General features: G+C 59.8%; 2 protein-coding genes, 1 long non-coding RNA gene and 1 pseudogene across 4 annotated transcripts; 1 reads left to right on the plus strand and 3 right to left on the minus strand.

Moving 5' to 3' along the window:
* Positions 1-14,492: 14,492 nt before the first annotated feature.
* On the minus strand, positions 14,493-20,175 carry LOC119518588 (nascent polypeptide-associated complex subunit alpha, muscle-specific form-like). Its single transcript, XM_037815797.1, has 10 exons — positions 20,105-20,175; positions 19,784-20,021; positions 19,336-19,472; positions 19,029-19,253; positions 18,752-18,976; positions 17,732-17,861; positions 17,479-17,628; positions 17,263-17,327; positions 15,724-16,111; positions 14,493-14,999 (listed from the first exon to the last, which is right to left on the minus strand). The coding sequence occupies exons 1-10, from the start codon at positions 20,173-20,175 to the stop codon at positions 14,493-14,495; spliced, it is 2,136 nt and encodes a 711-aa protein (XP_037671725.1).
* A 6,305-nt stretch (positions 20,176-26,480) lies between these two features.
* Positions 26,481-28,597, minus strand: LOC119518553. 2 transcript variants are annotated; one of them, XM_037815772.1, is made up of 3 exons: positions 27,932-28,597; positions 27,284-27,340; positions 26,481-27,054 (listed from the first exon to the last, which is right to left on the minus strand). In XM_037815772.1, exons 1-3 carry the CDS (start codon positions 28,166-28,168, stop codon positions 26,881-26,883), a joined length of 468 nt encoding a protein of 155 aa, XP_037671700.1. In that variant the 5' UTR covers positions 28,169-28,597; the 3' UTR covers positions 26,481-26,880. The 2 variants fall into 2 exon arrangements, with proteins under 2 accessions (XP_037671700.1, XP_037671699.1); XM_037815771.1 differs by lacking the exon at positions 27,284-27,340 and adding an exon at positions 27,341-27,471.
* A 4,657-nt stretch (positions 28,598-33,254) lies between these two features.
* LOC119518558 lies at positions 33,255-34,394 on the plus strand. Its single transcript, XR_005213803.1, has 3 exons — positions 33,255-33,386; positions 33,501-33,782; positions 34,086-34,394. It is a non-coding gene; the product is annotated as an uncharacterized LOC119518558 (long non-coding RNA).
* A 33,125-nt stretch (positions 34,395-67,519) lies between these two features.
* Positions 67,520-68,533, minus strand: part of LOC119518589 — a 1,669-nt pseudogene continuing 655 nt past the window's right edge.

Raw genomic sequence — 68,533 nt, forward strand, 5'->3', positions numbered from 1 at the left:
GGGAGACAAAAGGGACCAGAGCTTCAGAGGCAGGACGCTGATTTGCATCTCATTTGGCATAACTCTGCTCTGAAGCTCCAAGGTCCCTGCTCCCCAGGATAAAGATAAAGGAGTGTGCCCCAAATGCCCTCTCCCTCCTGGTCTGTCCCACCCAGTGTGTCCCCCCGGCCATGGCTGCTGGGGCTCAGGTCTCCCACCTGTGCTGCCAGGGGAAGCCACAGAAACACGGTGGGGGTCTCCCGTGGGCTCCTGCCCACCCTCCTGTGGCCACTGCCAGGAGCCCCTGAACCTCCTGGGCCCCAGCGGGTCGTGGTAAGATGAGACAGGTGCAGCCAGTGTTTTCCCAGGCGTCGGACCTGAAAGCTGCTCTGCCCGCAGCTGGCAGCGAGTGGGGCTTGGTTTTTGGACGGTGTTTGCCCTGGGCGCCCTTGGGGAGATCCCAGGGACTGGGATCATTTCACAGGAGGAACAGGACGGGGTGGGCACTTTGCTAACGACGCACTCCACCAGTGTTTACAGATACCTACTACTTCATGGATCTAAGCACCTTGGTTTTAAGATGTACCTTTTTTAAAAAATGTGTCACTAAGAAAGGAAAAACCACTGCCAATTATAATCCTAAAACGCCTCCAGAATTCAGAGATGCTAAAATGTGAAAAAAATAGGGTGATTCAGCAGTGAACAAACAGCAAGATGCCAGCTCAGGTCTGTGAGTTGGGCAGGGAGGCTTTAGACAACCTGAAACGACCACTCGGTTCACACAAAGGGTGGGGACAGTGGACGCTGTGCTGGGCCTGGGCTGGGCACCTCCACCGGGTATGGATGCGCACCCAGTCTTGGCTCCTGGAGCCTCAAGGCTTCTGGTACTAAATTACTCATAACAGAGCAGGGTGCTGGCAACCATCTGAGAAGCAATGGATCCCAAAATCTGAGAATAAAACTCCTAGTTAATCCTGAAGGGTCCTGAAAGACCAGCGGGGGGCAGGGGTTGCAGGGCTGCCTCGTGCACCGTCAGGGGGCCGAGCCCGCTGCCTGGTCCGGCCCCAGCCCTGCTCTGTTGGAGTCAGTGGGCTTGAGAGGGTTTGCTTCTGGCCAGGCCCTTAGCTGGGCCTGCTCCCGGCATCTCCCCATTTCCTCCTGGGCATCTGCCTGCAGGTGGTTGTGCAGCCCCCACTTACAGGTGGGAGACCGAGGCTGCATGGGCTGCCCAAGCCACGAGGCCTCAGTGCGGGAGGTGGGGGCTGAGGGTGCACACTGGATCTCGCCTGCTCAGCTGCCCTGTCACCTCCCTGCGGGCGTGTTTCAAAGGTTGTAGATGAACGAAACGGCCATTCTTGGGCACCAGGAGGTGACAGCAGGGAGAAGAACCCACCTCTGCCCACAAGGTGCCCAAAAGGAGACCAGACGCCGGGCAAGTCAGCACCAAGACAGGGGTCCAGCCTGGAGGGGAGGGGGCTGGGGGACAGGAGGTAGGGGATCCCACCAGTGTATCAGTGTCACAGAGGCAGGAATTCAAAGGAGCAACCCCCCCCCCCCCCAGCATGGAGCTGGGGCCTGGTCTCCACCAGCATCCATTCCCAACACCCGCAGAGGCCCCGAGAGGGAACGTGACTTGCCCGAGAGTGCACGGTGGCAAAGCCAGAACCCAGCACCCAGATTTTCTGACTTGCCATCCGGGGCTCTCTGCAGCTCTGCCCCCGCTGGCCTCTTCTCACCCACTCCTCGCCCACTGCAACCCCCCTCCGGGCTAAGAGTCCTCAAGGGTGGCCCCCACATCTGATAACTCTCTCAAACCTCCACAGCTCCCAGCTCAGCGTTTTGACAGAAATGCTACTTGGAGATGTCTGTCGCCAGCATCCCTGTACCCATCAGCCGGTGGCAGGAAAGCCGGTGCTCCCTCCCTCTTGTCCAGTCCCAGCTTTACCCGCCGGGCCTCGCGCAGCCCTTACCACGGCCCCGGGAAATGAGTTTTGCCACCAGCCCTCTTTGCTGGGAGGAAACCGAGACCCAGGGGGACAGGTGTTTGTGGGTCCCAGGCTTGTCCTCAGCAGACTGGGGTTCACAGGCCAGGCTGGCTCAAGGGTCTGGCCATCAGCTGCTCAGGACACTTTCAACAGAAGTCTAAATAGTTGCAAAGCTGACGTACTATAAATATATTAAAATATAAGGGTGACCAATGGACTCCAGATGTGATAGCCATCAGATGGCATTTAAACACACCAGAATCAGCTCTCCCCGAACGCTGCTCCCTTTTCATCTTGAATACCTATTTCCATTCCACCCAACAGAATTTTATCCTTTCAAGTTTGAAAGTCTTTTATTGATTACCCTAGCACACAAAACTATGTAAATGAATTGGAATGTCAAGATTTAAATATTTCCCTGTGTTAAAATCTGTTTCTCCCCACTGGATTATGATTATGATTATGAGTAGGATACAATTATACAATATGCATTTACTATAAATTGCGAGAATGATTAAATATAAAAAATAAATTGTTATTGGAAATACATCTAAAAACGGGTGGGGGCAATTTGGGGAGTTAGTCTGTGTATTTGGGGACGAATATTGCCTGCTGCCACCAAAAGGCGGGGTCAGCAGTGATGCCACTTGCTTTTTTAACCCTCAGTCACAGAGACCAATGGCTCATGGGGAGGGGGCTGTGCCTCGGTCACCTCTCTGGGTTCTCTGACCTTCTGAGAGCTCGATGCCCCAAACCACATGGTGGCATCATGAAATGGTTTCTAACGACTATCGACTGATATTTCAATGACACCCTCTTGTCGTTTGTTGCAAGCAAAGAGTGGAAACACCCTGCATTGCAAAAAGTTTTGTTTCCAGCAAACGAGGAGATGGAGGCAAGGGCACCTGGCTGAGCACCTGGAAAGGTGTGCAGGGCGCGGTGGACGCCCTGGCCTCAGCGGGGGCTGCTTTGGGCCCCGGAGCCCCTGGCTCTCCAGGGCGCTGGTCAGACATAAAAAGCAGAGGGAGGTGCCCTCGGCAGCCAGGAAGCTTCGGGGTCCCCAGGAGGGCCTCTCAGCTCCTCCTCCCACCCCTCGCGGGACTGAGACGGTCACCGGGTCCAGGAGCGGCCCTGCCGGCAGGTCCGGGGGCCCACGCAGAGCCCCGGGCCCGGGAGGATCCTGGACAGCCCCCTCTCCACGCGGCATCCGGGCTGCAAGGCTCGCCGGGAGCACGCCGCGGGCCCCAGCCTGAAACACCTTCTTGGGGTCTTCCCGGGTGAGCCCCACCTGCCCGAGCCTCGGCTCACCACCCCCAGCAGCCCCGCCTCCCGAGCAGGACCCCCAATTTGTTTAGGCCTCCAGCCCCACCACGTGCTGCAGAGAAGCCCAGGCCAGCAACCCCGGCTGGAGACCCCAGGCCCTGGCTCGGAAAGCCCGCGCCTTCTTTTGATGGTGATTGGCTCAGGCTTGGACATGTGATTGGACTCTGGCCAATGAGGTGCGAGGGGCGGGGCCGTGGGAATTTCTCGGCTCCCAAGGGGGCTGCCCCGCTCTGGGGCTCCGACCCTGAGGACACGCTGGCCGGGGCTGGGGCAGAGACAAGGACCGTCGGTCCCCGGCGGGGTGCTGGGGTGCTGGGGTGGTGGAGTCCCGGAGCCAGCCGGCCCTGAAACCCACCCTGCTTCCGGACCACCCTGTTTTGACGATAAATGTCTTGATCGTGTCAGCCAGTTTTAGCTGTGTGTGTTTCTTGCAGTGGAAAGTATCCCGACCCTACCTGCCATCTGGGGGCTGCTGCGGCGTTTAGTCATCAGGGGTCTCAACTTCAGTGTCCGTCAGCACTGCCCAGAACGGCGTTGAAATGAAGCCCCCTGGCGGGGGGCCAGTGCTCAGACACTTAGTTTAAGAGAGCGCTGAAAACCTCAGTACTCCAGATGAGTCACATTTTAAGCCAATATTTAAAATATTAGTGTTTCTGCCAAAATACCAAAATGTGAAATAAAGACAAGAATAGTCTTCCTGAATTCCCCTTTCCTGGGCTCCGCTTTGCTCAGCCTCCAGGTTCCACCCGCGTGGGAATCTGCACTTACAAATAACCAGGGCCCCACGCCCCCCGGGTGATTTGAGATGGTCTACGGCCACTGTTTGGAAACGCAGCTCCAAACTGTCTCACGAGCCGCCAGCCGCAGGCTCCCCCTTTGTGCGGAGGCCGCTGGCAGGTGGAGTGGGAGCTCAGGGGCTGCGGAGAAGCGGACGTGGGCCGCGAGGGCAGAAGGCCTTGCAGGGGCAGCGAGCAGGTCAGCGCACGTGCTGGCTGGGTGGCCCCCGAGGGTCTCGGGCAGCTGCTAGGCTGGAGGGGCCCAAGGAGGCCCCAGGAGGGGCGTGGAGAGTGAGACAGGGAAGGGGAGGCCCCAGTAAGGCCGCAACGTCGCCTGTGGGCCCTGGAAGCATCACTCCCTGGGAAACTCCGGGCGCAGCCTGGAAAACCCCTCAGGTGTCCTCTGGAGAGGCGAGGGGCCTGGGGCATTTGTTCCCCAGCTCTGGCAGGTGCCGGGTGACAGCCGCCCAGGTAGGCCCAGGAGAGGGGCAGGGGCCGGCAGTCGGCAGTCTTCACGGAACCCGGGGCTCCCGGAGGTACCGCACAGCCGTATGAGGCCTGGGCCATTTGTTTTTGTCTAGTTACAGACACCAAACAAAGAGTCAGGACGACAGTCACACAGAGGGAATCGTGACGTTGTGTTCTCGGAATGAGCTGATTAACTATCAAGTGCACAAAGCCAGGTGGCTGCAGACCTGAGTCCAGGCCAGGCCAGGCCTCTGCGGACGGCACTTCCGTGTGGCGAGCAGCCACCTGCCACCTCCCGCCAAGCCGGGGACCCCTCATGCCAACCCGGAAGATCCCCCCATTGCCAGTATGAGGAACTGAGGCCAGAGAGAGGGGGCGTCTGCGGGCGAGAGGCGGTGCCGGGAGGGGGAGCTGGCCCTGCCCACGCCGCCGAGGGTCTGGGTGTCCGCTAGGCTGCCACCCTCTCTGCTCACTCGTGTCCTGGCTCCTGGACCCACCATACCCGCCACCCGCTGAGCCACTCGTCCACCGGCCCGTCTACAGCATGGGCAACGGTCCAAGCAGGGTGTTGTGGACCGGCGGCTGGCTCCTTTCCGGATTGCAGGGGAGCAGGGGCTGCAGAGGGGCCTGGAAGCCGGCGTGGCCCCCGTGCAACGGGGCAACACCCTGCCCGGCTGCGGGAGGTGGCCACACAGGTTTGGGGCTGCACCTTCCATCCCAGCAGCTTGTCCCCCGGATCGGGGCACTCCTTGCCAGCTGCATCCTCATCCCCTGTTCTCCTGGGGGATTCCAGGTGATATCGGGGGGCAAGGTTTTCACAGATACCCCCTCACCCAGCAGGAAGCACCAGAGCCACGAGGTTCTGGGAGAACGTCCAACCTCACGGTTAACGAAAGGACCACGAGTTAAAAGTCAGACGCTAATTCTCAACAGTAAAACACCAGTGGCACGAGGGGTGGCGCTGCAGGGGCGGCGGCTCCGGTGCTGCTGGAGGGCACGGCGGTCGGCGAATCGTCTACGTGACCGTGCTGCTCCCAGCACGTCCTAACAGTGAGAAGTGGACGCGACACAGACGTCCACCCCGCAGTCATTATTCAATAAATCCTCCCGCCTTGCTACAGAATCTACAATCTAAGAAAGTAACGGTCCAGGAACGTGTTCACACTCGGTCATTACATGGAAAGTGAAGGACAGGCTGCAGATCAGCACGTGAGGACAGAAGGACCAGGAGAAGCTTAGGAAAAGATTTGAGGGAGACGTCCCGGCCCCAGGATCGCAGGAGGCCCCCGGCTGGGTGTGACTCTGTGGCCTTCCTCTCGCCCCCTCGTCTTCCGGGTGCTCCGTGAGGGAGCGTGCGTGTCTCTGCAGCAGGGGCTCTCCTGGTGGCCCCAGGGCCTCGTCCCTCCCCTTCCCGCCTGCACAGGGGCAGTCACTGACCTCACTGAGCCTGTTTTCTCCGTCACAGGAGGACAAGAGCCACCGGCTCACACATTTTTAGTGTGCTGCCTTGTTTTTGTTCCCTTTGGGACAAGAATCGGGCCGAATGGGCAGCGATGGCCCTGGGGAACCCGGCTGGGCCTTTTCAAGCAGGGGGATTTCGACCAGAGCACCAGACGCGGCCCGGACAGCCCGTCCCCCACTCTGGAAAAAAAAACTCGTGTATTTCTCACTTTGAAAAGATAAATGCCACTTGAGTTACAGATTAAAATGTGAAAAACAAAACAGCGAAAGCATTAGAAGGAAGTGCAGAGGGTCTGTGTAATACCAGCTGGGAATGAAGGAAACCCAGAAACCCTGAAAAAAAAAACAACACCAAAAGCAGATGCCTGGATCTGGCTACGTCGGCCTGAACAGCTTCCGGTCCCGAAGGAGATCAGCAAACCGCAAGGTGAGGGGTGGCTGGGAGAGGACGCTGGCGAATACACGGGCTCCTAGCCACAAGGGCAACAACTCCACAAATAAGAGAAAAACACAGCCCCGCAGCCAAAGCAACCCCCCGGGGGAAACGCCAGAGGGGCCGCGCCCCCTGCCCCCCAGGCCGGCCCGTCCCCTCTCCTTTCTCTCACGTGCGCCCCCTCCTCCCCCACCTGGCCGAGTCCTCAGACTTACCAAACCTTGTGAACTGGGAAACCAGAGGCTTGCTTTGTGCTCTCGCTTTTTAGGGGAAGCAAGAGACAAGAGAAGAGAGACAGGGACAAGCTGATCTCCCGGGGTGGGACGAGCGGATGCCTGGGGTCGGCTGCCCTGAGGGTGTCTTGCCCTTTGCCTGTCCAGCCCTCAGAACCGCGTCCCTGTCCCCGTGGTGACCCCGAGGCCTCAGCTCCTGCACCAGCCGCATTCCCCGCTGTCCCCTAAAGTCCCCCAAATGACCACCCCAGCCATACGGGCCTGGGGGCAGAGAAGGAGGGGTGAGCTGGGGGAGAAGCGTGCCCTCTTCCCCGGGGCCCCGGCCCAGCTCCCGTCCCTCCTGCGCCCTCAGGGTGCCCGGCAGGCACAGCCCGCCCAGGCCGCCCCCCGGCAGCAGCTCACAGGGTGGAAGGGGAGGCCAGAGGCCGCCTGCAGTGAGGTCTCCCAGGCCAACATGCCAATTCCACAAAGGGGAAACTGAGGCCGAGGGGCAGGGCCACATCCCACCACAGCACGAGGCAGCGTCCCTGCGGGGGCCACGGGGAGTGAGCCTGAGAGCAGCTGCAGGCCCCTGCGAGGACCCTGGGTCTGGGGACGGTGGGGCAGGCGAAGGCCACGGGCCCGACACGCAGGAGGACGTTCCTTGGAAAGAGGAGAACGCGGATGGATTTCTGCCACCGTGACGATGCTGCTGACCCTGCTTGTTACCCGGCCCCCCTTCTCCTTGCCGGGAGACCCCTGACTTCACTCGGGGCTCAGTGAGCCATCCTGAGTGGGCCCCCCTCATGTCCCCAGCCTGCCCGGCGGAGGGGACAGCCATAGGACTTGGCCGGGGTGGACGGAGGGAGAAGTGGCTGGGGCATTTCTGGGGGCTCCCTGGTTTTCTGGACAAGGAGGTGGACGTGGGTGGCCGGACGCCCCCTGCCTGGCACGGCGGCAGCCCTGGCACCCGAGAGCTGGCAGCAGGTGCCCGAGGACTTGGGGCAGAAGTGAGTGGCCTCGCCCTGCCTGTGGCATCGCTGACACCGCGCACCCCCGGGCCTGGGTCGCCCTCAGCACGTTCCCGCCTGGGAGTCGGCCTCCGTCACGCAGACCCTCATGGACGCGTCCTTGTCCTCGCGGCACCTCCGACGGTGCTGGGCTTGCAGCCAGCGTGCCACCAACAGGAAGCGAACAACAGGCCAGCGCAGGCCTGACCGAGGGCCCCGGCTGTGTCTCGGGGGAGGCAGAGCCCGCACGCATCCCCCCAGATTCCCTGCCCCGGGACGCTGCAGAAGAGGTGCTGTCACGCCATGAGCTGATGGGACACGGCGACAGAGGGTCTGCAGCTGTGGTTATGGTGACGACGAGATCGTCCGGGGTTCCAGGTGGCCTGGTGACGCCATGAGCCCTGTAAAGGCCGAGGCTTTCCGCAGCTGAGCGTCCTCACGGCGTGGCGGAGGGAGAGGGCTGGCCCTTCTACGTGGCGCTGTCTCCCTCCACACCGCGTCTGGCAGGCCGGGAGGAAGCTGCGGGTGCTGCACACGGGGCCCCCACCATGGCTCCGCAGCTGTGCAGGGCACGTCCCCCGTCCTGTGGCCAGAAGCTGCCGGCCCAGCCTGGAGGCAGACACCATCCAGACCGCCCTTCCCTGCAGTCAGGGCAGGGATGGGTGGGTGTGGGCGGCTGTGGGCTGGTGGCTGAGCCGCACAAAGGCTTGGCCCGCGACCCCTCATGGGACCCTCACAGAAGCCCCAGGAGATGGCTGCTCTCGTTGTCCCCACTTCACAGTTAGACCCTTAGGCCCAGAGAGGGCAGGGAACTGGCCCCACATCACACAGTGCCTGCTGCTCAGCTGGGATTCACCCTCGCTCCCCAGCTGAGCAAAGAGAAACTCAAAACACATCGGAATGTGACTCAGCCCCACAGAGGAACGATGAATGCACCTGAGTGTTCCTTTGCCAGCAGGTCCTAATACCCAGAGGCAACAGCCTCTTGAAGAACAACAATCGGACACAGCCTCTTCCCATAATGTTGACACCCCCTTGAACATGAGCCAGGTAGGGTGGTAGCTGCCTGGACACCCCTGAAGACGGAGAAAGTGATTAAATGAGGGGAAGGGGTAGCAGCGGACAAGATAGGAGTTGACAAAGGATTTCGAGTACTGAATCTTTCTATAAACATATATACGTATTTAGATGCTAGGGTATTAGAATAGCTAGAAGGAAAAACTGAAATGGTGGAGCTGTGACCCACAACATTCTTTGAAATTTGCTCTACTCGTTGAATTGTGCTTTGAAAGTCTCCACCTTTCTGGATACGTGTTATATTTCACAGTAAGGGAAGAGCTGAAACTGTGGAGCTGTAACCCATAATATTTTTTTAAATTACCTACGTGACTGCTTGTTGAGTTGTACATCAAAAGTTAACACCTTTCTGTATCTATGTTATATTTTACAATAATGGAAATAAATGAAATTGTGGAACTGTGATCCTAACATTCTTTGAAATTTGCTCTGTAACTACTGATTCAATCATACTTTGAAGGTTATCACTGTTATGTATATATGTTAAAGTTCATAATAAAAGATGCATTTAAAAAAGGGAACGAAGGCCCGCGGTGCCGGGAAGACCCTGAGCCCGTCCTGCTGGGAGGGAAGCAGGTGCTGAGGGCCGCACGCGCGAGTCCGCTTGTCTGAGGCGTCCGGAGGGCCCGATCCGCAGGCTCAGGGCCTGGGGGTCCCCGGGGCTGGGGGCAGGAATGGGGGGTGGCCGATGGGGGCCGGCTCCCGTCTTGGGGTGATGGGGTGTTTTGGAATTAGCTAGTGGCAATGGCTGCACAGCCCTGTGAACATACTAGAACCCCCTGAACGCACACTTCAAGTGGGTGGAGAGCTTGGTGTGTGAATTCCGTCTCAGCAAAGCCGCTGACTAAACACAGAGCAGACCCTGAGCCGAGCCCACTCGCTGCCAAGTCTCGCGGGGGCATGGGGTGCGGGCAGCAGGGTCCCCTCCGGGAAGGGACCCCGGGCAGCAGGAGCCCAGGACGCTGCAGGGAGGGCCCGTGGGTGGTGGGCTTACAGGCGGGGGGCCCTGAGGCCGGAGCCTCGAGCAGCCCCGGGTGGGAAGGCATCTTGAAGTGCCCGGCGTGGGGGAGAAGGGCCTAAAATAACTCCAAGAACCTGAAACCCCTGGGGGAAGTTGAGGGCGATGTGGCCGCCAGTGGGGAACTCGTGAAGGAAAGGAGAAGTTTGGTGTTTCGTGTTTTTTTTTGGGGGGGGGAGGAGGGGGTTAGGGTGAGGCTAAGGAGGTGGGAGAGATGGAGCCTTTGGTGGGAACATTCAAGTTTTTAAAGTCCTTGATTTCAGAAGAACTGAGAGGGTGGGGAGGTGTCCCCCCACCCTCAGATAAGAGCTCAGCAGCCACGGAGCCCCCGCACAGATGGAGAGGGGCGCAGCTGCCCCCGCACCTCGCCCGCCTTTGGAAGGGACCTGAGCACGCCCACGGGCCCGGCCGCGCCAGCCTTCCCCCAGCACCCCTGGGCCCACGGTCAGATCTCCCCTGCAGGTGGTGGAGGCGTCTCTGGGCGTCAGAAGGCAGCACACCAGAAGCACTGGGGTCTGCAGAGGATAACAGAGGGGAGGTGGGCAGGGGCTGGGCTCATGGGTCAGGGGGCGGAGCAGAGGGCAGAGGTGAGGGCTGAGAGACGACAGGGTGGAAAGGCGCAGGGGTTGGCGGGGGCTCGGACGGACTGGCCGGGACAGCAGCCCCAGGCCCAGGGACGGGGGACCCTGGAAAGAGGCCAGCCCTGAGGAGGGTGCGGGAGCCCCAAGGCTGGGATCTGGTGCTCACCTGCTGCCAGGCTTCTTTCTCATGTTAAGATCTTAAAAATTGTGGTAAAAGACATGCTGTCATTTTGAAGGCACGATTTGGTGCCATTTCGTATGATCACAGTGTTTCTGTGCACCCGCCACCTCTCTCTAGTTCCAGAACGTTTCCATCACATTTCCACTGTTGCCCCCGGCTCTCCTTCCGCAGCCCCGCAGCAGCCACCGGGCCACTTTCGGCCTCGGCAGCGTTCCCTGTTGCAGACGTTTTCCGACGGCGGGTCCCCGGCGCAAGGTTCTGGGCTTGCCCTCGACACGGCGCACAGTCAGCTGCCGGTAGAGGCAGGAGCTCCTGTCGGTGCCCTCCCCAGGCCCTCCCGCTGCCGATGCCTCCCGAGCGGCGGCTCTGTGCCCCGTGCCATCCTGGCACTGCAGGCAGTGGAGATCAGGCACCAAGGAGAGCAGCTCAGCGTGCGTCCCTGCCGGGTCCCCAAGCTCTGGGAGGCCCAGGGACGGCCACACGGCGGTCAGGAACCGGCAGAACTGCCCTTCTCGTTCCTCTGAGCCTCCTTCTCACCCTGGAGCGGGGAGCCCCGGCGGGTGGCAGCGTCCTCGGCAAGAAGACACTGCGGAGCTGGGTCCTCCCGAGAACGGAGAACTTTCCGGCCCCCTGAACTCTGCCTCCACGGGAGAGGCTGACTGAGGCCCTAGGTCCAAGACCCTCCAGGGCAGTGTGCAAGGCAGCTACGGAGCCCCAGTCAGGTCCCCAACTTCCAGAACATTCTGGCAAAAATTGAGCCTGCAGCCCTCAGGTTCTGCTCCACCACCTCCTCTTTGTGGCCTTCCTTCTCCCACTTTACCAGAGAAAGCCACCCTCACCCATCCCAACCCCTTCTCAGGGCTTTCACCCCGAAAGAGGAGATGCTGTCCACCCTGATGACAAACCCGTGGCAGACCCCACGCGTCCCCACCTTCCTCTCCCGGGTCTGTAAACAGGGAAAGGCGAGGGCCTCTCTCCTCACCAGCGGGGCCATCGTCGGGCGCATCTCCGTGGGCCACGACTTTGACTGTTCGCTACTGAAGACGTCCCAGCTCCTGTGAAGTTAGACTAACTCGTTAGAAATTGATCAATTGCAAATCATGCCTGTCTCGAAGAAAAGAGTCTGCCTGATGTTCTGTGGGGCCCTGGCCAGTCCTTTACCTCGTCTCGCGGCCCTGGTTTGGCGTTCTTTCTCTCACGGATCTACAGCTGCCCAAATCCTCCCTGACTCACCTTAGTCTCCCCGCCAGTTCCCGCATTAGTGAATAAAGTATGTCTTTGACATGTGCTTGCTCTATATTTGTATAAAAATTGTTTTTAACGTTTTGAAAATCACATATTGACCTTTTCTTCCTGCCTTCGTACCTTCCCATCCATCCATCCATCTATCCGTCTTTCCTTCCTTCCATCCATCCAATCATTTATATCAGAATTAGAATTCAGAAGTGAGAGGGCTGGCTCATTTAAGAACATGCTTATTTGAATTAAAAACTGACCAAAGTAAGTCTGATGATGTGGATTGGTTTGCAGCGAGGACCAGCTCTGCCTATTTGACTTTGTGGTGACATTTCCATAAATCGAGTGAACCAAATCTGCAAAGCCTCAAGGTTTTCCTGAAAATCGATTTCAAGCATCTGTTCAATAAAAAAATATACACAGTACACGGGAAAACACAACCTCTAACCGTCTAAACAGACACACGCGGGTGCTTTGACCTGGCCCTGGTGCCGCGGCCACCGTCCCCAGCTCCCCGTCCCAGGCCCGCGGCGCTGCGAGCTCCTGTCAGGTGGGCCTGGCACCTGCAGGGCAGACAGGTGTGTCCCCCGGGTGCCGCTTGCTAGTGAGTGTCTGTCGGACACGTGCCTGTCCGTGGGATGGACCTGCCCTCCTGGCGACCAGTGCCGGGCCAGGGTGGCCCACATTAGGTCATTTTGCAAGAAATATCAACTTTAGGGGAACCCAGCTTTTAAAAAAAAATGTAGAGGCACACAAGCAAAAACAAATCAAAACCCGCCCACCACCCCACTGGTTTCCAGACGTGGCCCGGGCGTCCGGCGTCTGAGTGCACGTCCAGGTCCCTCTGTCCGCTTTGGGTGCCGGGCAGAACGGACGCACCTCCCTCGTGCAAAACAAGACGACAGTCGGAAAGTGGCCCCGTGAGAGCGCAGTGATTAGGAAATTCCGCCGGAGCTGCCCCCACCATTGGCCGTTCGGGCACCACTGCCAGCTGGCTCCACGTGAGCTCCCACGGCCCACCCTGCTCCAGCCGCTGCCCTCGCAGCCACGCCCACCACCCGGAGGACACTTCAGCCCAGTGCCCGTGCCCTGTCCCACGTCCCCGGCGAGGACCCGGCGGCAGAGTGTGGGGTGGGGTGGGGTGGGGTGTGGTGCCTGCTCAGCCGCTCGGCCTCCTGAGGCCCCTGCTCTGTGCACCGGCCCACGTCGGGGCAGCATGGGGTCTGTCAGTTCCGGGCAGGGAGACCCTGAGGGACCAGGGGGAGGGCCGGTTGCCTCTTCCTTCCAGCAGGCGGTGGGGGCCGAGGGGTTCACACTGACCCCCGGGAAGCCCTGTTTCCTGCCTGCTGAGGACGGCAGTTTCCTGGCCGGCTCCGGGGCCTCGTGTGCCGAAGGTCATTTGGCCCCAGATGATCTCACCCACCAGCCTGCCCTGCGCCAGGCATCCCCCCGTCTGAGTCACGCCCTTGGCTCTTCCCGAGCAGGCCTTAGCCGAGGGGCGTCGCGGCCCAGGCACAAACCAGAGCGTGCAGGTCCCCGCCCGGCTTCCTGGCGGTAAACAGTCGGGGCTTTGGGGAGCTGGGAGGGTCCCCACGGCAGAGAAGCAGAGCAAAGGGGAGGTGGTCCGCGGGTCCGAGCAGCGCCTGACATCCTGCCCCTGAGCCCTCCCCGAGCCCTGCTGTCTCGCCTCCAGGGAAGGATCCAGCTGGAGTTGCCTGAGCCCCGGCCCCCACGCGTCAGGGCAGAACCCGCAAAGACCCGGGCCCCTCCCAGCCCTCCCCCCGGCCTCTCTCCCAGCCTGCCCGAGTTTCCGGGTACGGGGCACCCCCAGCCAGGAGCCCGGCACTGCCCACTGCAGCCGGATGCTGGAAGCCAGGCCTCCTACAGCTCACCGTCCGGCCCTGCCTGGCAGATCAAGTCCAGGGCTCCATCCCCACGGCAGCCCCCAGTGCCTCCCAGGGCTGGGAGAGCGGGGCCCACAGCGGCCAGCTGACCGGGGCCCACCGTGGAGGGTCCCTGCTGCAGCTCCTGTGCGACGGGGGGCCCGACACACCGAGCACCCCTCAGTGGGGAACAGAGAACGGATGCTGCCAGAAAGTTCCCCGGGGGAGAGCCGCCAGGGGCACTGACCGGATTGGCCTTGAAGAGACCGGGTGAGGGGTCAAGAGTGATGCAAAAAGATACATAGCGTGTGACACTTTTTACATCAAAATTTAAAACTCGCAGCAAGTGTGTTGTGACGGGCACGCGTGGGCTGAGCCAGTCCGGCTCTGGCTTCGGCCAACACAGGGTCTCCCCACTTCACAGACGGGGATGGAGGCTCAGGAGGGAGCGGGTGGTCCGAGCTGCTTCCCGCCCCACCCCCCGCCCGGCCCCCCACGGCGGGGAGCCCCAAGTCTCTGAGGATTCACGTTTACAAGGAAAAGTAGGGGCGAGCAGGCTCTGGGCAGAGGCGGCAGCTGCTGGCCCCTGTGCAGCATTCAGGACAGTCACTTATCTCACAACTGGAACAAAAGACATCGGTGAGACCCTGTGGGGCCGCCCCTGGCGCTCAGCCCCGGCCTGGCCTGTGACTGGCCAGCAGCGTCCCCAGCCCTGTCCCACTCCCGTCTCCAGGCCCCGTGGACTTGGGAACAGTCCCTGACCCTGGGGGGCGAAGTCCGGGGACGGTGACGGGAGCCGTGGCATGAAACGCGACCTATCCTGGACCAGGGGGCCCGGTGGAGCCGCAGTGACCGTGTCCCCTGGCGGTTTAGGACCACATCACGCTCTCTGGCCATGCCTGGGCGGGCCCTGGGCCCCGGGCGTGTCTCCCTTTCGGGCTCCCACGGGGCCAGCAGGGGCGACGCCCAGAGCCCAGGACGTGCGGCGCGTGGGGTCGGGGGTCTGAGCTCTGCGACACCTGCACCCCCAGCCCCGGGGCAGGGTCACGGCTGCCGTCCACAGGAGGGAAACTGAGTTGGGTCCCACTGGGAGTGTCACTGAGGGGTCTCTGGGCGGAGTGGGGGGCTGCAGGCTGCAGGGCCCCATCCCGGGCGGTGGCAGGGAAGCACCTGCCAGTTTCGGGTTTTGAGAGGAAACGGCGGCCACCCTGCACCTGCCCCGCACGGGGTGGGGACGTCCCACTCCGCATGGCTGGGAGCCCGGGCCGAGGGCCAGGCCGGGGGAATCGGGGTGTCCCCGGGTGCTCGGCGCCCCCGATGCTGGCAGGAGACAGTGGGGCTGACCCATGGCCCCGTGCCAACTGGTGTCCTCGGGCCTGGTGGGGACACAGAGGCGCTCTGTCTGCCACAGAGAGGGCTCAAAACTGGGAATTTCACCTAAAACTTACATTTTTTTGGCTGCTCTTTAAAACTCAGATTTGGCCAAACAGTGACCTGTGCTGGGCAGTGGCTGCCCCTTTAGATGGGCATGGACTCCCCAGTTTACCAGGGCCCTCGCCTTGCTGGAGGCCCAGCGGCTCCCCCACCGTCTCCTCCCTCCTCCTCTCGTTCGCTCTGTCCCCCTCCCCCTTGCTCTCCCTCCCCCTTGCTCTCCCTCCCCCTCCCCCTTGCTCCCCCCCACCATGTTTGTGTCTCCTCCGTCTCTCGTCTCTCCGGGCACAGGCTCTCTCAGCCTCAGGGAAGCCACATGAACAAAGCTGGCAAACCTCCCCCTCGGGACTGACCTTCTGGAGGGGGACAGACTGTCTAGACAGACACACAAGCTGACGGGCAGCGTGTCTGAGGGGTGAGGGCGGAGGGGTAGGGGGCAGAGGCCTTGCAAAGGCCGTTTCAGGAACTGCGGGACCCAGGGCTGGGCTGTGCGGGCCCCGGGAGGCCCATGAGAGAGGAGCCAGCTGGGCGGGGGACACGGGGGGCTGGAGCTGGGGTGACGGGGTCTGCAGGGCCTGTGCTGTCACCCTCCTGTGTCTTTCAGGATCTGGGTCTAACCCTTGTTCTAGAAAACACTGCAGTGGTGGAGGAGCAGGAGTGGGCTCTGACAGCTGTCTGTCTGTCCGTCTGGGGCTGGAGAAACGCCAAGATGACAGCAACCACCCGGGGACCCCTGGGGCGAAGCCACTGAGATCCGGGAGTGGGGTGTGTGCCCCGGGTCCCTGCTGGAGTGGGGGAGCCCCCCGCGGGGCTCGATGGGGTCAGGAGGCGGCCAGGGCTGGGGCTGTGTGACAGGGGCTCTGGGGGGCTGTCCTGAAGCACGGAGGGGCGGTGGGCAGGGCGGGGAGGACAGGAGCTGATGGCGAGGAAACCCCCGTGGGCGGCCTGGCGAAGGGGACCCGTTTTTGAGGAAGTTCCCAGCCGCGATGGGGCAGCTGGGCCGGGCGGGGCCGGCCCAGAGATTCGGGCCCACAGCTGGGGGGTGCACGGCAGCAGCCTGGGGCACGGGGTGCGCACAGGGTGGGGGGTGGTATGCAAAGGTCCCTCCTGCTGCCCCCCCACCACCACCCCCCAGCACTGTGAAGGTGGGGATTTCCAAGTCATTCAAAACGCACCCCGATTTGGGAGGGAAGGAGGAAGCGCTGGAGCCCGCGGGGGGGGGGTGAATTCCTCAGTTCCTCTCGGCTTGGCTCCCGCCCTCCCGTGGCCCCCCCGCGATGGTGGGGGGAGGCCTGGAGGCAGGGGCGGGGTGGGGGGCACGCACCCCGATTCCCCAGCGAGGGGAGCAAGGAGGGAGATGGGGGGCTGATGGGCACCCCCATTGTACAGTGAGGAGACGGGCCTGGGAGCCACCGGGCTGAAGGTGGATTCGCACCTGGCCCCCCCACCGCCTCCCGGCGACCTGGTCCAACCTCAACCCAGCCCGGGTGGGGTGCGCAGAAGCAGAGAGGAGCCCCCGAGTGACAGCCCCAGGCACAGACCCTCTCAGGCCCCCGTCACCCCTCAGAGTGGCCCCCTCCCCACCCTGACCCCCCCGGTGCCTCCACCCCTTCCCCTGTGGGCCATTCGGCCTCCCCCACGCCATCGGGGCTTGGGGACTACGACCCCACCGAGCCCCACTCCCGGTAACCCCAACATCTACAAATGAACCCCACGTTCAGACTCAGGGTTTCACCTGAGCCTTCGTCTCAGGTGTGTTTCCAAGGCCCTGGACCCCCCGTGGGCAGGGCCAGCAGCTCCCACCGCTGCTAACGTCACGCTGCTGCCTTCTGGGGACCCGTGCTTGGTGCCAACCCCCGAACTTTAGCTGCACAGACTGAGCACCCCAAAATAAAGCTGTCAATCCCAGTGTGCGTGTGAGGGTGAAACGTGCTCCCCAAGAGGTTCCAGAGAAGCAGGTGCTCCACTTTCACGGGGGAAGAGGGGCCGGGCCGGGTGCTGCTGCTCGCTCTGCTTCCGGCCCGTCCGAGCCTCGGGAGGGGCCTGACCCGGGTGCCAGGCGGCACCTGCCCTTGGGGTTTGCTAGACTGGAGCAAGAGGACCCCCTGTCGGTTCTCAGAGGGCTTGGAGGGGGACCCCAAGGCTGGCTTTCACCCCTGGGGTGCTGGTTGCACAGAGGGTCCTTCCCTTTGGGTGAGGAGGCCTCACTTCGTTCCACTCTGGGGAGGGCGTTTGGCGGAGCAGCAGCGCAGCGGGGGGTCCAGTCTCCAGCCCTGCAGCGGACGTGCTGTGTGACCTCAGGCCAGTTCCTAGCCTCTCTGAGCCTGTGTCCTCATCTGTATGACTAGGTCCTTGAGGGATTTCCAGGGGATGAAAAGGCCGTCCCTGCCCTGCCCTGGGCCTCAGTTCCCAGGAAGCTGCCACCTTTGTTGCTGCTGGGAAGGACTTCTGGGGGTCCCTCTTCCCTTTGGGGTCCTTCTTGGTTAACCACGGGTCTGGCCCTGGCTGCCCCTGGGGACTCGGCTGAGCCGGGCAGCTCTGCATCCACAGATGCTCCCCTGGGGTCCCCCGGGCCTGGGTCCGGGGCGGGAGACAGGGCCTGACCCTCCGCCATGTCCAAGGGAGGGCAGGGCCAAGGATGGCTGGGCCTCGGGCAGAACCAGCCCTGCTCTCCCACCCTGAGCAGCCGGGGGGCCCCTGTGGTGGGGGCTCCTGTCTGCTCTGCCCAGGAGGCCAGGCCAAGGGCAGGGGTGCCAGAGACCGGCCTGGAGCTGGGGCAGGGGTGCAAGGCCTGCAGCGCCCAGGGCCTGTTGGGAGGGCCCTAGCTGCCAGGGGCCAGCAGACATTAGCAGGCTGGAGCCGTGCCAGGCCCGAGGGGAGTGGGCAGTGACCAGGGCGGTGGGCAGGATGCGGAGCAGGGAGACAAAGCCAATGGCCGCTCCAGAGAGCCACCCTCCACTCTGCTTTCCAAGGCCAGGGAGCCACTCAGGAGTGGGCTGGGCACCCCGTCCCCTCCCCCCTTTTCCTGTCTGTCCCCCTGTTCTCGACCACCGTCCCTGATCTTTCCAGAAAGTGCCATGTAGGATGTGTGAGTGGGCAGGGCACATCCTGGGGGCCTGCAGCTGCCTGGGCCCCTTCCCGGAACCCTCTTAGCTGCCCCAGGCCTCGGGTCCTTCCTGGACAGTCCTCAGGGTGAGGCTGTGATCACTGGGGGGCCTCGGGGGGCCCAGCCAGGGGTCTGGCAGCTGGTGGGGAGGGGACATGCTGGGGAGCAGGAGCCAGGCCAGGGCCAGGGACCAGGTGAGAAGATGGGGGCCGGGGTGGACCCAAGTGTGGGCAAGTGGGTTGGCCCCAGATCTGCCCACTACCCACTTGCATGAGGCCCTGGAGGACCCCCTCTGGCCCATGTCCTTCCTGTGGAGGAGGTGGTGGGCGAGGCGGGGCAGGGGCGACTGGACTTCACATCCTTAAAGCCATCGCAGCGGTCCGTGACCCCTGACCCCCAGGAGTCCCTCCGTTCTCTGGGTGACCTTGGCCACAGCAGCCCCTCTCCAGAGAGACCCGGGACCGTCCCCTGGCCCAGGCTGTCCCCTAGAGTGACCCAGGCCACATGCTGGCCTCCATGGAGAGGTCAGGGGGCGCAGGCTCACCCGAGGTCACACACCCTCCACCCCGGAGCCGGCATCCTGCCCGTGACCTGCCGTCCCCAGGGAGCTCGGACGCCGGGAGCCCCGGCCCATCAGCAAGGGCCACCCGTGGGTCCATCTCATGTCCCGGGGTCCAGCTCTGGTGGCCTGGGCAGGCCACTCCCTCCCCTGGGCCTTGGCTTCCCCATTTGACGGCGGCTATGACGACAGACCTGGAGTCTAGCGATGTGCTCAGACGTCCCTCCCTGCGCGGCCTCAGCGGGCAGCGCTCGCAGCTGTGAGCGCATGAGACGGGGCCAAGTTAGGGCTGAGGATGCGAAGACTCACTCCCGGGCCGGGGGGCGTCCACCCCGGGCCAGCGCTGCTCCGGACGCCGAGGGCGTGACAGGGAGCAGTGACCAGAGGCCAGCGGGGGGGATGACGACACAGACGACGCAGGAAACACCTGCCTGTGGATGGGACGCTGGAGGAAGGGGACGGGGCAGGCGTGGGGGCTGCAGGTAGAAACCAGGGTCAGGGGGCCTCGCCGAGAAGACGATTCTGAACAAAGCCCTGAAGGGGGCCGGGGGGAGCTGGGGGTCCTGGGAGAGGAGGCAGCGCGTGCCAAGGGGCTGGGAGAGGAAATGGTGTGTGCCCCAGAGGGGCGGCCGGGGGTCGGGCCTGGATCCCCGAGTGCTCCACTTCTGACTCTGCATTGGAGGAGAAGCCCAGAGGGGCACGAGAGCCGCGACTGACTTGGTTTTTCTCGGGTCTGGGGTGCAGGCCCAGGACCTGAGGCCGAGCCCACACTGCACCCCTAGGCCGCTCTGTCCTGCGGGGTCACCCGGCTTCCCCAGGGCTCTAACGTTTCCCTCCACAACGGGCCGTCCACCAGCCAGGCCCACCGGGTGGACACCGTGTCTGCTGGTTTAATGGCGAGAATGTAACAGTCCAGCCTCGGATCCAGAACAATCCAGAGAGGGGCCAGAGGCCAAGGGTCGCCGGGCACAGACAGCCAAGCCCTCTCCCGGGGTCTGCGAACAGGGCTGGACTGGAGAAAGGCCTCTGCAGGACTCCAGATGGAGCCCCTGCCTGGGACCCACATCAGTGGTGGGGTCCCCATGAGGGACACCCGGGGGCGGGGGAGAAGCCACGTGAGGACGGGGCAGAGGCTGGCGCGAAGCAGCCTCCAGCCAGGAGGCCGGGGCTCTGGATGGGCGCGGCCGCCGCCACCTGGGCTGACTTCCAGCCCCAGAGGTGCAAGAGTCATCCGGCGCGGGGCGTTTTGTCACAGCAGCCCCAGGAAGCGACGGCAGCAGGGAGAACGTTCCAGAGAACAGCCTGCAACCGGGTGGAAGCAGGGGATGGGCTGGGAGGGCAGATCCCCCCACAGAAGGACAAGGAATGGAGACCGGGGCCCACACCGATCCCAGAGCTCGGAGCTGCTCGGTGGCAGCCTCTGGCGCAGGGCCCCCAGCGTCTTCTCACCCCGCATCACCCCAGCTTGCCCAGCTTGGATGCCTGATCACGCCACTTGACCCCTGCTTTCCTCTAAAATGATGCAAAGAGGACTGACTCAGTTTCCACCCCACAGGGTCAGGTGCATCACCAGAGCCTTTTCTGCCTCAGGCTAAATTCACCTGGGTCCTTCACCACTCCTGCAAGCGGATTTCAAGCTGTCCTTCCCTGGCATCCTCTACAGGGTTCCCATTACTCATTTCTGAGGGAAGACACATCACCACTCTGACCCTCAGTCTCCTCATCTATAAAATGGGCTTATTTGGGCAACTAGTCAGCTAGGGCCCTCACAGCACCTGGTACATACAGCAGGTGCCTAATAAATCCAAGCACTACAAACTATCCTCTCAACGGGCCGAGGTCTTTGTTTCCGCACCAAGCAGTCAGGTAAATGCACACCCCTGCGGCGGCTCCACTCCCACGGCGGTGCCAGAGGGCCAGGGTCCCAGGTCCCAGACGGTGGGGAAGGCGGTGCCCTGGGCATGGGCAGCGAGCAGCCAGATCACCCACGCCCCCGCCCAGCTTGCTCGGGGCTGCCTGCTCCACCATGGGCCTGGCGGCTGACATACCGCCCCGGGAGCTGGCAGGGAGACAGCACTGCCCTGTCCTCCCTGGGCACCCCCACTCGCCACCACACACCCACAGGCAGCCGCAGGCCTGGCCAAAGACACTTGCTCTAGAGACGGGGAGGCTGGTGTGCCTCTGCTGTAAAAATACTGGTTATTGCTTTTCACATTAAAGAGCCAATGATGGTTTTTCCAGGCCTCAGAGGTCTCCATGGCCTTCGGAGCCGCCGGTGGGTAGGGCCTGTCCCTGCCTGTCCTGGGTGCTGGGACAGACCCTGAGGGGTCTTGGGCATGTGGCAGCCTCTGTGCTGCCCCTGCCGGTGCCATTGGGCACGGCGGGGACCCGCCCTGGCACGCGGCTCGGGGAAGCAGGAGAAGTTCCTCGTGGTGCCTACGATACGGTCGGGCGACTTGGACGTGAGCTCACGAGAGCCAGGACGGGGGGTCCCTGCTCACCGAGACCCCGAGGGTCCTGGGCTGGTCCCGCTGTCCAGCTCTGCACCCCGGCTGTGCGGCCATGGCTTCCTCTCCCCCCAGAAGGCCCCCCCAGAGTGAGGTGTCGCAGCAACTGGGGGGCTGGGTGCGCCATCTCAGAGGCCCCCAGACGTCTGAACCAAGCCGGCAGCACCGACACACGCTCGGCCGAGGCCTTGGCCATCCTGGCTTCCAGCTCCTTCCACGGAGCCCTGTCCTCCTCCAGACAAAAATACCGCTCCGCCCTGCAGCCCATGGCCCACGGCCCTTTCTCGTCCTTGACACCGAGGCCTCTCCCACACCCACATCAGGGAGGACGGGGGATGACATGCAGGGAAACCAAGGAACCCTGGCCCTGGCTCCCCAAGTCTCCCAGGCTGGGGGCGGCTGAGGGCCATGCCCGTCACCGGTTCAGAGCTGGGCCTTTGCACCACTGGGCACTTCATCCGGAATGAACCATCTGAGACATGGCTGCCACAGTGGGTTGGGGGCTGGCGCTCCCAGGACCCCCGGGCCAGGCCAGGTGGGGCAGGACCCACGCAGCAGCCCTGTGACCCGGCCATGGGAGCACAGCCCCCTGCAGAGTGTGGTGGGTCTGGGTCCCGGGTCCTGGGAAAGAGCCGCCAGAGCCTGGTGGCCCCTGGATGCCCACATGAGCCGCGGCACCTAGAGCCTCTCTTGGGGATGATGAGCCCAGGACAGCTGGGAGGCGGCCCGGGCGAAGCCATGTGGTGGGGTCAGGGGTGCCGGGGAGAGCGGGTCAGCCCGCCATGGCCCCTCTCCCCAGGGCACCTAGGAGCCTGGCGGCCCCCGGGGAGGACGGACGCTCAGCTCCCTGCCCCCAGTTCCTGCTAGAACCGGCTGAGGGCAGGTGCTCTGGTGGGAGCCGGTCCTCAGCCCGAGAGCTGGGGTGGGGTCTGGACCTGCCACCTGCTCACGGGGACTTGGGAGCAGCACCTGCCTTCTCTGAGCCTCAGTTTCCCCTGCCTGTGAGCACGGCGCCTTGGGCAGCCCAGGAGGAGCACTTCCTGCGCCCCCCGTCTGCAGGCCGCTCTCCTCCCCGAGCCGGAGCGGAGCACCCCCGCCTCCAGCATCTGTCTCTGGGTGGGGCCGGGACGCCCAGCCCAGCACCTGTGGGCCCCAGGGCCACCTGCCCCAGCTGTGCCATGTGTGGGCCGGGCTGACGGGAGGTGAGTCAACACCAGGCTATGTCAACAGCGCCGGGCAGCGCGGCTGCCAGCAGAGGCCACCGTGCCCGCCCTACCCGCCCCTGCCCCTTACCTGGGCCGCCCTTCCCGGGAGCCCGGGGCACCGAGCAGCTGGCGGACGCCGGGAGCCCGCTGTCCGGCGTGGAGGGTGCCCGGGACATGGAGCCGGAGCCAGAGGGCGTCCGGGACGGGGCTGGCCCTGCCGCCAGGAGGCCACGTGGGGGCCGGCGCTCCCTGGGCTGCTCCTCGAGCCCCTTTCCCGCCCTCCCGGGCCTCAAGGCGGGGGCGCGCGGGCCAGGCCGGCAGTGGGCTCTGGGAGCCGGGGCCTCTGTCCCCCAGGAGCCGGGCGGGAGCTGGGCCGCGTCGCTGTCCGTGGGCTGCTGGCCCTGGGGAGGGGATGGGCGGCCGCAGGGCTCATGTGACGGGGCGGGCCGGCCGGGGGGGCTGCAGGGGAAGCAGCCAGCTGTGTCGCCGCGATAGTGCGGCCGGCCGGGCCCCTGGCGCAGCTGCGCGGCCTCTTCCCCCACAGGAACCATCTGCGCCCGGCCCTGCCCGCCTGCCCTCGGGCCGTTCCGGGCTGGCTTCCCAACAACTTCCTCTCTGCCTGAGCCGGCAGCCTCGGCGACAGCGGCCACCCGTCCGGGCCTGGGACCGTTGGGCCGACGGGCCCCTGTTTCCTTGACCTGAGGGTGGAGGTCAGGCGCCCGGCTTCCCTCCCGGCCGGGCCTCCCGGGCCCTGCCCAGTGCCCGGCCCTTCCCTCCAGCCTCTCCGCCTGCCCTCTGCCGGTCCCAGGGACCCCGGGGTCCCGAGCACCCCCTTTCAGTTTGTCCTGCTCCCAGGGCCTGCTCTGGACAGGCCGGCCTGCAGCCTTAGTGGGGCCCCTGGGCCCAATTTCAGAGCTCCGGGGATCCCAGGACCTGGGGGTCATGGGCAGAGGAGCCTTAGGGACCAGGACCCCGGCTTCTGGGGGACGCCAGGGTGAGCGGAGGCCCAGGGGCCCTGAGTGGACGCTTGGACCCCTCACCCAGCAGGCAGGATGGGTTCCTGGGGCCCCCACCCCCAGGATCTGCTCCCCAGCAGGAGGGACTCCAGGCAGCCAGGGGGTGTCCTAGAGGCCCCCACCCCTGGGCACCCGGCGAAACGGGGAGATGTTATGAGTGCTAATAATACCCCTTGTGACAAGACTCAGAGGCCGGGGAAGGGGGAGCAGCAGGGCCTTGGGCGTCGGGAGCCGCTGGGCACCTTCCAGCCTCGTGCCTGGGCCCCGGACCCTCCCGGCCACCGCGGCCCGGAGCCGCCGACTGCTGGGCCACTGTGACTGGCTTTAATTTAACTACTTTTCTTTGCAATGCCCACTAATGGTTAGTAATTTGAGCGGGGCAGAGAAGCCACCCGCCCCCGATGTGCTTCCTGGAGTGTCTTTCCAGGCCGTCTCTGCTGTCACTTTCTGGCCCCCCTTCTAGAACCCTCCGAGAGAGGTGGGCACGGGCAACTCTGTCTGGACTTCATCTCCCCCCTGGCAGGGGTCTGTGCAGGCGGGGGTGGGGGACACCCCGCTTCTCCATGGGCATCCTCAGCTGCTTGTGACACCTCTGGGGCTGGGGCTGGGAAGAGGGTCCTGCAAGCTGGGAACCAGCCCCAAAAGTCCCTGTTGTTCTCACGCCCCCTTGTCACCCTGCTCCGGGCTGGGTGGGATCGGGAGGCGGGGCCCAGGGGCTGGCGGCCTTGGTGGAGGTGATCTTCACCCCTCGCCGTGGAGGGGACAGTGGCTGTCCCTTGTCCTGGGCGAGGCCAGGGGTCCAGGGCTGGTGGGTGCTGTCAGGCCCGTGGTCACTGACCACAACGACGGCAGCTGCTTCCCACGCTGCAAGCCGCCGGAGTCCAGGTCGGGCGATGGGAGGGTCTTGCGGGCAGCAGACAGAGCGGGTGGCAGCCGCCCCTCAGCCCCGGGCAGATGTTCAGGGTGGTGGCTGCACCTGCGTCGGCCCCCCTCCCGCAGATGGGGCACTTCCGCTTTCGTGGGAGGCCCCCAGCTTCCCTCCCTGTCCTGCTGGGCTTTCTAATCAGCAGGTCTGCGGGCAGCTGGGGGTGGGAAGGGAGAAGAAAGTTCTGGGGCTGCCCCGGCCCCTTGGCGGCCACCTGGGGGAGGGTGGCTGGGCCCGCGGCCCCTCCCTGCCGGCTGGGCGGTTGGTGCTTGTGGGGAAGTGGACGTTGGCTGTGGCTTGCGGGGGGCCGGGAGCCCAGGAGATAAGGGGCCAGGGGAGGAAGTGACAGCTGGCAGGGCGGGGTGGGAGGTAACAGGGGGAGGGGGCGTCGGGGTCTGCCCCCCAGGCCCTCCCCTGCTCCTCTTTTCTCCCTCCCTCCCTCCTTCCTTCCAACAAACGACTGTGGGCCCACCCGCTGGGGTTCCGTGGGTGTCTGAAGGGCCCATTCCTGCCCTCTGGGAACTTATAGTCCAGTGGAGACACCATCCAATCAGTAAACCACCGCCACCGTGGCCTGCGGCACAGTCAGGGATGTGGCATGGAAGAGGCGACTGAAGGGTTCGTCAGAAGCAGCCGGCCACGGCGGGAGAACATTCTAGGGGGAGGGGCCAAGCAGGATTCATCTCAAGGCTTCAGGGAGTCTGTGGGATGCTGAGAGCTGGAGACAGATGCGTGGGGGAGCGGAGGAGTGGAGGAGATGACAGTGAGTGGGGGAGGTCTCTTCCATAGGATCCATGTCTAACTTCTGCCCCAGCTGGTATGTGGGCAGCCCCCAGGGATGGGTGGATGGATGGATGGATTAGGTGCATGGGTAAATGGATGGACGGACAGATGGATGGATGGATGGATGTGTAGCTGGATGGATGGACAGATGGGTGGATGGATGTGTAGATGCTGGATGGACAGATGGGTGGATGGATGGGTGGATGGATGGATGGAAGGGCAGATGGGTGGATGGGAGGATGGATGGATGGATGGATGGATGGATGGATGGAAGGGCAGATAGGTGGATGGATGGGTGGATGGATAGATGGATGGACAGATGTGTAGATGGATGGATGGATGGATGGATGGATGGATGGATGTGTAGCTGGATGGATGGACAGATGGGTGGATGGATGTGTAGATGCTGGATGGACAGATGGGTGGATGGATGGGTGGATGGATGGATGGAAGGGCAGATGGGTGGATGGGAGGATGGATGGATGGATGGATGGATGGATGGATGGAAGGGCAGATGGGTGGATGGATGGGTGGATGGATGGATGGAAGGGCAGATAGGTGGATGGATGGGTGGATGAATGGATGGATGGACAGATGTGTAGATGGATGGATGGATGGAAGGGCAGATGGGTAGATGGGTGGATGGGTGGATGGATGGATGGATGGATGTGTAGATGGATGGACGGATGGAAGGGCAGATGGGTGAATGGATGGGTGGAACCCCCTCATCAGCCACATCTCACAGAAGAGGGACCGTGGCTCATGGGGGTGACATCCCCAGTCACAAAGCCCTGAGGAGAAGGATTTGGGTCCCAGGGCTGTGCCCCTGACCTGGCACTGGCATCTGGGCTCTGCTCCCTGGCTGACACTCTGCAGCCAGTCAGGGTGGGTGAGAGCAGGGCATGGGATCCTGCACCCCAAGTCCTCCCAGAGCTGGACCCCATGCCAACCCCCAGTGGTTGTGTCTGAGCAAGCCCAGGGCCACCACGGGCGCCTGGCCTGGGGGTCGGGTTCACGTGTGGGACCAGGGTTCCCTGTCTCAGTCCCAGATGCACAGGGCAGGGCCACCTGTGGGGTCAGCTCGGAGCCGAAGCCACTACTGGTGACAAACGGGGGGCCGTGGGGGTGCTTAGCGTGTTTTTGTGCCGTCGACCCCTTTGGCATCTGGTGAAGCCTATTGGCTTGCTCTCAAAATAAGTTTTCTGAAGGATAAATTCAGAGAATTACCAAGGAAACCCAGGACACTAAAATGGTTATTAAAATATTTAAACAATCGCTGGTGCGTTGAATGTTAAATAAAAAACAATCTGGACTTGGTAAGGAGAGACTTTATTTCAAAGGCTTATTGTAAAGGGGAGAGGTCTGCAGGCATCTCAGGAGTCGGGCTACAGGGTCTTCTACAGAGAACACACAGGGTGTGGGCAGTGGGACACAGGCAGGCTCATGTCATCTCAGGAGATGAGAGAAGACGCCGGGCTGGGGTGGCCCCCCATTTTCTTCAAGTTGCCCTCAAACTTCAGGGTCTTGGGGAGGAAGGGGAGCTCAAGCAAAATTTGGGGAACAAGTGTTTTGTCCCCATGGGCACACGTGTTTCGGCTGCTCATCTGAGGCCGAGAGCGGGAAGGAGGGGCCCTGGCAAGGCTGAGCCCAGAGGGCGTTTTCCAGAATGCCGGGGGCACGGGGTGTGGGCAGGGAGGGATTTCGCAAACTTCGCCTTCTCGGGGGTCACGGGGCTCGGGGGCGCTTCTCACTGCCGGGGCCGCGCTTCTTTGCGTTTCTTTGGGTATCGGAGCCGCGATGCGTGAGCCACATCTCGAGGTCTCTGCGACACTGCCGAGCGTCCCGGAAAGAGGAGGTGCAGCTGCGTGGCCGTGCCGTGGTGGCGACTCCCGACAAGACCTGTGGGAACGTGTCGGTGCCGTGTCCCGCTGCCCGCCCACCCCGGAGCCAGCCTCGTCCACGCTGGAAGGAAATGCCACTCTCTGCTAGAGGTTAGTGACCTGCAGAGGCCAACTTCAAAGGGCCCCTGAATTCTAAGTAAATAACTGGTGTTCCGGACGGGCCTGGTCCTGCCATTCTGGGAAGCCAGTTCCGGAGGGTTCCGGAGTTGGAGATCAGTGTTACCCACCCCTGCTGGGTGACCTTGGGCAGGTGACTCAACCTCTCTGTGCCTCGGTTTCCTCACCTGTAAGAGAAGATGGCTACTGGAGCTCCTCCTGGTGTGTGCGAGGCTTGGACGACAAACCCAAACATCCTCCCTGGCTCAGTGTCCGCGGGGTGAGCCCGCGACTGAGGGCGCTGTCGGTCCTGGGGCCCCTGAGCGTGAAGGAGCCAGCCCAGGGGAAGACAAGAATCCCCATCGGCCCAGTTAGCCCTGCCCTACTCCAAGGCTTGGCATCTTGTTGCTAGAAAGTTCTTCCCAAGTTAAACCGAAGGGGATCTCACTGCAGTGCAGTCACGCCCAGTCTCCTTCCCCGAGAAAGCCCTTTGAAGATGAGAACCCAGCCGTTCCATCTCCCTGCCAGCACCCGCTGCGTTCCTCCTGGGTACCCCCTGCAGCTCCCCACTCCCTGGCCCACCCACCTCACACTGCAGCGAGAGACCTGTCTAAACCGCAGTCTGATCCCTTCCTCCCTGCTTAAGCCTCCCGTGGCTGCCCAGGGCCCCAAGGTGAAGGCCGGACCCCTGTGCCGGGTCCCCTCCTCCAGCTGTGTCCCCAGTTCCATCCCTTAGTGCACAGAGCTGCTCCCGGCCCCTGTGGGCCTTCCCCACTCACCCCGAGCCGGCAGGGCCCCTCCTGGGTGCCCACGCCTGCCCCCATCACACATGGTTGCTGCAGGTGCCGGTGTCCCTGGGCGGGAGCAGGTGGGGAAACACACCAGCCCCTCCGTCCCAGGCGGGCCCTCCCTGCCGTCGGCAGTTCCCCTTCTGTCCCGCCCCCTGCCCTCTGCTCCCAAGCTCTGCCCCACACACAGCCCGAAGGCAGCAGGGGGACGGTCAGCGGCCTTGACATCTGGCTGTGCAGGCAGCTCGGTCACCAGGCCTGGGCATCAGGACAGATTGTCCCCCCACTGCTTGGGATAGATGCTGGGAGCCCAGGCGCCTGGGCCAGGAGGGGGGGTTTCTCAGCCCAGGTGGACGTCTGAGGCTGACAGTGGGTGTGGAGCAGGGAGCCCTGGGGTCGGGGCTACTCACCGTGTGACCTTGGGCAAGTCCCCTCAGCCCCCAAATTTGCTCACTCTGTCAGCAAAATGAGCCCCAGTCAGGCAGAGTGTGGGGCTGCCCCGTGACCGGGACAAGACAGAAATAAAAATCCTGGCCCCAGTGACCGAACACCTTCTAGGTGACAGGCACCTCTAGGTGCAAGCTATCTTGGGGTGCAGGGCTTCTTGGGGTGCCAGGCTTCCTGCATGTTTCTCGAACGGCTCCACCTTGGACGTGGGAGCTGTGGAGGATGAATCTGTTGTTTGCAGCTGCCCGGTGTGGTCGTCTGGTGCCGCCCCGTTGGAGTGTCAGTGGTGGGTGGGCATGGGTGGGGGCAGGCTGGTTTCCGCCAGCTGCTGGGCTCCAGGCACAGGGGCAGGCTGAAGGGAAACCGAGTCAGAGACAAGACACCACCAGCAGTGCAGGGGGCTGAGAGACCCTCACGCACACAGGGGTCTGTGGTCTCCAGCACTCTCTCCCCTCCACGTGCTCAGCCACTCTCTCTGCTCACGTGTTTGTTGAGTGCCTGCTGTGAGCTGGGGCAGGGGTTGGGGGCGGCCTGCTGGCTCTGAGATGTCTGTGGGGGACACGGACAAGCAAGCACGAGACGGAACAGACGAGCCTCTTCTCCCCGGAGCGGCTCACCCGGGTGGGCTTCGGGTCCCAGGGCGTCTCGGAGGAGGCGGCCAGCAGCGGACCTGAGTGGCCTGGTGTGCAAGGTCCTGGGCCTGCCCTGAGGCAGGAGCACCCCCAGGTTGGCCTCTGACCCCATCGCACTGCAGACCCGGAGGCCAGGGCCTTGCCCCTTGGGGCTCAGGGTCCGGCTGCTCCAGATCCAGGAACAACCTCCTCTGCTCCTCAGGCCGCTGAGACCCTCCCAATGCAGGCAATGCCCCTTCCAGGTGATGGAGACAGACTCCCAGGCTGGCTGGAGGCAAAAATATGGTGCATCGGGATATGTTTGGATGTAAATATTTGCAGCCGTGAGCGGAGCTGGGAGATGAGGTCTTGTTACCGAGCAGTCCCCGCGGCAGCCGGGAGCGGCCAGATGGCACCCTCTGCAAGCTGCGTCCTCCTCCTGCTCGCAGGCAGTGGGGGGAAGGGGGGACAGGCCCGCGGAGGGGGGTGGACAGCTTTCCTGTGCCCCAGGAGGCCCGGGTCTGGGGCCTGGCCCTGCCCGCTGGTGCCCACGTCACTTCTTGAGCCTTGGTTTCTCCAGCTGTCGAGCGGGGCATGGTTGTGCCCCCTGTCCTGGCAGCAAGGAGGACAGCGTTGGGGCTTGGGGAGGGCTGGGGGTGTGGGGGGTGCGGGGTCGTTGGAGTGGGGTGGGGGATGAGAGGCATGCCCCGCAGCTGGGGAGGGGGCTGCTGCTGCTCCTGTCTCAGCCGCTCTTGGCTCCGGCCCAGGTGCACACCTGTGGTCCCTCTGGGTAGACCATATGTCTGCTTTGCTTGTGGGCCCCCTCCCTGGGGAAAGGCTGTCTAGCCTCCCCCAGCCACCCCGGGAGCCTGGGAATCCCACTCCCCTGGTCCATCCGGCAGACCTGCCCAGAGGTGACAAGGACTGGCAGAGACGGGGGCAGTGAGCACCCAGACTGGACTGTGGGATACCTCCGCTCAGGAACTTCCATGGCTCCCCACCCGCCACCAGATCAAGGCCAAGTCCAGAGCCTAAAATTCCAGTCCCCAAGCAAGCCATTCTCCCGACTCATCTCCACTCTGCAGCTTCCTGACAGCCATTTACAAAATCTCCCTCTGCTGGAATGACCCCACTGTCCCTGTCCCCTGGGGTGTTCCCCACTGTCCCTGTCCCCTGGGATGTCCCCACTGTCCAGCTCAAGTCTCCTCTCTCAACATGATGGAGTCCTGGGTGGTTCCGGCAGGCAGAGCCCTCAGAGATCACCCAGTGCAGGGGTTCAGAGGGCTCACTGGAGGGGGCTCAGGCCGGGGTGGGGATGGCTGCAGCGCCCTCTCTAATCTCAGGTGGGGAGACAGGGGCCTGGGGGCTCAGGGACTTCCCCAGGGTCACCAAGTGGTGAGCAGCAGAGCTGGGACTCCATCCCAGGCTGTGCACTCTGAGCAGGGGCAGGGGCAGGGCTTCAGAGGCACAAAACTGACCTGCTTGTATTTCAGCTGCAAGTCACAGAGGAGCCAACCAACAGTGGTTTAGCAAATAAAGACATTTAGTTATCTCATGAAAATGGCCACGCAGCCCGGAGGGAGGCGGTTCTGGACAAGGTGCGGTGAGTCGATGCCATCAGGAGCCCCGGCTCTTTCCAGCTGCATGCGCCGCCATCACTCTGCGCTGGCTTTTTGTCTTCTGGTTGTCACCTCTCAGTTCCAAGATGGCTGTTGTAGCTCCAACTATCACGACTTCTGTCCACTGCATTCAAGGAAGGAAGAAAATGGAGCCAGTAAGGAAAGTCTTTCCCAGAACCTCCAGGCAGCCCTCCCCTTCTGGGCTGATGGCTAGACAGGGTCACTGGCTGTGCTCGGCTGCCAGGGAGGCTGGGAAGGCAAGCGCCTGGCGGTGGAGTGGGTGCCACGACTGGCCTCCTCCCCCAGGCTGGGTGCACTGCAGCCCAGACCGCGGCTGGCTCGGCAAGGAGGAGGCAAGGAAGGCTGCCTGAGAGCTGGGGGCCGTCCTCTGGGGTTTCACTCGGAGGAGAGTCGGCCTCTGCTCTGTGAAGGCAAGTGGGGTCCACTGGGTGCAGGGCAGACACAGGGCACAGCCAGGGCCCTACGGAAGCCCCCAGCCCCACTCCAGCCTCCGCTCCGGCCTCCCCGGGGCTGCCCTGCTGGGGGCACCTTGTACTTGTCCCGCATTGGAGGTGGCGCCAGTGGCAGCAATTTCTCATTTTCTGAGATAATCGTCTCTATCTCTCTTCGCTGCTGGAGGGTCTCTTTGGACAAGGGAAGGAGAAGTGGCCTCGCACAGCCCTCAGGCTTGGTTGGCTGACCGGTGGGGGCAGAGGGCTCAGGACAGGAAACAAGCCGCCAAAGGGCGACCCACGAGGCCCCCTGTCCCCCCATTCCGCGGTCCTTGCTTGGGAGGGGTGGAGCCGGGCCTGGGGGAGACAGACCTGCCCGGCTGCACAGGGGTCGGGGCCCAGCACGGCGGGTGGAGGGCGTGGGGCCTGTGCTGGCCGGTGGCAGCCCTGTGGGGCTTAGACAGGAGACGCGTCCCCTGCCCCCAGGGCGGGGAGCAGGTCACCCAGCAGCGACACCTCTCTCCTCTGGGACCCCGACTTTCCGTCCCAGAGCCCACCCTCCCACCTTGCCCAGCTCCAGCGGTCTCCGGGGGCCTGCGGGAGCCGTGGTGACCCCTCTTCACGCAGAGGCCCTCAGGGATGCCTCCTCCAGGGCCGGTGGGCGGTTTGGGCTTAATGTGCAAGCCCGTCCACCGCCCCGCACCGAAGGGTTGCCTTTTGGAGGCAACTCCCTGCCTCCTTCCTCGGCACTACGTGACGTTTACGGCTGTGGGGGGCTCTGCGCTGCTTGTTCAGCCTGGGCGCCCACCCAGAGCCGAACCTGCCCGCAGCGGGGGCCCAGCGAGGGCTCAAGAGAGCGAACAAGGGACCAGACGAGGCCTCCTCCGGGCATCTGGCCACCCGGAGGTTTCCTTTCCAGACGGGGCCACGAGGAAGGCACTTCCCCGAACCCACAACGTAACACAGGGCTGGCAATCCACGGGGGCCCCAAAGACGGCCGGCAGGTGTCCAGGGAACCCCGGGCTCGGTTGGGGGCACCGCCGGGGCTGCACTTCCTGTCTCCTTGGGCGGCTCCCTGGCCGCCGAGGCCTCGGTTTCCCCCTCTGTCAAACGGGGCTGCGAGAAGGGGGTTGCTCCCGGAGGAGCCCGGGCGGGGGCGGGGGCTGCGCCCTTCCCGTCCTGAGCTCGGACAATCGCCGGGGTCCTTGTCTGCAGATCCGCTGGGGCCTGGGCCGCGGCCGCCCCTTATCTCGGTTCCTGGGAACTTCCCGCAGCCAAAGGTGCCGGGAGATACGGGCGGAGCGCGGGGCCTTCCGCCGGGACGCGATTAACTAACAAAAGTAGTTGCCGGTGGGAAAACCAGCCGCGGGGCCGCCATCTGGCCCTGACCGGCCGCTCGCGCCTCGGCTCCGCTTTTCTCCGAATTTCTCTCCCGGGGCCCGGCCCAACCTGGGGCCGTTTCCCTCTGAGCTAAGTGGGGGGACCCCCGCTGCGGGGACCTCCGGAGAAGCTTCGGCCAAAGTCCGCAGCCAGGCCCGAGGGGCAAACCTGGGCACCCCCCCGGAGGGACCCCCCCCAGCCCCCCGACGGCTCCCCGCCAGGCCGCAGCTGCGTGCTCCCCGCTTTGCCCCCATTTCCTCCACTCCATTTCTCGGTGCCCGTCCTCACCTCCCCCCATGCTTTGCTCTCTGGCACCTGCACTTGTATCAGTTCACATCAGCCCCAAGTCTAACCGAATCCAAAAATACTAACCCAGGGCCCATCTGCCAGCCGACTGAGCGCAGACACGCGCTGGTTCCGGGGCGCCTGGCAGCCAGCAAGGCTGTTGGAGACGCACCTGCTCCGGCCCCTCCCGGCCCAGCCCTGGCAGCCAAAACAAGCCCCTCCGCGGGGCGGCCGCCCCCAGCCGGAAGGGAGGGGGGGGGATGTGCCCCCCCAGCGCCTCCCCCGCCAGCTGGGAGGCGGGGACCCCAGGCCCAGCCGGGCCCTCTGCAGGGAGCCCCTCCAAGGCGCAGCCCAGGGGTCGGCTCTGAATGCAGACAGAGCAGCCGGGCGGGCCCCGGACCACCCCCCCTCCCTCAGATCTGCGCCCAGGTGCACCCCCTCTCTGGGTTCCCCCAGCTTGGCCACCGCCCACCACCCCTCCCCCAACCACCGCCCCCAGACCAGTGATTCGGGTCACGACTCCCAGGCACAGCAGGGACAGGGTGACAGGTGGTGAGCCGCCGAAGCCCGTCATCCCGAAGAGAGAGGAAAGTAAAGGCCCATCGCATGGGGCCTGAGGGACCCCACCTCCCGGCTCAGCAGCAGGGGGATGGTGGGTCCTCCCAGGGCTGGGCTGAGAGACTCTGTTGCTTTTATCTTTGTTTTGGGAGTCCTGTTAACACCTGTCTAGCAAGGCAACGAACGTCGTCACTGGTCTTGTTTCTAGAGGGAAGAGAAGGGACACCAGGCAGAGGCCTCCTCCCTCCCTCCCTCCCTGAGGACAGTGATGGTAAATCTGGGAGCCCAGCGAGGAGCCTCCCGGAGACTCGGGACTCGGGGGCTGGCAGCTGGACCGGGGTGGCGGCGGCAGGCGGAGAGAAGTAGCTGCAATCAGGATGCAGCTTGAGAGAAGAAACAGCAGGACTGTCTGGCAGATGGGGAAACTGAGGCCCTAGGACTGGCCCTGCCTCCTGCCTCCCCTCAGGGCTCACCCCAGGGTCTGGCACAGGTGGGTCCTCAGCAGTCACCTGCCTGACTTGGGCACGCGGGGGCGGGGGGATCCCAGGGAGGTGTCTCAGGCCCCAGGCCCCGGTGCAGCCCTCCTTGGTGGGGGAGGCTGGGTCTTCCCTGCACACACACACACACACACACACACACACACACCCGCTCCCCAGCGGCCTCTCCTGCCCCCTCTATGCCCGCTGGGCCGTGCCCCAATGCCCATCGGGGTGTGGTGAGCAGGGACCTCTGCTGGGGGGGTGGGGGGCAGGAGGCCTCGTTTTCAGGCACTTCTCTCCCCTTTCTCCTCTAGGATTCAAACCCAGGGTGAACTCCGTGTTCCCACTGCCCCCCGCCCTCCTGTCCTGAGCTGTGGCCTCTCAGACAATCCCTGGGGCCCTGCTCCCCAGCCCTGGCCACACCCCCGGGCTGTCTCCCTGCTTGGAACCCCAGTTTCTCCGTCTGTCAAGTGTGTGTTCCCCTTGTGTGTTCACTGAGATTTGCCTGGTCTGTGCTTCCGAGCTTTTCTGACTGCAATCTGCAGGGAGAGCTGCACCCCGTTTACGTGTGCTCCACAGGTAACGTGTGTGTTGTTCGGATGCACGTGTGTATATAAACTGTGTGCGTGTGTGTGCATTTAAAATGCTGCATAAAGTGATACTTATTTACTCTGTGTGATGTTTCCTTTTCCTTTCTCTAGCTTTTTAGCCTTTTTATTGTGAAATACACAACCTGTCGGGTAGTGAAGCACATTAGGAAACGCAGGGCCTCGCAGCCCCACGTGTCCTGGGCCACCCCCATCACCTCCAGCCTCCCCAGCCGTCACCTCCGGCCTCCCCAGCCCACCCCCCATCGCCTCAGCCCGGCCCGGCCCCCGTCGCCCCAGCCCGCCCCGTCACCCCAGCCGTCCCCTGGCCTCCCCAGCCCGCCCCCCGTCGCCCCAGCCCGCCCCGTCACCCCAGCCGTCCCCTGGCCTCCCCAGCCCGGCCCCCGTCGCCCCAGCCCGCCCCGTCACCCCAGCCGTCCCCCGTCACCTCGGCTGCCTATTGCATCTCTCAACTTGGGTTGTGATCGCGTCTTCACGCCCCGCGCCGTCCCTGCGGGTCCCTAAGCAGCAGTTCGGCTTTGCCATCTGTGCCGGGACCACGTGGGGCCCTGGCGTCCTGCTTCCTGCCCCCACGCGTCCGCGTGCCTCTCGCCAGGGGTCCCCGCCTGCACCCCCGGCCCGTGAGAGCCTCCCTGGGCGCGTGTCCGGGGCTGGGGGCGCTGGGTCACAGGGCACGAGCTCCTCAACTATGATCGACTCCATTTGATTCTACTTTAGGCTGAAATGCTAGTTGCGACCCACTCAGGCCAGGAGGGGCGAGCCCCTGCGGACGGGGGTCCCGAGCATCAGCCCAGCCTGGCTGAGGTTCAGCTGCTCCTGGCGCTAAAATGTGGAAACGCTTCTGAACCCCAACATGTCCCGGCCACCCATCCCCTCCCCGGGGCCCCCGACCCACTGGCCGGCAACTGAAGGGGCCATGGCCGCCCCAGTGGGGGCCTCCGGGACCCTGCTGCAGCCCCCCAGCAGCGTCTGCTTCACCCCAACCCGAGGGGGTCACTCCCTGCCTGCAGGTGGGCTGGGGGTGCTGGGTGGGGTGCTGGGGGTGCTGGGCGGGGTGCTGGGGGTGCTGAGCAGGGTGCTGGGGGGCCAGTTTGTAAGCCTCCCTGCCCTGGCTTCAACGCCACGGCATTAGCCCCACTCAAGTGCCGTGGAGACCCCCGTGGAGCCTCGTGGTCACGCTCCAGGGGCCGAAGCTGTGGTGTTGAGGCTGCGTCTGAAGCAGTATCTACTTACTAGACCCCACCGGGCCCCTGACAGGGCCGATCTCAGCCCCCTGCGGCCTCCCTCCCGGGCCGGCCACAGGGGATGTTCCTGCTGGGGAGTGAATTTTCTCTCCCATGGGACACGGGCCGGGCTGGGGGTACCTGGGCCCGTGTGTGGCTCAGTTTAAGGCACGTCTTTCAAAGGCTCGGTGGGTCCCGAGACGGGGCTGGGGGACAGTGAGACTTCTGGGAGGGGGAGGCCAGGTGGGTCCCTGCCCCCTGCTCCTAGGGCTGCTGGGCCAAGTGACCACACACTGGGGGGCAGGGGGGAGGCTTAAAACAACCGGAATTTTTTCTCTCGCAGTCATGGAGCCCAGAGGTCTGAAACCGAGGTGCTGAAGGGCACCCCCTTCCTGCCCCTCCCAGTGGCGGGGGCCCCCCCGGCATCCCCGCGCTTGTGGCTGCACCGCTCGGTCTCTGCCTCCATCGTCACATGGCCTTCCCCTGTGTCCACCTGTCCCTCTGTCCACCGTTCCGTCCTCTTACAAGGACAACAGTCACTGGTCAGGAGCCCCCCACTCCACGGGGACCCCATCTTCACTAACCGCAGCTTAAAGGCTTTGTTTCAAATAAGGTCACACTCGCGGGACCTGCATGGGGACAGGCTCTTCCCAGGCCCTGGCTGCTGTCTCGTACCGTTTACCGTCCGGCCCGGGTGCCGCAGCAGCAGGGGGCCCGAGCCACCAGCACTGAGCAGATGCCAATCCACCTCTCTGGGTAGCAGCAGCCCCAGATCCCAGTTGTCGGATCATGGGCCCCCCCCAGAGGTTCTGGAACTGGGATGGCAGGGCACCTCGTGTTAGGCTAGCCCCTCCACAGGCAGTTACAACCTCTGGACAGAAAGCTGAACAGTTACCCGAAGGCACCAGAGAGGGACTAAAAACTGACAGAGAGCAGCGGGCATTTGAGCCCGGAACAAGGCTCTCTGGGACCACAGTCTTATTGGCCTCAGGGAGCCAGAGGGGCCGTCCAGGAAAGGAGAGAGCAACACTGGGTGGGAGCACCACCAAATTCATGGCATAAACTCCCCTCACATCTTCAGTTGACCCTGAACAGCTCACGTGTGGCGGAAATGCCCAGGAGCCCGGCAGGAAGCACAGCTGAGGCCAGACGACCTGAGCAGGTCCCTCAGATGCTGCCCTTTGTAGGTGTGCTGGGTTGGAGCTGTCTGCACCCCAGAAAAACGTGTTCTTAAAGCTAATCCATCCCTGTGGGGGTGAACACACTGTAAGTCAGACCTTTCAATGAGGCCACCTCAGTTAGAGTGTGACCCACTCTATCAGGATGGGTGTTAATCCTGTTACTGGAGTGCTTTCAAGAGAACGAAGTTCACACACTGTGCTGGTTTGAATGTATTATGTCCCCCAGAAAAAGCCATATTCTTTGATGCAATCTTGTGGGGTAGACATAATAGTGGCGATTAAGTTGAAATGTTTGGATTAGGTTGTTTGCATGGAGATGCACCCCACCCAACTGTAGAGGATAACTGATGGGATATTTCCATCGAGGCGTGGCCCCACCCATTCAGGGTGGGCCTTGATCAGTGGAGCCATATAAAACATGCTGACTCAAAGAGACTGAACGGAGTGCAGCTGTGAGTGACGTTTTCAAGAGGAGCAAGCTTGCTAGAGAGGAACGTCCTGGGAGAAAGCCATTTTGAAACCAGAACTTTGGAGCAGACGCCAGCCACGTGCCTTCCCAGCTAACAGAGGTTTTCCGGACGCCATTGGCCATCCTCCAGTGAAGGTACCCGATTGCTGATGTGTTACCTTGGACACTTTATGGCCTTAAGACTGTAACTGTGTAACCAAATAAACCCCCTTTTATAAAAGCCAATCCATCTCGGGTGTTTTGCATTCTGCAGCATTAGCAAACTAGAACACACACAGAGAAAGCCACAGAAGCAAGATGCTGACAGCAACGAAACTCAGAAGCGAGAGCCCAGCAGACGCCGCCACGTGCCCTGCCACGAGGCAGAGGAGCCCAGGATCGCCGGCAGCTGGTCTTCGGGAAGAAAACGTCGCCTTGACAATGCCTGGATTTGAATATTTTCCTGGTTTCAAACTGTAAGTGAAAAAATTCCATTGTTCCAGCCAAACCGTTTCATGGTATCTGCTTTAAGCCGCCTGGGAAACTAAACGGGAAGACAGAGTTTGGAGTTCGAGTCTGCCAAGGTATTTCCTGTCATTCAACCCCACATGTCTGAGTTTCAACAACAACAAAAGTACAAGACAAAACAGTCATCAGAACCAGATTCAGATATGACTCAGATGTTGGGGTTATCAGACAGGGACTTTTAAATAACCATGACTAATATGTTAAGGGCTTTGGTGGGAAAAGGGTTCAACATGCAGGAAGGGATGGGTCATGTAAGCAGGGAGATGGAAACTCTAAAAATAATCAAAAGGAAATGCTAGAAATAAAAAACACTGTGACAGAAATGAAGGATGCGTTTGACGGGTCTGCTCGTACACTCAACACGGCTGAAGAAAGAATCAGTGAACTTGAAGACAGGTCAATAGAAACTTCCTAAACTGAAATGAAAAGAGAAAATATGAAAAAAACAGAACAGAGCATCCAAGAACTGTGGGATAACATCAAAATGTGTAACATGTACTTGGAATCTGAGAAAAAAGAGAAAATGGAGAAGAAACATTTGAAGAAATAATGGCCAAGATCTTTCCCACAGTAATGACACAAACCCACAGAATCAGGAAGCACAGAGAACACGAAGCAAGATAAATACAACAAGAAACAAAAGTCAAAAATACAAACCCACTAGAGGATAAAACATGGGAGCGTATAACACAGTGAACCCTGTGGTAGACAATGACCGCGATGAATAAAAAAATATAAAAATGTTCCTTCGTGAACTAGAACAAATGAACATCACTGTTGCAAGGACTTAATAACAGGGGGTACATGGGGAAAACGCACCTTTTGCAAACTATGGACTACAGTTAACAGTAATATTTTGATCTTTTTTCAGCAACAGTAATAAATGTAACATACCGATGTTAGGGGTAAATAAAAGGGTTGGAAAAGGGGTATGGGACGTTTAGTTTTGTTTTTGTTTTGGAGTAATGGAAATGTTCTAATACTGATTGTGGTGATGAATGCACAACTACGTGATGACACTGTGGGACACTGCTTGTATACTTTGGATGGATTGTATGGTGTGTGAAGATATCACAATAAAACTGCAAAAATAAATACAAAACTCATACCTAGTACTTTAAATCAGCTATTATAAATGTGTTCAAATGCTTAATGAAAAAGATAATCATAATGAGTGACCAGATCCAGAATCCCAGAAGGGAAATGAAAACTAAAAAGAATCAAATAAAAAGTCCAAAACCGAAAAGTACAATATATGAAATTAAAAAAATTTTACTGGATGGGCTTAACACAGATTGGAAACTACAAACGAAAGGTCAGTGAACTTTAAGACAGAGCAATAAGAGCACACACTCCAAGACTGGGGGGGTGGGGGGTGCAGAACAGAGCCTGCTGGTGCTTAGAACGATGCCACAGTGCCCAGCACCAGCACCAGTTACGGAGCCCGAATGGAAGGAGAGAGAAATGGGGGCAGAGTACATGTTTGAGGTGATAGGCCTCCCACAGCGCCGAGGAGGGTGCCCGCCCCCTCAGGCCCTCCCCTCCCAGCTGGAACCTCAGCTTCGCCTGAAAAGCCGGGACCCCTCTATGTGGCACAGTCAGGGGGTCTCAAGGCTGTTTGCCCACTGCCTCACCTCCTTTGCTCGCAAGGCCACTGTTACCCAAGATCTCCCGTGTGAAGGGCAGACTCTCCAGGAGCCCCGTGACTGCAGCGCTGCCCGAGGCCCTGTGGGCACAGAGAGCAAGACGCGGTCAAGGCGCCTGCCAAGCCTTCCGGGGTGGAAGAGACTCAGCGTCACCCTCTTCCCATCCGGGGGCTGGTGGGCCCTGGGCAGATGGGCCATATCGGGGCTCATGTTGGTGTTTGTCATGGGGGGTTGGCCACTCGTCCATGCCGGAGGCTCACTGGTGGGCATGACGTGGGGAACGTCCCATTCTGAACCCACTCCCCTATGTCCATCCACACGCCCCTCTCCAGCCGTCCTTGACTCCAACCATCCAGTCTTCCCCTCGAGGCCCTGCCCGACTCGCTGTGGTCGCACCCCCGGGGAACGGCCAGTGCCCCACCCAGGGCTCTGCCCACTGGGGCATTTCCCCTCACTAAGTGCCCCCGGAGTGTGGCCGCTGACAGCAGCTGCCGTTTCCCGCCCACACAGATGACCTGGGCGGCCGAGGCCTGGTTCTCCCTCCCCCGTCAGGTGACCACAGAGGCCCCGCTCCAGGCCGCCACAGACGTGAGCTGAGGGAGGGGCGCCGGGACAACGATGGGAGACCACCCGGGGTCTTGTGCAGCTTTCCCGTGACCTCTGACCCTCCGGACGCGCCACTTCCATCTCATGGCGGATGGCGGCTGCACCCGCTTGACCTTACGACTCGGTGGGGCTGACGGACCCTCGCTCCAGCTGCATGGTGACTGGACGTGCTGTGGTCAGTTGCCAGGGACTAGCGGCACGTGTGGCTCTCTGCTCGGATGGCACGGGCTCTGGAACCCCGGGGTCTACACTGCGATCCGACCACTGGGGTCTGACGTCAACATCAGCTCTCGTTTGCCACCACAGAGCCCTCTGCCCGTGGGCTGTGCATGGACACAGGATCCAAGGGCAAGGCTGCTCGCGCCAGGGCCCGGCGCCCGGCAGCCCTCCCTGCCCTGGCTCCTCAGAGGCGACGGCCTCTGGCGTCCTGAAGACGGGCGGAGTGTTCTCGAGTGTGCAGATGCTGCCTCCACGTTCCACGGAGCACCACGGAGCACCACACTTCCTCCTCAGGGGCAGGAGGTGCAAGACGCAATGTTTGTCCTTTACTTTGGAGGGGACGTGCTGAAATGCCCCACACAGCCGGATCCCTCAACTTCTCACTGATGCGGGCCCTGGAATTTTTGTGGGGTTTGTCTCCCCCTCTGGGACACACGTGTCCAGCCCAGGCCTCCAGTGGACTTGCCACTTCCTGCTCACCCAGCCCAATTAACACGTGTCATTGCTACACGGACCAGCACGTAATACTGGACGCCCAGCCTGTGCACAGAGGCCGGGGAGCGCAATGAGCGTGTGCTGCCGCCCGTGCCCCACAGGTGTGACCCTCTCCTGCCCTCCCCGTTGATGGGAGCTGAGAAACGCGCCTCTTCCTCATCAGCGTTTGCCCACCACATGCGGAGGCTGCACTGCCCGCTGGCTGATGGCACAGCTGGCACATCACCTACAGCCCGCACCTTGGGGAAATCTGGGGTGGTGCAGTGGCACCTACTGTGGACCACCTGGTTTTTATGGGGACCAGAGAGGTGAATTACATGGGGGATGTGACAGGGAGCATCACCCCGGCTTTCTGCAAGCCTCTGAGGGTGGCACTAGTCTCGGCCACTCCCCCCGGGTGTGGTGTTGTCTGTGAGTCACTGTCTGGGGTTGGGCAAGGCGGCGAGGGGACAGTCTCACAGACTCCGCTGGCCTCCCCGCCAGGGCCAGCGTGAGGTTCTGCCAACCACCAAGTACACTGATTCCAGCCACACACTCGGGGGCCAGGGAGGGAACCACACCCCACATGTCCCCACTCTAACTGGAGACCGTGGTGGTGCTTTGGCCCCAGGACTCCCTGGAGGTTCAGCGTCCGTGTCCACCAACCCTCAGACTGGGTACCCCCTTTCCCCAAGGAATGGACGCCTCAGGACACGTGCTTGGGAGTTACTGGTGGGTGCACCTGCTGCAGTGCAGCTGGGTCCTTCCCCGAGGCCAGGCTCTCCACCGGTCAGCGGGTCTCGGATCTGAGAGCACTGGACACTGGCTCATGCCCTCAGCCCCCCGACCGGCCCTCCTTGGCTTCCTCTGATTGTCAGGTGAAGCCACACCCCTTTTCGCTGCCTGTCCACCTTGGCTCCAGGAACACCGTGTTCCAGTAACCAACTCCTAGCTCCTTGCAGATGGGCGCCCCGGCTGCCACACCCATCTCGCTATCTCTGGATAACTGGACCCCTGGCATCCGGTGGCTAAGCACGGCCCCCGCCTCTGTTCTCCGGGCCCCTGTGCCCAGCGCACGTCCCCCACCTCGGCCCTGGCGGCAGGCAAAGCCATCGGTGAGCGTCTCCTCGGCTCCGGCACCCTCACCCGCGCATTCCTCACTGTGTTTGCAAACGGGGAGTCCCCCGTCAGCTGGGGGATTTCTAGCCTCTCGTGGGGTCACCACTGGAACGTGCCCACCCCCTGAAGCTTTTCCACATCAAAGTTCTGCCACCCCTCCAATGCGGGGGTCACAGCTTTCTCCACGCTTCTGTGAGTGCCCACAGCATGCCAGCCCTGTCTCCTGGCGCTCCTGCCGGGCACTGGATGCTGGGCCCTGGAGCCTGTGTCCACGGCGATGCTCCTTCCCCCGCGTCCCTCTCCCCAGGGGCTGGGCCGGGCTGCGGCCTGGTCATCGTCCTGGTGCTGGGAGAGGAGGCTGGGAGAGCTGCGGGGCGGAGAGGCGCTAACGGGCACGAGCCGCCTTCACCGTTCCACGTCCCCCTTCCTGCCCGTGGGGGCACGAGCTGGGCAGAGGAGGCCGCTCCTTCCGCGCCTCCGTCTGTGTCTCTGCCTCGGTGACCTCGCTGTGCCCGGCTCCCTGACCTTCCCCTGCCCCCCTCCCCGGGGTCCCCACCGGCCTGCGGTGGTCTCCTGGGGCACGCGCGTTGCCCAGATCAGTGTTGCCAGGGGGCTGAGTTGTCATGCGGCTGGCCCTGTGCTGGCCCCGGGGCCCCACACTATTAGGTAATTAATGTGACAACCGCGACAGAGACCCTGCCACGCCCCGGGCTGCTCGGGGAGGTGGGGACGCAGTGGTGGCCAGTGGGCAGCCCCCTCCTGGTGCCTCACTCCGGTGGCCGGAGGTGGAGAAACACAACCGCCAGTGGGGGCCACGGTGCGCACCTGCAGGGAGACCCCAGGGACAGCGGGGGCGCCGGGACCCCGGGAGGCGAGGTCAGAGGTGAAGGGTGGGCGGGTGAACTCACGGGCCTGGGAAGGACAAGGTGGGCACCGGGTGGCAGGATCCTGGGGCCGAGAGAGGACAGGAGCGGTGATGCTGAGCTGTGGGGAGGGGGGGCCGCCAGGGCACTGGGGATTGGGAGTCCCTGGGGGGCTGTCGTGGGTGAAGGGGTCAAGGGCACAGGGGATCCGGGGCAGTGGCCCAAGACTGAGGCCCGGCAGTGCGGAGGGGAGTGAGCGGGAGGGGCCGGGCGCCGGGAGAGGCGGGGCAGGGGGTGCCAGGGTCCCCCCGCGTCCCATCTACGCCTACTCCGGCCTCCCTGAGCCTCGTTGGCATCCCGGCGGCAGGAGCCTTGGCTCTAAAAATAGGTGCCACCGTGGCGAGGCAGCAGATGGGAAGTGGGTGCTGGCCGCCCGCGTCGTGGCACACAGCTGGCATGGCCGGGCTGCCTCCCGGGGGCTGGCCCAGGCCCAGCTGCCCCTGGCAGAAGAGTCTGCCAGTGTGGACGGCGGCTGGAGCCTGGTTGCCCAGCCGGGCTGCAGCTCCACACCGGCCTTCCCACCCCAGTCGCCTTCTCAGGCTCCCTAACCTGCCTGTGGGGGCTCGCCATCCCCTGACGGCACAGGACACCCACGGGCTCCGAGCTCCAAGGGGGTTAAAACGAGGTGGTGGGTAAGAGCTCAGGAAGGGGGGCAGCGTCCTGCTCCCCATAGATGAGCCCCCAGTCCCCCCCACACACTGCTTGGTCCTCCTCCTGTCTGATCCCCCGGCCCAGGCTCAGAGCCCGGGGGCTTTGCCGGCCTCCCCAGGTGGCAGGGGGGTGTCTCGTCTGCTCCAGCCCTTCCCTGGAACCCTCACCCGGACACGTGACTGGTGGCCCCTCAGGGAGGGAGGGTCCCGCCTTGTTGGTGTCAGCCTTGGCCATGCGGCACGTTTTAGCCAGTGGAACACGGGGGGCTGACATTTGCCACACCTGAGCAGCGGTTCGGGGTGTCCGCCGGCAGTTCTCCGTCTCATGCCTTTGTGTGATTCCACGTCCCTGAATGAGATCAGCCGCGGCCAGCCTGTGCCTGCCAATCTGTGATGCGAGCAGGAAGTAACTGTGTGTGGCTAAAGCCACAGAGGTCAGGGGGTTGCTTGTTACTGCAGCAAAGCTGACCAATACACTCACACAGTTGCAAACTTCCCCCATGTTCACTGTCACTTATTAAAATCAACTTTGCTGCAGTACGATTTACATGCAGTAAAAAGCACACAGGCTAAGAATACAGCTGAAAGAGTTTTGACAAATATTTAAGGCTCTGCAAATGCCCCCAGTTGAGATGTAGAACGTTCCAGTCCCTGTGTGCCCCCTTGCATTCAGTCTTCCCACTGACCTGATTTCTATCATTGTAGGATTTGTTTTGCTCTGGAATCACAGGAATAAACCATGTGGCCCGATGCCTTTGTGTCTGGCTTCTTTTGCTCAGCATAAGGTTCCGAGAGCCCCTCGAGTTGCACGTGTCAGTGGTTCACTCCACTGGTTGATCACCACTGTTCAGCCGTCCGTCTGGCGCTGGGTTTCTGGGTTGTTTCCAGTTTTTGACCATCAAAAATGAATAAAACATGGATTTTAATTTCTTCTGGATATATACCCAGGAGTGGAATTGCTGGGTCATATATGGCAAGTGAGTTTACTTTTACAAGAAAGTTTCAAACTGTTTTCTGAAGTGGTTGTTCCAGTTTTCATTCCAATGAGGACTTCTTCTTTTTTATCATTTTTTCTGTCATAGCTGATGCTCTGAGTGTCTCGACTGAGAAACACTTCCTGGTAGATTTTCCCGTGTTTCCTTCTGGAAGTTACACTCTGTTAGCGTTTGTAGACGGGCCCGTGGTCCATTTCAGGCTGGCCTTCTTTCTGTGGGACCCCCGAAGGGCCGAGGTGTCCCTGTACACACACCCAGTGCCGCGGCCCCTATTCTGAGGAGGCGGCCTTGCCCCCCGGGTCCCCCTGGTGCCCTTGCTGAGACCTCCTGGTATCTTGGGGCTGCATCTTCCTCATCCCACATCCCCCCTCCCAGCAGAGGGCCCAAGGATGGGGGTGCAGTGTGGGAAGGACGCTGGAGGGTCTGAACCCGGGTCCCGGCCTCTGCCCGGCAACCCCCCACCCAAGTCCCGACTAACTCGGCTCCCCCAGACCCCCACCCCGACACAGCTGGCTGGGGCGAGGCTCTTGAAGTTCTGCTTTTCTGAGAACCTGCTCCAGGAGACCCCCACCCTCACCCCAACCCCCGCCTTGCCAGCTGGGGCAGGGGCCCTGGAGCCGCTCATTTCCGCTCCCTGGCTCTGGGCTCCCTCTTCTGGGGACTCTGGCCACTCTGAGGTTCTTTGTGAGCCCCCCACCATACCCCTCTTTCTGGGACCCCCCATCAATCCCTCTGTTTCCGACCCTCAACGTGCTTCTCCCTGAACCTCCTGGGGTCTCTGCACTTGAGCACACATGTACATGCGTGCATACACACGCACACGCACACACACACACACAGTACACATGTACACGCAAACACATGCATGAATGCACACACAGTACACACATACACACACACCCACAATACACATGTACACACACACGCACATGCACGCACACAGTACACATGCACACACGCACACACATGCATGCACGCACACACAGTACACACACATGCACGCATGCACACAGTACACACACGTGCACATGCACACATGCAAACACATGCATGCACGCACACACAGAACACACACGCAAGCACACACAGCACACATGCACACACACACATGCACGCACACAAGTACACATGTACACACACGCACACACAGTACACACATGCACACGCACACACATGCATGCATGCACACACAGTACATATGCACACACAGCACACATGCGCACACATGCACACGCAGCGCACACACAGTACACATGCACAAATGTGCACACGCATGCACGCACACACAGCACACACGTACATGCACGCACACACACATGTGTGTGCGCGCACACACAGTACACATGTACACACGTATGCACACACAGCACACATGTACACAGGCACACACATGCATGTGCGCACACAGTACACATGCACACGCACACAGTACACGTGTACACACACGCATGCACACACACAGCACAGACATGCACAAGCACACACACACGCACACACACATGGACACACACAGTACACATGCGCGCACACACACAGTACACATGCACACACGCGCACACATGCATGCAGGCACACACAGTACACACATACACACACGTACATGTGCGCACACACACATTACACACATACAAACATGCACACGCATGCACACACATGCATGTGCACACACATGCATATGCACACACAGTACACATGTACACACACGCATGCACACACACAGCACACACGTACACAAGCACACATGCACGCGCTCACACAGTACACACGCACACGCATGCACACACACAGTACACATGTACACACACACACTCACACACACACCACAGACGTACACAAGCACACACAGATGCACACGCATGTACACATGTACATGCACGCGCACACACACGTACATGCAGCACTCACACACAGTACACACATACACACATGCATGCACACACACACACATGTACATGCACACACGTACACACACCATCTCCAGCCTCCCTTTGGGATTCAGCCCTGATGGCGTTGGTGGGGGGTGGGGACTGCCGTACCCCCTCCTCTTCTGGGCCTTTCTGCGGAGCCTGGACACTCCCTCGGGCAGTGGGGGTCACGGGAGGGGCTGATGCAGAGTGTGACGAGGCCGCTTGGGCTGCTGTGGGGGCCCAACCGGCTGTGTCCAAGCAGAGGGCAGCACTGGGCGGCGCTGGGCGGTGGAATCGGCCAGGCCTGATGGCAGGGGCACGCTGTGGGGTGGGGTCGCCAGGCCGATGCGGTGAAGTCAGAGCCCAGAGCCAGGGAGGAGGGGCCGTGGGCCACAAGAGCGAGGCCGGTGGGCATTCTGGGGTCCAGGAGACAATTTGGTGGAGATGGATTTGGGAAGCTGCAGAAAGAGGTGATGTCAGGAGGGAGAGGATGGTCAGAGCCAGGAGGAGCACCAGATCTCGGGGAGCACCGATGGGGCAAGAACTGCTGGGGAGATTGAGAAGGGTGTCTGGGGCCAGGGGAGCTGGAATGGGAAGTCAGGGACCAGGAAAAGGGGTGTGAGAGAAGGGCAAGGGACTCAGGGGTGGGCGCCAGGAGGGCACATAAGTTCAGGACCAACTTGGCATCTGGGGTCCTGGGCAGCTGCTGGGAGCAGACTCCAATGGAATGTCCTGGAATGATCTGGAAGGGATGAGGGTTGAACGGGATGTGGTGGGTTGTGGGGTCAGCAGGGGGAAGGGGAGGGGGTTTGGTCCTGTGTGCTCGGTTTTGGGGGGCATCCTCTGGGGGTGCAGGGAGTGGAGACCAGGGGGCAGCCGCAGGCAGGGGATGGGAGGAGTGTGGGTCTGGTGTGGCTAAGTCTGTGGATTTCAGGGGGTCATCTAGGGGGATGTGGGGAGTCTGGTGGGAGGCTGGGGAGGGCGGTGTGGGCAGGCGAGGCTCTGAGGCCCGGCCCAGGGGGAGGACGTTCCATCGTGGGGAGGACGGTCCATTGTGGGGAGGACAGTCTGTCATTAGGTTCAGTTTCGGTTCAAAGAACAGAAGACTCCAAACCACATCGGCTTAACCGCAGCTGGGACAGTGACAAGGTGAGAGGAGGGGCCACCGCTCCAGCTCCTGCTCCCCTCGGTGCCTGGAGACCCCGCTCAGCTCAGAAGGGGCTGGAAGGGCTGGGAGGGGGAGGGGGAGAGTAAGGGAGAGGGGGCTGAGGAGGGCAGGTGATGGGGTGTGGTTGGGGTCCCTGCTCTGCAGCTGTAATTGTGCCATTCTGAGGACCGCGGGAAGCTGACAGTGAGGCCCCCGCCGCAGGTCACCCTGTTAAAGGGGCCATGCGGGCTTTTTATTGGTTAATGGCGGTTTTCATGTTGCAGCTCGAGGGTCTCTAACTCAGGGTCACGGCTCCGCCACCCCACCCCCCGTGCCCACGGGACAGAGGCCCTGAGACCTCGGCCCAGGTGGCCCCACAGGGAGCTGGGGTGGGGGCTGCCCCCCACGAGGCCCAGGCCTCCACATTCCTCTTTCAGCTCCCTGGCCTCACTTCGGGCTGCACAATGCAGTGACCCAGTGTCTGCTCTGAGATTGTTAGAGGCTGAAGAAACTGGGGGGGATTGGGTGGGGGCCGGTGTGTGCAAGTCCTGGGGCTCTCTTAGGGGTGCTAGCAGGCTTGGGGTGATGGGCTGGGGGTGGGGCCTGGAGGAGGAGGCAGGGCCTGAGGCCTGGGGGCAGGGCCTGGAGGAGGCGGGGCCTGAGGCCTGGGGGTGGGGCCTGGGTGGGGCCTAAGAGAAGGCGGGACCTGAGGCCTGGGGGCGGGGCCTGGGGTGGGGCCTAGAGGAGGAGGTGGGGCCTGGGGCAGGGCCTGGAGGAGGTGGGGCCTGAGACCTGGGGGCGGGGCCTGGGTGGGGCCTAGAGGAGGAGGCGGGGCCTGGGGCAGGGCCTGGAGGAGGCGGGGCCTGAGGCCTGGGGGTGGGGCCTGAGAGAAGGCGGGACCTGAGGCCTGGGGGCGGGGCCTGGGTGGGGCCTAGAGGAGGAGGCGAGGCCTGGGGCAGGGCCTGGAGGAGGAGGCAGGGCTGAGTCTGGAGGTGGGGCCTGGGCCTGGGGGGGGCCTTGACGAGCTGCCATCACTTTGGTGTCCTTTTCCCTCCAGTCCCTGGGCCCCGTCTTCCCAGCTTCTGAGTCTGTTGTCTGGGCTCTCCCTGGGTCTAGCTAAACTCCCTGCTGCATCTGCTCTTCCCCTTCTCCTCCCCTCCTGACGCGACCACCTGGGTGGGAGCACCTGCCTGGATGGGGGGTGCACAGGCAGCTTCTCAGCCGTCTCCGACCCCGGCCCCTGCCGGGTCCACACCGTGGAGCCCCCCCGGGCCTGGACTTCCTGTGAAGGGTCCTGGGCCCCTCTGACCCGGCCTCTCTCTTGGCCTTCAGGGCCCAGTTTGCAGCCAGCACACCGCTCCCTTCCCCAACAGGCCCCTCCCCGGTGCCCCCCCAATCCCTGCGCGGTGGCATGTCCCCCTGGGTGCCCTCTCCACCCGCAGCAGCCTCTCGGCCCCCGGCCCAGGACGAGTTCTCCTGCTTTGTCTCCGGCCGCGGCCCAAGTCTGACCACGCTGTGTCCCCACGGGTCTGTCCGGGGAGCCCCGACCCCGTGGCGCCCTCGAGCGGCTGGGGGGCGGGAAGGGTCGCGGTCGTTTCTCTCCTAAGTGACAGGAGCCCCTCGCCTTCCAGCGCCTGCTCTTCGGCTTGAATATGAGCTCCTGGGGCCCCACGGCTGGGTCGCTCCACCTGACGTCCAGGTGCCTGGGCATGGGGGCCCTGGAAGTGGGGGCCCCGGAAGTGGGGGCCCCGGAAGTGGAGGCCGGGAAGTGGGGGCCCGGGAAGTGGGGGCTGGGAAGTGGGGGGCCCGGAAGTGGGGGCCGGGAAGTGGGGGGCCGGAAGTGGGGGGCCCGGAAGTGGGGGCTGGGAAGTGGGGGCCCCAGAAGTGGGGACCCGGGAAGTGGGGGCCGGGAAGCGGGGGCCCCGGAAGTGGGGGGCCCGGAAGTGGGGGCCGGGAAGCGGGGGCCCCGGAAGTGGGGGCCGGGAAGTGGGGGGCCCGGAAGTGGGGGCCGGGAAGCGGGGGCCCCGGAAGCGGGGGGCCCGGAAGTGGGGGCCCGGAAGTGGGGGGCCCGGAAGTGGGGACCCGGGAAGTGGGGGCCGGGAAGCGGGGGCCCCGGAAGTGGGGGGCCCGGAAGTGGGGGTGGCCGCTGTTCTGCTGCCTTTGGGTTTCCTGAACCCACAGCTCCCAGAAGCCTCTTCGCTTCGGTCCCCACAGACCTGCCCTTCCCGATGCCACACGGATCCCCACCTTTGGGGGTTTTGCTCACTCAACCACCTTTCACCTTTGGCCTTTCACCTTTTGCCTCTGGCCCAGGGGTTGCTGCTGGAACAAATCATCGCAAAGCAACAGGCCCGTTTCCTCTCACGGTTCTGGAGGCCCGAAGTCCGAATCAAGGGGCAGCAGGGCCGGCGCCCTCAAGGCTCCGGGGGCTCCTTCCCCTCTTCCGGTGGTGGGGTCCCGGGCTCCTGGGCCTGCGGCCGCGTCCTCAGCCTCTGTTACCCCGACAAGGGCCATGTTCCCTGCTACTCACTTACAAAAACATTGGATTTAGGGCCCTTAATTACATCTGCAAAGACCCTTTTTCCAGATAAGGTCAGTTATGGTTCCAGGGTGAGCGCGTGGACGTAGTTTTGGGGGGACGCTGTTCGAGCCGATCCTAAGCCAGGAGCCGGGGGTCAAGGCTTTGGCTCTGCAGAGGCAGGAATCCGGGTTCCAGGACCCCCTCCTGCTGCGGCTCTTACGACAAGCCCTTGGCGCGAGCGTCTCATTCCCTCCACAGGGTGAGGGTGCCGTTATCCCCGTCCTCCCAAGGCGGGGACCGAGGCCCCCAGGCAAGGTGGGTGCTGGGGCTGGGGGCTCGCAGGAGCTAGCCCTGGGCCGGACGCGGGGTACAGGCCGGGCGAGCCATGGGCAGCACGTCTCCGGGGGTCAGTGTGTCCTCCGTGTGCCACGAGCTGCTAACCGGGGGCAAGGCCCCCATCTGCGAGACAGAAGTCAGCACGTCCCCTCCGCAGGCCCGTGGACAGGTCAGGGGAGACAGCAGGCGGGAGGGAGGCTGGACACTGGGGTGCTCCCCCCACCCCTCTGCTGGAGCACAAACAGCCTCAGGGGGCAGGGGGTGAAGTGCTTAATCCCTCAGAGGGGAACGGGCTGGGAAGCCGGGACATGGGGCAGGGGCGCCTGCAGGGAAGGCAGCGGGAGGACGGAGGAGAAAATCAAGGAAGGGAGGAAGGAGCCTGGGAAGATGGAAGAGAAAAGCAGAAGTGGGGGGGCAGAAGGGAGCTGGGGGGAAGGGGATGCCCGGTGCCCCCTGGGCCACACACCCTAACCCCGTTGTACCCCAGCCTGGCCTGGTGCGAGGGGCAGCCGAGAGAGGTAAGGGGTCCACAGCCTTGCCTAGTTGCAGAGAAAATGTTCCCTGAAAGACATTAAAATGCAGCAAATAAAAGAGATAAAAATGGAAATATCAAGGCAGCAACTTCTCTTCTGATTACAAAGCGGGCGCCAGCGGGAGGGGCGGGCGCGGGGGCTGGGCGGCCCTGGAAGGTGCTGGAAGGCGCAGCTGCAGCAGCCGGCCTGGCCTGATAAGGGCCGCGGCGCCTGTGCGGCTGAGATAAGGTCCTGGCGGCCACCGGCGCTCCCCTGCTGACAAACCGGCCTTTCAGACGGAGGAAGCAGAGGCCGGCGCGGCTCTAACCCGGGCCTTTCTAATCCGCTCGCAGGCGTTTAAACGCCGTGGAAAATATGGAGAGCGTGAGCGTGGCCGTCGAGAGGGGCGGCGCTGCATCACCCTCGGCAGCCGCCTCTCCTGGCCCTCAAGTTTCGCTGGGGAGCGAAGTTTTCCGACGCAGGTGGAGGAGGCCCCACGGGGTCACACCAGTAGGGGCGTCACCTGGCAGGCGAGGCCGGGCAGCCACCCAGCCGGCTCCGGGGCTGCAGAGATTCCGGAAGGAAATGACTCCACGTCGGCTCGGGAGGCTCCTCCGGAGCGGGCGCGGCCCCAGAGAGCGGCCTGGAGTGGATGTCGCCCTCTCCGGGGCCTCGGGGCCGTGTTCCCGGGTGGTGCAGGTGACTTTCCTTGCTGAGCGGTCAGCCGCTGGCACTGGACACGGGATCACACAACAAACGCATAATTACGGGAAGGGGCCGGAACGGCACCGAGCAGCAGGCCCCGGGAGAAGGAAAGTGTTCCCGCCACAAGTAGGCCGCTCCACACCAGGCCCACGGCCCCGCGTGAAAAGCCCAAACCCTCCCAGCGGACCCCTGCCAGCCTGGCCTGTCCCCCCCTTCGCTCACCCCCTCCCACCACACGGGCTCCTTCTTTGTCTCTGGTTTGCTTGTTTCTTAAGAACGGACCCCTCTGCCCCAGGGCCTTTGCACGACCGCCTGCAGCCTCTCTCACCCCCACCTACCCCCACACGTGCCCACGAGGTGTAGGCTCCATGAGAGTAGGGATCTGCCTCCATCTCGTCTGCTGCGATTTCCCCAGAGCTCGGGTCAGGGCCTGGGAGGTGCCCAGGCCGTATTTGCTGAGTGGAGGGAAAAGGTGGTCCTGAGGGCATCTGGTTTCACTGCTGGGCGGGGGTGGGATGGGGGACGGTGATGCTGGCAGGTGACCGGGGTCAGTCAAGTGGCAGGTGGAGGGACGTCCGGGCAGAGGGACGTGCTTGTGCAAAGCCCTGAGCTGGTGGAGGGCAGGGAGCAGGCGAGCGGCTGGAGGAGGGCAATGGGGGAGAAGGAAGGGGCAGGGGGCACGCACAGGCCGGGCAGGCAGGGCCTTGGGCCATGGAAGACTTTGGGGCTTTCTCCCCAGAGCAGCGTGAGGGCGTGTGCACCCCCTCCCTGCACAGAGCCCCGGCCCACTGCTCCATGAGTGGGAAGAGAAACCTGCAGGAGCGGCCCCCGTCTGCCCCCCAGCGCCCTTCTCCCTGCGGGGTCCTTGCTGTCGGTGGCAGGGTTGTTTAAACGGCAGCGCATGAGATTGACTTAAGTGCTGCAGGCACTGCACAGGGACACCGTCGGTGCGGTTTTGGGATGCGAGGGGTGAGGATGATGGCAGCCGGGACCCACGAGCCCTCACTCTGCATATCAGCAACTTGAACCCCGAGTTCGCTGAGGTCGGCTTGGACCTTGGGGTGGCAGCTCTGGGCCCCGTGCTGGTCCACCCCCTCCTGCTTGAAGGGACTCAGATACACCCCACATCGCAGCCTGTTTCCTCATCTGCAGGCAGGCGTCACTCTGGGGACTTCCCAAAGTAGGGTCCTGTGGCTGCCCAGGCCCCCAGCCAGCTCCTCGCCTCCTCTCTCCGGCCTCCTGTGTCCCAGGGGGCAGACGGAACGTGGCCTCGTTTCCTCTCAGCGATGCAGACACAGGCGAGCACGTCCGGAGGAAATGAGTTCCCAGTCACGGGGCAGACGAGCAAAGCTCCTGTTCTCCACGTGTGTGTGCCAGGGGAGGACCCCCTGGTCTCGGAGGCCTCAGAGCCTGCCCGTCAGGACAGCTGGGCCCTGGCCGGCGGAGGGCAGTGTCCCTGCGTCCACCCTCCTGGCCGTGCTGCACGCATGTGGACGTGGTGCCGTCCGCCTCCCTCGAGGCTGGTCTGACTCAGCCCCGGCTTCGTTTGTAGCAGACGCCAAGTTACGCCGGCCAGAGCTCACGGCGAGTGGACAGGGAGGCAAATATCAGCGACGATTAATAATCATTACTTAGAGTAACATATGCACGATTGAGAATTATAGTAGGAAGACCCCTGTCGGGACTGGTTGTCCAGTGGGGCGTGCGGAGCATGGTCAACCCAGGCGCCTCCCCCAGGCCCCTCCCTCTGTGCCCCCCCCCCATTTCCTTATCTGCAAAGTGGGTGAATAGTCCTGAGCTCGCAGGAGGTTGTGAGGCTAAAGGAGACGGCGGCGCCCACGGTGCATCCGGCACAGCAGCACGTCCCTGGCTGTGGGTGCAGCCACTGGCACGTCCCTGGCTGTGGGTGCAGCCGCTGGCACACACTTGGTGGCACCCAGTGGAATCAGGGGGGAGTGAGCGGCCGAGGAGGCGGAGTCCCAGGTGCTGATGCCCAGGGGGGTGGGCACTGGTCCTGGGGACAGTCCGCGGAGGGGGGGGGGGAGAGGGGGGTGCGCCGCGCCGTCTCCTCTGTCCGTGGTGCTGAACCACCATCTCACTGGCAGACGGTGCTTTCCCCTAACCCTGGGAGCCAGGCACCCCCAGCCAAGCTCTCCCAGGCATTCAAGGCCAGAGGAGAGGAGCGAACATGGGAGAGAAGGGCGAGCAGAGGGAAGAGGGCCAGAAAGGGAGAGGGGAGCCAGAGAGACAGAGGCAGAGGCCGATGGGAGAGAGGGGGAGGAGAGGGCAGCAGATGGCAAAGGAACCAGGACAGGGAGGTGCCTCCACGGAGCCATTGCCAGGGGAGGAGGAGAGGAACCCCGGAGCTGACACCGTTTCCAACACTCTTGGTCCTGAGGAGAACACTTCTCACGTGGCTGTTTGCCACCATCGCCGTCCCCGGGTGGGGTCCATCAGCTTTCCATCTCAGGGGCAGAAGCAATGGAGGTGCGTATCAGGGTGGGGATGTTAGACCCAGGAGGCCACCCGTGCTGGTCCGGTGCACCCTTGGGTAGCCCAGCCTTGCTGGCCAGCTGCAGCCTGCTGGTGGGGCGCAGAGAACACATGTGTGGGCACACAGCCCTGGCAGTCGCCCCCTCTTCCACCGGGCCTCAGGCCCTCAAGGGGACCGGTGATCCCTGAAATGAAGCAGCTTGGATGGACCCTTTAACGTCTCCCCTACCCAGCCTCCCTCTAGAGTGGTTCAGCCATTCCCAGGAGCACTAATGTCAGGAGCACCCAGAATGCCCCGGAAGGAGCATTTGCAGAAGCTGTCTTGGGGAAAGGGCTTCAAGGGAGGAAACCAGCAATCCCTGACACCACCAAGTAAGGCATAAGGACTCAGCTGTTCCTGCAAAAGAGGGGCTTTGCAGAACTGCAGTTTCAGCTCATCTCCTTTGTGTCTTAGAAGGGGTCTGAGGTAGGGGACTGGCATTTCCTGGAAGGACCCTTACCAAACTGGGAATTAAAACCTCTACTTTGTTTTCATGGGCACACAGCATCCATCCATCATCCACCATTTGCCATCCATCATCCATCTACCATCTATCCTCCCATCCATCCATTATCCATCCCTCCATCATCCACCATTCACCATCCATCATCCCTCATCCATCCATCACCCATCCACCATCCATCTGCCCATCCATCCACCATCCATCTACCCATCCATCATCCATCTATCCACCCACCCATGCATCCACCATCCATCCATCCACCATCCTTCCACCATCTATCTATCCATCCTTCCATCCATCCATCTACCATCTATCCATCCATCATCCACCCATCCATCTTCCAACCACAGACATCTGCTGAGTGGTGGCCTGCGCCCGGCACTTCGCCAGCCTTTAGTGAAGTACAACAATGAACAGCACTTCCCCTTCCTGGCTCTGCCCACAGAGAACTTCCAGCCTGGGGTGAGGCTGCAGGCAGGGGTGCTCCCACCCTGGGGAGGATACTGTGATCCTCTGGGGTGCAGGCAGGAGACACCAGCACTTCTATTTGAGTGTATTTTTTATCCCTTCTCGTTGTTTAAACAACTCTTCTGTGTATCTGTTTTAGAAGGCTCAGGGGCATTTGCTCAGACACATCAATCTGTTGAGGTGAGCAGGAGTGGCAGACAGTTCTGGCTGTTGGTACAGTACCTCGTTCTCCTCCTCCTGCCTCACCCAGCCTCTTCCGTGGTGCTCTCAGGGTGACATTTCAAGAGGCAGAGGAGGAGGCTGCCCAGCCTCTGGCCTCTGGAACCTGTGGACATGCCCTCCACCACATCCCACTGGTCAGATGAGTCCAAGGCCAGGACCGACGGGCGGGGAAAGTCTCCGCTGCTTCCCGGAAGTTGCAGCAAATACTTCGTGGCTGCATTTCGCCTGCTGCAGGGGCCGCAGTGCCGGGAACAGCGTTTGCTCAGTCTCCACACGTTTATCGAACGCTTGGCTGTGGAACAGACAGGAGGACAGGAACAGTGTTCTGGGAAGAGTGATGGGCTCCTGCCAAGGCATCGAGGCTGGGGCAGCAGGGCAAGCCCAGACCACACAGGCATTCTGAGCAGCCGCACAGAAAGGGAGACAGGTCTGAGGGGCCTGGATTTTATTCCGAGGGCGACAGGATCTGGGAAGGCTTCTAGGCGGAGAGTGATGTGATCAGATTTGGATTTGCGGGAGGCGAGAGTGGAGGACAGAGGACAGTTAGGAGTTGACGGTGAGCCATGGGGGGAGCGAGTAGGGCTGTGTGGGGAGGAGGGAGACGCTGCGGAGGGCACATGTGGGGTCCGGGGCTGGGCAAGTGAGGAGGGTTCCCCCAGGGAACACCAGGGAGGGGGCACGGGGCAGCCCCAGGCTCTCACGCCCACCCCATGTCCCCCCTCCTCCCTACTGCCTCCTTCCCCACGGCCCTTCTCGGGACCTGCGGGAGCCACACAGCCCTGGCCCATCCAAGGAACTGGGCGTCTGGCTCCAGCACAGAAAGAAGAGAGGACAGAGAGCTCTTTGGACCAAGGGAGCCACTGGGGAGAGCTTTAAAAAAGCAATTAAACAGAAAATAATTAAAACCAATTTAAAACGAACAGTGGTGGGGATTCTGGGGCTCGGAGGGAGGAGCTCACCCGGAGGATTTTCTCCCGGACCTTATGGGCAGACGGTGGATGGGCAACAGCTTCGCTGAGGACACTGCACCTGCCACCCGGGAGCATCTCACCTTCTGAAGGACACACATGTGCTCCAGAGCCCGGGTGGGGCAAAGCCAGGACGGGAGGGGTGCGTCTGCCCCCAAATGACCCTCCAAGGTCATCGCCGGCCAGAGGGCCCCTTCTCGAGGTGGGGCCACACCCGGAGAAGGCGTCTTTTCATACATTTTAAAAATTGTAATGTTTATTAGGGGACACATGCCCACAGCAGCAACAGAACCTCGACGAGCAGCCAAACCACCAGCGTGGGAAGGCAGCAGTTGGGGGTGAAGGGTGTCCCCCCAAAAGACAGACCCAGGTCTCACTCAGAGCCTGTGTCTGGAGTCTGGGAAACAGGGCCCTGTCGACGTCGTCAGCTGATGATCCAGCAACGAGAGCAGCCGGGGGAGGGTGGGCCCAAGCCCAGCAGCAGGTGTCCTGTGAGAGCTGCACAGGGGACAGACGGGGAGACCCCAGAGGAGGCCCCGAGACGACGGAGGGAGAGGTGGGGGACGTGGCCACAGTCTTGCCTGGGAGGAGCCTCCGAGGGCCTTTGCGGGGCACGGCCCTGCAGTGCCTCGACTCGGCCTCGCCTCGGAAACTGTGAACACCCACATTTCCGCCCAGTCCTGACCCCCATCCACGGCCACCTCGGGGGAGTCACACAGCGGAGCGCGGCCGCCCCAGAAACCCTCCTGGGAGACCCGACCCCAGAGCTCGAAGAGCCGCCTCCCAGGCTCAGTGCCCAGCCCAGCCTGGACGCACGGCCATCTCGGGCCCCGTTTCCTTTGTTCATTGTCTTGAGGTCCTGGGGCCACATAACAAAGTCGCACAGGCCAGGGGCATCAACAACAGGGACGGACCCTCCCTCAGCACTGGGCGCAGACGGCTGACATCAGGGTGTGGGCGAGTCCTTTCCTTCCAGGCCCCCGCCTTGGGGACTGGCCTTCTACAGCTAAAGCAGTTATCAATATTTAGGTATTTCCATGCAGGACGGTTCATTCCAAGAGGAAATCTGGGGCCAGCTGTTTGGAGCACCCTTTGCTCGGGCTGCCTGGCGCCTGCCGTCTTCCTGGAGCCTCGTGGACCAGACCGCCCTGTGTCCCTCCTGTGTGCAGCCCCCACTGACTGCTCTTAAGCAGACCCCTTCCCCTTGTGTACACGACACCCTCAAATGCCTCAAATCTCTTCCCCGTGCGGGATGGCGGGTCAGGGCACGCGCAGGGGCTGTCCCTCTGTGGGAGGGGCAGCCAGAGGAGCAGAGCGCGATGGGACTGACCACTCACCGGACGCAGCGTGTGCCAATCACCGGGCTCCTTCCCGGGCCTTCCTCCCAGGAGCCCCTCTGGAGTCCTGTGGGCTTGGAGGTGCAGGAGCTGCAGCCCCCGCCGGCCAGGCTTCTCCGTCCCCGTGGTGTCATCAGCCGCAGCGTCCCTCCATCACCAGGGTCACCAGGAGCTCGGGCTTGGGAGAACAGGGACCTTCGGGCGCCTGGCTGGGTCCTGCCCCCGCGGGTGAGCCGAGTGCGTTGGGAGAGCTGAGCTTGCAGACGTGCTGCGATCGCACTGGCTTTCCTTCAGGGCCAGCTGTGAGCCGCCGCCATGATCAGGACTTCCCTTGCCCCCCTGGGTGGGTACCAGTGTTCACCCCGCACCTCCCCGCTCCCAGGGCCTCGGAGGCAGGCCCGACTGGCCTGAGGAGCGCCCCCGACCTTGCCAATGACGGGTTCCGGACTATGCTTGGGAGGCTTCCAGGAAACGCTTTCCTGTCTAAGGGAGCACCACCAGAAGACAGACCCGTTTCTCCAAGTGACCCATGCGTGATGTCCGGAGCTGCTACAGCCGTGTTGCTACCAGCCTGTGGAAAGAACTGAAGGCTGATGAGTTCACTGGCCATGGCCTTGAAGATCCTGGCCGGAGACCCAAGGCTCCCGGATCAGAGGCAAAGAACTTTATCCTCGAGGCCCGGCAAGCAGCCCGAGTTTCATGTCCGTGCTGGGTCCCCTGTACCTCCAGCCCAGGTAGGTGCTTGGCCTGGGTCAGAGCTTAGCCCAGGGGGCTGCTTGGCCCAGGGGCTGCGATGCGGTGGGTTTGCCTCACACTGAGGATCTGTCATGAGGGGCTGCAGGCAAATTTGCCTGACCTTGACCTCAGTGGGGGGGATCCCCTTTCTTATACTGAACAGCAAACACACCTTCCCTCTGCTCTGGCAGGAGACGTTCTCTCTCCCGAGGCCGTTCCCTAAACAAGCACCCCTGAAAGCTAGTCTGTGACGAAGGCTGTCAGCGGTCCTGCCTGCAGACGGGCCCGTGGGAACGTGCCCCCAGCACCTGGTGCCGCGTCCAGGGTAGAGCCGGGAGCGATTTTGGCTTCTGGTGGCGTCGCTGGCTGCCGGGTCCACCCAGCCTGCATCTCCGTGTTGCTCGTGCTTGCCTCTTGCAGCTCAGAGCTTCCCCAGGCTACGATTTCACCCTCATCCCCTGCCACAGATTTCCTTCCATCTCACCTCCCACTAGCCGTGTGATTTGGGCAGGTGATTAAAACCCTGCTTCTCTCTCCCAGCTGTGGCGAGGACCCACTGACGTGTTGCTGGCTCAGAAGACAGGTGTTTTCTCTGCCCTGCTTCCTTCCTGCTCAGGTGGACGCTGAGTCCACTTCCCAGGTGCTCTCAGGGCAGCCGAGTTAGTGCAAGTCTAGGAAAGAGGAGCCATCTCATCCCCTGCTCTGGGGAGCTTTTATGTCAGGGAGAGGCCAGGGGTCCCGGCAGGGGCAGGGATGAGGGGGGCTGTGAGGGGGCTGTGGACCAGCCACCGTGCATGTTGTGGTGTCCCCAAGGGGTTGGGCAGCTTTCCGTCGGCCTCCCAGGGAAGTGTCTGCTCAAGTCCGTTCCCACTTTTCTTCCTAACCTGCAGGTGTGGTTTGTACACTTGGGGGAGGGACGGTCGCTGGGGTGGGAGGGGAGGGGTGCCGCCGCCGTCTCCCCAGCCGCCCCTTCCCAGGCGCCCCCGCCCCACTCCCCAACCCAGCGTCTCCAGCCTATGTCCGGTTAACTGGGGCCTCGCAAACAAAGGGCTCCTGGTGTGCCCCACGTCTGTGCCCACAGCGTTCACAACGCACTCGCGTGGTCGGGGCGTCCTGCAGCAAAAGGACCGGTTCAGCGCCGTCTGGCCGAGGGCTCTGCAAACCTCCCGGCCGCGGCTGGACAGACCGGCTGTTAACGTCTTGTCCAGGTCATGTCCTGTGATGCCACCGTGGGAACCGCTGGCCTGGCCCCCTGTGGACCCCCGTCGTGTCCACACGTGCACCCACCTCTGGTGCTCCCTGCAGGCCTGCCCGTTTGTCCCCTCTGCCCTGGGGGTCTCGGCCCTTGGGAGCTGACACCCTGCACCAGTTGGGGGTGGGAAGGTGGCAGTTGGGTCCCATGCACATGCTCAGAGGGACCCCTCTGCAGCTCCAGCCTCCCAGCCCCCAAGCTCGGAGCCCACTCCCCTTCTCCGGGGCTGGGAGCCCGGCCCATGGCCTCCCCTGCACTGCTGCCGGCTGGCTCGGCTGCGTCACGTGCCGTGGGTGCCAACAGCTGGGGAGCGTAATTAAACGCCACGGTGCCTGGTTCCACCTGGTGAGGAATTAACAACAAAACAGCAAACACAGAGGAGGCGGTGCCTCCTGCTTCTCCAAGAGGGGACAGTAGCCCGAGCCCCTGGCTGCTCCCCGTCCTGGCTGCTCCCCCCCACTGGCCGCTCCCCCCAGGGCCGGATCCCCCGAGCCTTCAGATCCTGCCTGTCCCCCCCAGGGCCAGGGAACAGTGTGGCCCTTGCTGCCTTCCTGCTGGGAAGGTGGGTCTCTGACCACAGCGTGTCTGTGTCCACCAGGTGGTGATAGCCCTGTCCACAGGTGAGGAGGCTCAGGCTCCAGAAGCTTCCGTGGCCTCATTCGTGTCACACACGTCTGCCGAGCCCCTCACAGGTGCGTGCACAGCCCACACACGCTCTCAGGAGTGCAGGGGAAGGAGCGCCAGATGAGCCTCGGAGGAGCAGGGGCCCCCCTGGAGGCGCCTCAGCTTTCTGTGGCAGCAAAGGCAGGGCAGGAGCCCGGGAGCAGAGCCGGGAGGAGAGGCAGAGCGAGATCAGGGTCCCCAGCTTCCCGGACCCTTTGCACCCGGATTCTGTGCGCTGCAGAGGGGCCCTCGGGGAGCTGCAGGGCTGGGCCTCAGGGGACATTGTTCGCGGTCACATGCTAAGGAAGAGGCAGGGCTGGAAGCTCAGTGCGGGCTGTCCGGGCTCTGAGCCAGCGCCCAGGTTCCCCCAGGAAGCAGAAGTCCAGAACCAGCCAGAGAGGGAAAGGCCGGTGGCCACACACACGGCCCAGGAGAGTCGGTGTCTGCCAGGCAAGTCGGTGGGCTTTGAGGTCCACCTGTGCACACCGATCGATTCCTTTCAAGGTTGTTTTTAACTAGTAACCCACGGCTTCCAAAAGGGGTTTGGGAAATGCAAGCAAACGATGGAAACAGCAGGTCAATTGCATAGATTTTCATACTCCCAATTAGCCTCGAGTTCTGTTCTGAGCTTCCCGGTATCTAAGGCAAAAAGGGAAGCAAGAAGGGATTTGCTATGTTAGTTTTGTTTTTTGCAGTTTTTGTCAGGAAATTGTAGGCAAAGTAGGATCATTTGTGGAAAGAACAATCTAAGCTGGACAGGCCTGGGATGGAGCCCCAGCCCCCGACCTCAAGGGCCTGCCTGGGCCTAGTTTGTGTCCCGCGAAACTGGAGTGGTGGGGACGTCTGCCAGGCTCAGGGCTGCTGCCGGCCACAGAGCGCGGTCCAAACCGGTGCAGCTGCTCCACGGGACGCGCCCTTAGGAACCAAATAGCCTCTGCTTTTTCTTGGTGGAAAGGTTTTTAATTATGAGTTCAATCTTATCAGAATATAGGTCTTTTAAGGGTTTCTATTTCTTCCCATGTCAGTGTTGGTAATTTGTGTCTTTCAAGGAATTTGTCCATTTTCTCTGGCATAAAGATTTGTTGGCATAAAGTTGTTCAGAATGTACGCTTATTTTCCTTTTAATGAACATAGGATCTGTGGAAATGTCCCGTCTCTCATTCCCGATGCTGGTGATTTGTGTTTTTTCTTTGTCTTTACTTGAGCAATTGAGCTAGCAGTTTATCAATTTTACTAATCTTTTCAAAGAACCAACTTTTGGTTTCCTTGATTTTTCTCTATTTTTGTTCATTTTCTATTTCTTTGATTTCTGCTCTCTTTTTAAAAAATTATATCCTTCAACTTTTAGCTTAATTTTCTCTTCTTTTTTCTAAATTTTCAAGGTAGAAGCTTAGATTATTTATTGTAAACCTTTAGAATTTTCTAACAAGCACTCAAAGCTATGAATTTAATTTGAAAAAATGCTTTGGCAATAGCCTACAAATTTTGATGTGTCATGTTTTCATAATCATTTAGTTCAAAATATTTTCTAATTTCTATTGTGGTTTCTTGTTTTACCTATGACTCATTTAGAAATTTGTTGTTTAATTTCCAAATGTTTGGGGGGATTTTAAAGTTATCTTAATGTAATTGATTTCTAACTTAATTCTATTGTGGTTGGAGAATACAGTCTGGATCATTTTAATCCTTTCATCTTTATTGAAACATATTTTATGGTGAATGACCCATATTATAAACAAAATTTTATTTGTTTTTAATCTTAACACTATTAAATGACAGTTCAAAATTATAATATTGTCTACTTAACAATATAAACAATTCATGTAAATTTATAGAAATAAGACAAAAGTGTTTTCTCAATAAGAGAAAACACTTTTATAAAATTATTTTTAGTTGTGGTAAACTATACATGACATAAATATTTGCTTTTTAAGCACTTTAAGTGGACAATTCTTTGACATTGCTACATTCACAGCACCGAGTTACTTTCACCACTCTCTCCAGAGTGTTTTCATCATCCCAAACCAAAACTCAGTCTCACTTAGCTGTCATTCCCGTCCCCCATGGAAACCGCAACTCTGCTTTCTGTCTCTACGAATTTGCTTATTCTAAATGTGTCATATAAGAGACATCATGCAATGATTGCCCTTATGAGTCTGGCTTATTCCACTCAACCTGATGTCTTCATGGTTCGTCTGTGCTGTAGCCTGTACCAGCACTTTTTATGGTTGAAAATATTCATATGGTTGAAAATATTCCACTGAATGGAAAAACCACATCTTGTTTCTCCATCATCTCTTGGTGGGCAGTTGGTTTGCTTCCACCTTTTGGCCACTGTGAATAAGGCTGAGCTGAACATCGGTCCACAAATATCTGTTCAAGTCCCTGCTTCCACTTGTTTCGGGCCTCTACCTAGGAGCGGAATTGGCAGCTCATACAGGGTTTAATTTTCTGAGGACGCACAAAACCGTTTTCAACAGAGGCTGTACCATGTCACATTCCCACCAGCAATGTACAACGGTTCCTATTATTTCACATCCTTGCCAACACTTGTTATTTTCATTTTTTAAAATAATGGCCATCCTAGCAGGTGTGAAGTGGCATCTCATAGAAGTTTTAAATTTGCATTTCTCTAGTGGCTAACAATGGTGAGCATCTTTTCATGTATCTGTTGTTCATTTGATTATCTTCTTTGGAGAAATGTATGTTCAAATCCATGGCCTGTTATTTAAATTTTTGTTGAATTGTAGGAGTTTGCTATATATTCTGGATATTAAACCTTTATCAGATACATTGTTTCTGAATATTTTCTCTCAATTCTGTAGGTTGTCTTTTCACTTTTTCGCTAATGTCCTTTGATGCACAAAAGTTTCAAATTTTGATGAAGTCTGTTTTATCTATTTTTTATTTTGTTGCTTGTGCTTTTGGTATAAAATCTAAAAATCCTTTACCTCTACCAGGTCTTGAAGATATTTATATTTTCTAAATAATTTTATAGTTTTAGCTCTTACATTTAGGTCACTGACCTATTTTGAATTAATTTTTGTATATGGTGAGAAATAGGGGATTTTCAGTTGTCCCAGAACCATTTGTTGTTTCTCTGTGGAGTTGACTTGGTGCTCTGTTGACTCTCCATTGGTCATAAGCGTGTCGGATTTGTCTCTGGACTCACAATTCCATCCCATCGTCTCTGTGTCGATCCTTACGTGAGCACCATCCTGCTTTGATTACTGTAGCTTTGCAGTAAGATCTCAAGTGAAAAGGTGTGAGCCTTCCAACTTTGTACTTCTTTTTCAAGGTTGTTTTGGCTTTTTGGGGCCTCCTGAAATTCTATATGAATTTGAGGATCAGCTTTTCCATTTCTGAAGAAATAAAGCTACTGGAATTTTGATAGGGATTGCATTGAATTTGTAGGTAGCTCTAGGCAGTATGACATCTCAACAACATCAGTTCTCCCAATCTATGAACATGGGATCCTTCCCATTTGTTTAGGTCTTTAATGTCAGCATTGTTTTGCAGTTTTCAGTGTAAAAATCTTTCACCTCCTTGTTTAAATTTATTCTTACGTATTTTATTCTTTTAGATGATACTGTAAATGGAATTGTTTTCTTTATTTCCTTTTCAGTTTGTTCATTACTGGTGTGTAGGAACCCAAACGACCTCCTTGTTGATCCGTATCCCGTAAACTTTTCTGAATTCGTTTATTAGCTCTAGTAGCTTTGTTTTGGAATTTTCAGAATTTTCTCTATATAGGATCATATTATCTGCAAAAAGGGAACATTTTATTCCACCTTTCCAATTTAGATGCCTTTCATTTCTTTTTCTCCTGCCAGATTTCTCTGGCTTTAACTTCCAGTACGGCGTTGACTAACAGTGGTGACAGCATCCTTGTCTGGTTCCTGATCTTAGGGGGAAACTTTCTGTCTTTCACCACTGAGTATGATGTTAGCTGTGGGTTTTTCATAAATGCCCTTTATCATGTTGAGAAAGACCCCTTCTATTCCTAGGTTTTTAACTTTTTTTTTTTTTTATCATGAAAGATACTGGGTTTTGTTAAATGCCTTTTCTGCATCACTTGAGATGATCATGTGTTTTTTTCTTCCTTTTATTAATATGGTGATTGATTTTCTTATGTTGAATCATCCTCGCATTCCTGGAATAAAACACCACTCGATCATGGTGTATAACCTTTTCAATAGACTGTTGGATTTGGTTTTCCAGCATTTTCTTGAGGATTTTTTGCATCTATATTCATAAGGGATATTGGTCTGTTTTGTTTTCTCATTCTCTCTTTGTGTGGCTTTGGATCCAAATTCTGGCCTCATGGAATGAGTTGGAAAGTAATCCCTTCTCTTCTGTTTTTTGGAAGAGCTTGAGAAGGTTTGGTTGTTCATTCTTCTTTAAATGTTTAGTATAATTCAGCAGTGAAACCATCGATCAGGTCCCAGACTTGACTTTGTTAGAAGATTTTTAATTCCTGACTCAATCTCTTTACTTGTTACAGTTCTGTTGAGATTTCCTGTTGCTTCTTGTGTCATATTAGGTAATTTGTGTCTTTCAAGGAATTTGTCCATTTCATTCAGGTTTTCTAATTTGTTCCATGTAATTGTTCATAGACCTCTCTTATAATCCTTTTTATTTCTGAAAGGTCAGTAGTACTGTCCCCAGTTTCAATTTTGATTTTAGTTATTTGTGTCCTCCTTTTTTCTTTGTCAGTCTGGCTAAAGGGTTGTTGATTTTATTGATCTTTTCAAAGAACATATTTTGGTTTTATTGATTCTCTATTGTTTTTCAATCTCTATTTCATTTATTGCTGCTCTAATCTTTACTATTTCCTTCCTCCTACCAATTTTGGTTTAGTTTGCTCTTCTTGTTCTAGTTTCTATATGTGTAGAGTGAGGTTACTGATTTGTGATCTTTCTTGTTTTTCTAATGTAGGCATTTGGAGCTATACATTTCCCTTGAGCACGGCCTTCACTGCATCCCACACGTTTTGGTATATTGTACTTCTGTTTTCATTCTTCTCAAGATATTTCCTAACTTGCCCTGTGATTTCTTCTTTGACCCATTGGTTGTTCAATAGTATGGTTCTTCAATTTCTATATTATTTGTTCATTTCTCAGTTTTCCTTCTGTTATTGATTTCTAGCTTTATTCTACTGTGGTCCAAAAAGATACTTCGTATGATTTCAATATTTTAAAATTTATTACAATTTGATTTGTGGCCTAACATGTGGTCTATCCTGGAAAATTTTTCTTGTGCATTGAAAAGAACGTGCATGTGCTATAGTTGGATGGAGTGTTCTGTAAATGTCCACTTGTCTAAGTGTTTAATAGTGTTCATGTCCTTTATTTTAGTATTGTTCTTCAGTTTAGATAGTCTACCAATTACCAAGCAATCTATCAATGTCTCCGTCAAGTATTGTAGACTGTCTATTTCTCTCTTCAGTTCTCTCAGTTTTTGCTTCGTACATTTTGGGTTCTCTTGTGAGGTACATATTGTGTTTATAATTGTTTTATCTTTCTGCTGGATTGAACCTGTTATTACATATAGTGCCCTTCTTTGTCTCTTACAGTCTTTTTTTACTTAAACTCTGTATTATTTGACAATAACACAGCCACTCTGGCTTTCTTTTGGTTACGTTTGCATGGAATGTGTTTTCCCCGCCCTTCCACTGTCAACCCTGCTGTGTCTTTGTACTCACGTGAGTGTGTTGCAGCAGCACTTGGACGAGCCTTTTCATCCGATCTCCCGACCTCTGCCTCTAGGGGAGTTGAATCAGTGGACGTTTAAGGTAATAACTGAGACAGAAGGATTTACTCTGCCATTCAGCCATTCGTTTTCTGTATATCTTGTAAGTTTTTGGTTCCTCGATTATTTCATTACATTCTTTTTGTATTTAGCTGGTTTTTGTAATGTACGATTTTGATTTCCTTCTCTTTTCCTTTTCTCTGTAATATTTAGTTATGTTCTTAGTGGTTACCTTTGTAGTTACAATAATATCTTAAATTAATAACCTATTTTAACTGGTATCAACCTAGTTTCAGTAATATACAACCTCTCTACTTCTATATATCTCTGACCCTCTTCGTTTATATTATTATTGTCCCAAATTACATCTTTTTACATTGTGTACCCTTTAACATAGATTTAAATGTTATTTTACACATTTGCCTTTTACATCATATGGGGGACAAAGTGGTACAAACCCAAAGCACACCAATACAAGATTTTGTATTTACCTATATAGCTGTCTTTACCAATATTCTTTACGTCCTTTTATGGCTTCAAGTCACCGTCCAGAGTCCTTTTATTTTGACCTGAAGGATGCCCTTTAGCATTTCTTGTAGGGCAGGTCTTTGGTAATTAATTTTTTCAGCTTTTATTTTTTCTGTAAATGTTTTAATTTCTCCTTCATTTTTGAAAAAAAAATAATTTTGCCAGATATAGAATTCTTGGTTGATAATTTTTTAAGGACTTCAAGCACACTACCATGCTCTTTCTGGCCTCTGTGATTTCTGATGAGAAATCTGCTGTTAACCTTATTGGGGATCCCTTGTCTGTGACAAGTCACTTCTTTCTTGCCACTTTCAAAATCCTCTCTTTGTCTTCGAATTTTCTTTTAAGTTAATGGTCTTTTTATTGGAAAAAAAAGACTAGCATTTACAACTTGGAGTGGACGGAAATTGTAGTTTCTTGACTGCAGTGTTGATGGGTTGCGCTCAAGTCCAGCTCTGCCGGCACCAAGTTGTGGCTCAGGAGGTTTTAAAAGCAGAGTCCAGAGTTGCTCCTGTGGAAAAGGTTTCTCTTTAAAACCGTGCGTGGACGGTGGCAGCCCGGCCCCGTTCCACCGCAGTGCACTGCCGACAAATGAGCCCACACGCAGGCACCTCGGGCTGCTTTGCGACTGCTTATCCTTCAACCCACTTTTAAAAGTGTTTTCAGTAAACCAGCGATGACAATTTAGGCTAACATGTTGAGCAGAACCCTTTTGGATAGGTTTTTAATTTGTTTTTTCATTTTTCATTTTTTAACACAAATGCCTGACTGTGCTCAATCGTCAAGCTGTGTGCATGAAAAACTGACCAGCCCAAACCGTGTATTAATCATTTGCAAACGGAACTTTGAGGAGCCCACTGAGTGCTTCCTTATCATTAAGGCAGTACAAATATCTATATTGTAAAACTAATGTGTAGGTTGATCTTTAGGGGACAGGACTGCAAACCAATGCATGCAGATTTTTTTGTGTGTGGACAGAAGGAATTTTGGCATTCAGTTTTGCTATACAGAAACAGAATGAATAAACAACTTTTTTTTTTTTTTTTGCAAGAGGTAAGTAGAAGATTCAATTTGATTCTACTAGAGGGTGGAAAGAGGAGTTGAAAGTAGGTGTTCATTTTGCATCATCATCTGTACGAATTCCTCGTAGATGACTTGTCCATCCCCGTCAACATCTGCTTCTCTGATCATTTCATCTACCTCTTCACCTGACAGGCTTTCTCCTAAGTTTGTCAGGACGTGACGTTGCTCTGCCACACTGATGCAGCCATCGCCATCCTTGCCAAGGACTCGGAACGCCTCGCGATTTCTTCTTCACTGTCCATGTCTTTCACTTTTCTAGCCATCATGGTCAAAAATTCCTGGAAGCCCATGGAGCTGTCACCACCGGCATCCGCTTCATCAATCACATCCTGTAATTCCGCCCCTGTTGCTTCTGACGCGGCAGCCTCCTGACGGCTCTGAGTTCCTTTGCCGTGATGGTGCCGTCGCCGTCTTTACCGAATGGGGGACGCTTGCCCGAGTCGGGCGGCCTCTTCCTCGGTCGGCTGCTCAGCTGCGGTGCGAGTGGCGGCGGCTGGGCCGGCGCAGGGCTGTGGCCGTGGATTCGGGAAGTTTTCAGGCATCATTTCTTCACGCACTTTTTCCGACCCTTGTTCTCTGTCTCTCTGGGGTCCTTCTGGGGCTCCGGTGTTGTATATGTTGGTCCACTTGATGGTGTCCCACGGGCCCCTCAGGCTTTGTTGATTTTCCTTCATTATTTTTCCTTTGTCTTCCTCCTAGTGGATAATTCCTGTTGTCTTATCTTCAAATTCTCTGGTCCTTTCTTCTGCCTGTTCAAACCTGCTGTTGAATCCATGCAACGAGCTTTTCATTTCCATTACTGAACTCCGCAGCTCCAACCTTTTATAATTTCCATCTCTCTATTTTATCCAGACACATTTTCCTAATTTCCTTTAGTTTTTTGTGTAAGGATTCCCTTAGCTCACTGAACATATTTAAGATGATTGATTTAAAGTCTGACTAATAGTTCCAATGTACGAGCTTCCTAGGCGGTGGTTTCTGGCAAAGTCTTTTTTCCCATGGATGGACCCT

This window comes from Choloepus didactylus, chromosome 22, assembly GCF_015220235.1.
Source record: "Choloepus didactylus isolate mChoDid1 chromosome 22, mChoDid1.pri, whole genome shotgun sequence".
Lineage (NCBI taxonomy): Eukaryota > Metazoa > Chordata > Mammalia > Pilosa > Megalonychidae > Choloepus > Choloepus didactylus.

Bases quoted from the DNA above. Each gene is read 5' to 3' on its own strand.
- LOC119518588 (XM_037815797.1), bottom strand. From the start codon at position 20,175: ATGCGGGGTGAGAAGACGCTGGGGGCCCTGCGCCAGAGGCTGCCACCG. The intron at 19,254-19,335 runs GCACACACCATT...GGCCCCCTTCAG, and splicing joins CCCCCGGCCGCCCCTCTGGG to GGCTTTGTTCAGAATCGTCT. The intron at 15,000-15,723 runs GTCAGAGCCCAC...TGTCCCCACCAG, and splicing joins AGACGGACAGACAGACAGCT to GCCCGAGGACACCAGTTGGC.
- LOC119518553 (XM_037815771.1), bottom strand. From the start codon at position 28,168: ATGTCAAGGCCGCTGACCGTCCCCCTGCTGCCTTCGGGCTGTGTGTGG. The intron at 27,472-27,931 runs GTGAGTGGGGAA...CTTCACGCTCAG, and splicing joins AGGGGCCCTGCCGGCTCGGG to GGGCCCCAGGACCGACAGCG. The intron at 27,055-27,340 runs GTGAGGAAACCG...ACGTTCCCACAG, and splicing joins GTAGCCATCTTCTCTTACAG to GTCTTGTCGGGAGTCGCCAC.